Source organism: Bidens hawaiensis, unplaced genomic scaffold (assembly GCF_021521415.1).
Source record: "Bidens hawaiensis isolate Kalapana, Puna unplaced genomic scaffold, B.hawaiensis_p1.1 tig00022149_1, whole genome shotgun sequence".
NCBI lineage: Eukaryota > Viridiplantae > Streptophyta > Magnoliopsida > Asterales > Asteraceae > Bidens > Bidens hawaiensis.
The window spans coordinates 207,882-279,970 of NW_027493430.1; the positions used below are offsets into that span (position 1 = coordinate 207,882).

General features: G+C 35.1%; 5 protein-coding genes and 1 pseudogene across 6 annotated transcripts; 5 read left to right on the plus strand and 1 right to left on the minus strand.

Annotated features, from left to right (window-relative positions):
- The first annotated feature begins 3,509 nt into the window (after nucleotides 1–3,509).
- Nucleotides 3,510–5,803, plus strand: LOC143564719 (14-3-3-like protein). Its single transcript, XM_077051912.1, has 4 exons — nucleotides 3,510–4,032; nucleotides 4,127–4,249; nucleotides 5,270–5,386; nucleotides 5,574–5,803. The coding sequence occupies exons 1-4, from the start codon at nucleotides 3,547–3,549 to the stop codon at nucleotides 5,622–5,624; spliced, it is 777 nt and encodes a 258-aa protein (XP_076908027.1). The 5' UTR covers nucleotides 3,510–3,546; the 3' UTR covers nucleotides 5,625–5,803.
- A 3,507-nt stretch (nucleotides 5,804–9,310) lies between these two features.
- LOC143564718 (ultraviolet-B receptor UVR8-like) lies at nucleotides 9,311–12,674 on the plus strand. Its single transcript, XM_077051911.1, has 10 exons — nucleotides 9,311–9,399; nucleotides 9,483–9,627; nucleotides 10,381–10,491; nucleotides 10,567–10,627; nucleotides 10,709–10,824; nucleotides 10,912–10,997; nucleotides 11,069–11,270; nucleotides 11,359–11,412; nucleotides 12,085–12,252; nucleotides 12,332–12,674. The coding sequence occupies exons 1-10, from the start codon at nucleotides 9,362–9,364 to the stop codon at nucleotides 12,536–12,538; spliced, it is 1,188 nt and encodes a 395-aa protein (XP_076908026.1). The 5' UTR covers nucleotides 9,311–9,361; the 3' UTR covers nucleotides 12,539–12,674.
- Nucleotides 12,675–20,386: 7,712 nt separating this feature from the next.
- Nucleotides 20,387–22,532, plus strand: LOC143564712 (pentatricopeptide repeat-containing protein At4g17616 pseudogene; annotated as a pseudogene).
- A 1,722-nt stretch (nucleotides 22,533–24,254) lies between these two features.
- On the minus strand, nucleotides 24,255–27,080 carry LOC143564713 (RHOMBOID-like protein 9, chloroplastic). Of its 2 annotated transcripts, XM_077051905.1 has the most exons (6): nucleotides 26,729–27,080; nucleotides 26,286–26,611; nucleotides 26,030–26,195; nucleotides 24,857–25,027; nucleotides 24,606–24,760; nucleotides 24,255–24,529 (listed from the first exon to the last, which is right to left on the minus strand). In XM_077051905.1, the coding sequence occupies exons 2-6, from the start codon at nucleotides 26,603–26,605 to the stop codon at nucleotides 24,307–24,309; spliced, it is 1,035 nt and encodes a 344-aa protein (XP_076908020.1). In that variant the 5' UTR covers nucleotides 26,606–26,611; nucleotides 26,729–27,080; the 3' UTR covers nucleotides 24,255–24,306. The 2 variants fall into 2 exon arrangements, with proteins under 2 accessions (XP_076908020.1, XP_076908019.1); XM_077051904.1 differs by lacking the exon at nucleotides 26,729–27,080 and having other exon boundaries at nucleotides 26,286–26,717.
- Nucleotides 27,081–41,162: 14,082 nt separating this feature from the next.
- On the plus strand, nucleotides 41,163–44,013 carry LOC143564714 (putative NEDD8-conjugating enzyme Ubc12-like). The gene is made up of 6 exons (XM_077051906.1): nucleotides 41,163–41,283; nucleotides 42,437–42,550; nucleotides 43,152–43,260; nucleotides 43,350–43,428; nucleotides 43,503–43,619; nucleotides 43,734–44,013. Exons 2-6 carry the CDS (start codon nucleotides 42,442–42,444, stop codon nucleotides 43,869–43,871), a joined length of 552 nt encoding a protein of 183 aa, XP_076908021.1. The 5' UTR covers nucleotides 41,163–41,283; nucleotides 42,437–42,441; the 3' UTR covers nucleotides 43,872–44,013.
- A 799-nt stretch (nucleotides 44,014–44,812) lies between these two features.
- On the plus strand, nucleotides 44,813–49,355 carry LOC143564724 (THO complex subunit 6-like). The gene is made up of 11 exons (XM_077051915.1): nucleotides 44,813–44,990; nucleotides 46,850–47,022; nucleotides 47,115–47,146; nucleotides 47,783–47,881; nucleotides 48,242–48,306; nucleotides 48,437–48,482; nucleotides 48,565–48,625; nucleotides 48,720–48,773; nucleotides 48,876–48,956; nucleotides 49,054–49,093; nucleotides 49,212–49,355. The coding sequence occupies exons 1-11, from the start codon at nucleotides 44,813–44,815 to the stop codon at nucleotides 49,352–49,354; spliced, it is 972 nt and encodes a 323-aa protein (XP_076908030.1). The 3' UTR covers nucleotide 49,355.
- The last annotated feature ends 22,734 nt before the right edge of the window (nucleotides 49,356–72,089 follow it).

Consider the following 72,089-nt stretch of genomic DNA (forward strand, 5'->3'; position numbering starts at 1 on the left):
AAATCGTTTTAATATATTTCTCCGGTTATCATTATTGGTCAAATTCTATTTAATATGTTTCCATATTTTTAATTTAAATTTAATATCATAGGCAATTAAATCACCAATGTCAACGAAATTTAACAAATTTGTATACTTTTCAATATTATCAAACTTTATATTTTAAAATAATACACATTTATGTGCTTATCTAAACTCATTTCCAAATAATACTGTAAAAAGAAAGCTATGTTTCTATTGGAATTAAATTATATTTGTTATTGTTAATTATTCATGTTATGGTAATTGCAATATCAATTTTTCCGGCTATTGGTAATTATTCCGGCTATACATTATAACAACAACTTTACATTTGTTCACATAATTCAAGTATTCCATAATTGGTAAGTTTTACTATTATTTTACATTAATTGTTATTGTATTTAATTATGATTATTCCGGTTAATAACTAAAGTTCTGTTTAGTTAGAATAATATATTATTTAACATTTATTTAATTTTATCATTTCACCTTATGGCTCCCAACTAAAAATGCTAATGTCATGGATGGAGTATTTGTTGTAAAAATGTCTTACTTTTTGTACAAGATTAGATATATATTTTTTTATTATTAATGTATTTTTGTATTTTTCATAATTCATGTAATTTAATTGATTTTTATATAATTAATCTTATATTGTTGTTGGTCAAAGTGTATTTAATAAATTTCCATGATTTTGAATCATTTTCAAAATCGTTTTAATATATTTCTCCGGTTATCATTATTGGTCAAATTCTATTTAAATGTTTCCATATTTTTAATTTAAATTTAATATCATAGGCAATTAAATCACCAATGTCAACGAAATTTAACAAATTTGTATACTTTCCAATATTATCAAACTTTATATTTTAAAATAATACACATTTATGTGCTTATCTAAACTCATTTCCAAATAATACTGCAAAAAGAAAGCTATGTTTCTATAATATATTAAACTATTATCCAGCCAAGGTCATTGTGTAATTTAATTTTGTATTATCAATATATCATATGTTGGAGACACTTGTCTTCGTGGATATAAAGATTATTAATATATATCAATGACTAAAACCAATAATTTAAGATTTATACATACTGTTGGGCTCAATGAGAACTACTATATATTTACGAATCACTAAAAATTATTTAGTTCACCTTTTGTATGTATTAAAAGATTAATACATTATTCGTATCTTACTAATGGAAAATAAAATGTATCACTATATCAATTGGTTGCCACATCCGGACTGTTATTAGCAGCCATATGGATATGTAGTTAGGCATGCCAAAATGTACTGCTGTGTAAGTTCTTGTCAAGATTTAGAACATGTTTGAGCTAATATGGGTTATTAGCATCTTGAGTTCAAGTCATAACAAGTTCAAGTCAAGATTAGAGTGTATACAAGTTATGACTCTATGAATCGTTAACAAGTCATATAAGCCAATTGATGTTTCTAAGTGTTCAATTATTAGCTATTAAAAAAACCAATTTATTCCTTTTTATATTAATCTTTGACAACACCGAAATACTACAAATTAAAGTATAAACCTTGTATACAAGGAAGTATTTAGGGAGTTGTAAATACTAAATTTATAATACTTTTGTTAAATAAATAGTTAAATTGTATAGACTTTTGTTCGTGTTTATTTTAAATTACACTTCAAGTAGTTCTTCCTACATCTTGTCAAAGTGAAACGTACTTAAACTATCAAAAAAACACGAGGCTCACAGTTGGATGTCAATCCTTACATGTTGAAGAGATAAAATAATTTGCGAATTAACTATTGGATATAGGTGAAGGGAATGTTGAGGGTCCAAATGACGACGAATGAATGTACACATTCCCGATGATATTTTAATTAACAATTCATTATATCCAGTATATGATTTAATAGACTTTGTATATCATTCGATTTTAGACAAGTTCAATGAACTTACTTTCAAGAACAGACAATATTGTCGATTAAAATTATATATGTTTATTAGACGATTTCTATATTTTCACCCGTGGCGCCCACGGGTTAATAGCCTAGTACTAAAATAAACTTACTAAAACATTTTTATTTAACACCTTCAACTTTCCCGATAACCCGTTTCAAGATTAACTTCCAATAACAATTACACGAAATGCAAAAGGATCAAAAGGTTGTTCTTCTTGTGTTGGAAAAGTGAATTGACACGTGCAATCTGAATATACATGTTTGGTGCTTGAGGATATTGTGGGTAACATTGATAATACTGAAACGAGGCTTGTTGCAACTGTTGGTTTTGGCTTGAACCACTTTTGGATCCAGACGCATTTGACTTGAACCACCATTTGAGTGTTTGGGATCCATTTGGTGTAAACATAGTAAGAATCTAATCTATTATTATAGAATACATAATAAAAAAGTGTGTAAACTTTTGGTGTTCAAAAAACTATTAAAGATAATTAATATATATATATTAACAAAATTAATTTAATATACATCATATATTTAATTTTTCAGAAACAATGTATTTTAAACAATTATATGACCGTTCTCCAGTGTCAACATTTATCAGGTGGTAGAACTTTAAATCCACTAGCCGAATAGAGGTGGTCGCAGATCGCCGACGGTGTACCCTTTGCCAACGTCCACTACCCGAATCAAGTGCTCAATGTGTCCATGAACGCCACAATGGTTAATATATAATTTTTTATTTTCTGCCTAAGTTTGAGAATTCATAAAAAGTGATTACTTTTGACTGCCACGTGTCATCTTATAATTGGTTTATTATTATTCATCATTCGTTCGCCGCTACATAAACCCTCACACGCACCTCCAATCCTTTTTTCTCATCGGCGTAAAAACCACACACACTCTTCGATCCAGGTATTTCCCATCACTTTTCTCGTTTTTTATAATCAATTTCCGATTATTTTTGCGTATATTTCGTTAATTTTATCACTTCCACAAGTTTATTTGAATTTCGACTGGTTCTAGGGTTTGCTAATAACTATGTATTTATGTAGATCTATTAACTTTCACTTGATTCATTATCTCAACTGCTTATAACAGCGAGCAGAAGCTATTTAGATCTGTAGATTAAAATTTTACCGGTTATTGATGTTAGATTTAGTGAAAACTGTATGGTTGTGTGTACTGTGTAGTTTGTTTGGATAATATATGTGAAAATTATGGTGGAGGCAGTGTTTATTTGGTTAGAAATTGGCTCAATAGACATCATGTATTTATGTATATTGCATAACTGAGAGTGTACAGTGTGTTGTGTTGAAGAAATTGATTATAGGTGTTAGATTTGATAAACATTTTTCTGGTATAACTGTAGCTAGTATTGTAGAAATCAGTAGCCGCTAGTCGGGCGGTAGGGTAGGGACTCACTGTTAATCGGGATTAATCGAATTGGATTTTATTTGTAATTTTTTCAAGATGCATACAAGTATACAACCATGACTGTAGCTTAAATTGTTCATAGCATGCTGATCTGATTGTTTGAATTTGTGATTTTTCTGCAGATTAAGCGATACTTGGGTGTGAAAAATGGTGCAAACTGAAGCTTCTCGTGAAGAAAATGTGTACATGGCGAAGTTAGCAGAGCAGGCTGAAAGGTATGAAGAAATGGTGGAGTTCATGGAGAAGGTTGTGAAGATTGCAGATTCTGAAGAGTTGACAGTTGAAGAAAGAAATCTGCTTTCTGTGGCTTACAAGAATGTGATTGGTGCAAGGAGAGCTTCATGGAGGATCATATCTTCCATTGAACAGAAAGAGGAAAGCCGTGGGAATGAAGATCATGTTACCATTATCAAGAACTACAGGGGTAAAATCGAGACCGAGTTGAGCAAAATCTGTGATGGCATCTTGGCTCTTCTCGAGTCTCATTTGATTCCCTCTGCATCGTCTGCTGAATCTAAAGTGTTCTACTTGAAGATGAAAGGTGATTATTATAGGTACCTAGCTGAGTTTAAGACCGGAGCTGAGAGGAAGGAGGCTGCTGAGAATACTTTATTAGGATACAAATCTGCCCAGGTAGATCGAATGATGATCATGAATTGATGATGATGATGATTATCAAGATTCAATTTTTTTAATATCTTGACTCGTGAAACTGGTTTTTTTACAGGATATTGCTTTGGCTGATCTGGCTCCCACACACCCAATAAGGCTGGGTCTTGCTCTGAACTTCTCGGTGTTCTATTATGAAATTCTCAACTCACCTGACCGTGCTTGCAGCCTTGCTAAACAGGTAATGCTATTTTTAGCAGTATAATTGGTTTTGATATTTATCCCTGATTTTATCCCTGGGGAATTAGACAGTGATGTGACCCACCGAGTTCAGGTAGGATGGTGTAGATGGAAAGCAGCCACAGGTATATTGTGCGACAAGAGTTTCCCGATTAAACTAAAGGGAAAATTCTATAGGGTGGCAGTTAGACCTGCAATGCTATAGGAACAGATTGTTAGGCCATCAAGAAGGCACAAGTGCGGAAGATGGAGGTAGCAGAAATGAGAATGCTACGTTGGATGTGTGGGCACACAAGGCTAGACCGAATAAGAAACGTTGTGTTTCGCGAGAGATTAGGGGTGGCGAACATAGCAGACAAGATAAGAGAGTGGAGATTGAGATGGTTTGGACATGTAAAGAGAAGACAGACGACGAATCCTGTTAGATCCGTAGAAAACATTACTATAGAGGGGAGGAGGGGTAGAGGACGACCGAAATTGACTTGGGATGAGAGGATTAGGCATGATTTGATAGACCTAAACCTCTCCGAGGACATGGTTGAGGATAGGAATTTGTGGAGAAGTAGAATTAAAGTTAAGGATTTTTAGAGAGAATTGAATACCTTAGGGCTTAGACTTAACTTATTTATGTCACATACCATAATGGTATTTCCCTTACATATATTATTATTATTATTATAATTATTATTAGCTTTTATATAGCTGTTAAACTGTGATCTTTTTATTAATATTATTATAATTAGTAGTAGTTTTTATATAACTGTTAAACTTTGATTTCCTTTATTTTGCTTCATACACATGTACTTAGAGCCGAGGGTCTCTCTGGAAGCCACCTCTTTATTCCTTTGGATAGAGGTACGGTGTGCCTACATCCCACCCTCCCCAGACCCTACTTATAGCTTTGCTGTCGGTGGGATTTTACTGGGCATGATTGATTGATTGATTGATTTATCCCTGATTTTGTAATATATATTTTTTAATCTTGTGTATTTGTATTAAACATGGCTGTGATCTATTGCAGGCATTTGATGAAGCCATCTCTGAGTTAGACACACTTGGTGAGGATTCATACAAAGATAGCACATTGATCATGCAACTTCTGCGGGACAATCTCACTTTGTGGGCTTCTGATGTTGCGGTATCTACTCTCTTTTCTGAATGAATTATGTTTTGAATTAAAACATTATTCTCGAATGTGTTACGGAAGTATATATTATTTTTGTGCTTTGCATTTTGCAAAATGTTAGTGCAACTTGTTCTGTTATATGAATTCATATGCATGTTTGTTACTATGTTGAAGCTCATACCTTTTGTTTTTGTGACAGGACGACGCAGGGGATGAGATCAAGGAGGCTTCAAATCCTGAGGACAAATAGTGATATTTATAAGTCATATGATAGTAGTAGTTGTGTTCTATGAGTAAACATATGAATTTGTGCACATTCTCTAAGGTTGCTGCTTGCTAGTATCTCATATAGATTGTAAGCTTGCTAAGTTATTGAAGTTTGGTTTTGTGTCATGTTTTTGGTATTGGCAACTTTAGATGTTTGGATTTCAAATATCTTTTGTGGCATGTGACCATTTTGGTCAGCCAGTTGCAAGAAATTGTATCGTGGCAAGTGTTACAACATTAACATAGTAATGTAAACATGATGCATCATGCTGATAGGTGTCAGGCTGTATGGTATGCTAGCAGTTAGGGGGGCGTCGAGATCTGACCGGTACCAATCAGGAACACCATCTTGTCTTTTGGAGAAAGATGCGGGATAGTGAGAGAAGAGTGCCCGGATTTGGGGGAAAAAATGTAAAGAGTGGATCAGGAGGGACGGTGATTTGCGAGAACACCACAACAAAATGAACAGTATCTTTGAGAAAAAGGCTAGAAGTATACATTTAAAAGTTATTGACTCCCCCTCATCTCTTCTCTTCTAAAATATATAATGAAACTACAAATATAATAGTTTGATTATCAGGGCTGGCTTCGAAAAAGCTTAAAAAATTTTGGGTCGGAGGCGAAAAATTTTTTGGGCCTTAAATAAAAGGAGTATTTGTTGGGTTTAAACAATTTAATTTTCATATGAGTTTATTTGGTTATAATTTGATTGTGAAAAAAACTTTTGTATAAAAATAGGATTAAACATAGCTCAAATGAGAGTAGAACCCACAACCTTTGGATTGGGACTAATACCCCTTTGCCACTTGACCAAAGTAATTGTTATGTAATTGAGTTCAAACACTAAATATACATATTGTTTTAATAAAAGTACATATAATTTAAAAATAAAAATAAAAAAAATTCGGACTTACCAAGTGTCAGGTCTGTGGCCGTCGACCACCCAGCCACATCTTATGACCTGCCCTGTTGATTATTTGTTTATGTATACGATCTATACGTGTAGAAATAGACGTGTAGAAATAGTAATCTTCACATATGTGTGATAAAAGTGTAAAACATTATATAAAATTATGTAAGTTAGTATGAAGTAGGGGTGTTCATGGTTCGGTTCGAAACCGCGAAACCGTCCAAACCGGTCGTCGGTTTGGTTTCACGGTTGGTTTTCTTTCTTAATTTTCGGTCGGTTGGTTTCAACATATTCAAACCGTAACGAACGGTTTGGTTTACGGTTTATACCCAAAACCAACCGTATAAACCGGATCGGACCTTATGATTTAGTTTTATATATTGTCTAAATATATTATATTATATATGTTGGGGAAGGTTAACGTACAAATGAAATTAACGTGCTAAACGTGAGAATCAAGTAGAGTAATTATGTATACAAGTAGAGTAATTATCATAGAGTAATTACATAATTACTCTATGATAATTACTCTACTTGTATACATGTAATTACTCTATGATAATTACTCTACTTGTATACATAATTACTCTACTTGATTCTCACGTTTAGCACGTTAATTTCATTTGTATTTGATCCAAACCCTATATATGTATGTGTATACAAATATCCTAATAGAAATAATTAAATAAAAATTATTAATGCTTATAACAAACACATTAAATATAAATACTACCCGTAAATATCAATTGTTGTAACGGTATTTGTTAAATTTTGTAAATTATGAAGAGCTATATAATTACATATCATAACTATTTTGGGCATTTTGTATGAAACCTCAGCAAGCCCAAACCGTGAAACCAAACCGGAACCAAACCGTTACTAACGGTTCGGTTTGGTTCGGTTTAAACGTTCAACGGTTTGGTTTTGGTTTACGAAAATAAAAACCGTAACTAACGGTTTGGTTACGATTTGACGTAAAAACCGCGAAAACCGGACCGTGAACACCCCTAATTTGAAGTTTTAATGTACACCGACGAGTACTATAAAATTTGAAAGATACAAATCAATAAATCATTTATGAAAGAGTTTAATTCGGATTTGTTTTCACTATTAACACAAGAAGATTTTTTAGGGGGTGTTTGGGATTCCTTATTAATTTTTTTTATGGCTTACGTAAAAATCATAAGTTATAATCTTGTGATTTATGAAACTTTTCATCTAACATGCTAAGCAAATCTAAACACCTTTTTGATTTTTTTAATAAGTTATAATCACATCCAAACCATCAAACTTTATGAGTGGAGTTTTTATAATTTAAAGAGTGATTTAGAGTGTTGTGAGTAGCTGAGAGAAAATACAGTGATTTTTCTGTATATTTGAAAAATTATTGTTCACCTACTATATATTTTTAATATTTGTTGAGAGTGGTTGTGAGTGAAAGAGAAAGATAGATAATGATAAAGGTATACAAAAAATTATTTAATTGAAAATGAGAGAGCATTCTCAACCTATCATTCATCTTAATCTCTATAATTATACAAAAAAACACTATATTTTTTTTTCATGTCTAATTAAATAATAATACTTTTTATACATATATTATTACAGTTTTTTCTCTTCTCCATTTACAACCAATTCAAAAAATACTAACAAAATAAATAGAGACAAACTTTATTTTCCTAAATTTATAAAAAATCATCACATTTTTTCTCTCAACCTTGTAATTACACTCAAACAAGTCAAAACATCACCATATAATTTGCAAACTTCATACATATACTTTTGGGAGATGATAGATGGTGAAGGAGATGCGAGGAATGTTTAAGTCATATGAAGGCAAAAGTAAGAAATTCTAAACACCCATGTAATGTTTTTTCTTCAAATGACCGGGTAATTTTATAAAGATTTCTTAGCAAGATTCTAAAATAGAAATTACGCTAGTTCCTCTAGAAAAATTATTCTTCCACTAATTCAAAACTCAAAAGGCTTTATGTTTCTTGTTTTTGATTTATTTTGTGGCCACTTAATTATTTAATTTAATATATATTAATATCATTATATACTTGTAATAATTTTTATATGTATAAGTATAACATAATATTAGATATACTAAATCAGGTATATTATATTTATAAATCGGGTCGTAGTCAAAGAGCCATAAAGCTAGACTCGTTTATCAAACGAGTGTATTGTTAGGCTCGAGTGGGGGTTTGCTTGAGCTCAGTATGATTCAAGCTTTTAACAAACCAATTTTGAGTAATTCACAACCATCCGACTTGTTACACCACTAGTTTCGAGTAAATTCAACATATTTTCATCAGTTAACTCTACATACGATAACTCATGACATGGCAAAATCTTGTAAATAATTTATTATTTTATAATTTTTAGGTAATGACCTATGTAAAAAAAAACAAATCCAAACCAACCAAATCTCTTTTATAAGTGTTTAATTACACCGTCTTAAACAAAAAGTTTGCATAATTGCAATACTACTTATTTTTATCTTTTATATTCAATAAACTAATACCGTAATTACCTTTACATAAAAATCCCAACTTTTATTAGACACATTTTAATTACGATCAAATATCTTCTCAATAAACAGTTTAATATCACAATCACACAAATATTTGTTGTTACCTTTTCAAAAGGAAAAAAAGAAAACTATAAACACAAACAATAATAACAATATAATAATAATAATAATAATAATAATAATAACTTTATATCACCACCCACAAACACTCGGCAGCAAATAACTCACCACTTCATTCTTCTTCAGTAAACTCCTTTTCCAAACTCTGCCAATGGCCGTCAACAATAATAATGAAGCCGTCATCGCCTGGTACGTCTATTATTATTATATCCTCACTATCGCCGTTACATACCACCATCATTATAACCTTATATATTATATATATGTTTTAGGGGTTCTGGTGAAGATGGACAATTAGGACTTGGAGACAATGAAGAGAAAGAATGGGTTTCTCCGGTTACGTCTCTTGCTTCCGTCGCCGTTCGCTCCGTCGTCGCCGGCAGCCGTAACTCTCTCGCCGTTTGCGATGACGGCAAGGTATCGTAATAACACTGTGCTAGGCTAGGGTTTATCAAAATATCTTGTATTATTATTATTACTACTAGTAGTTACTAGTTAGAGCATTGGTAAAACGTACAAAAAATTGCTCATTTAATTAATTTTTTAAATGAGCTTATTGGGTTATGCCTCGTTCAGCTTACACAAAGCTCGACCTTGAGTTCGGCTCGTTTCGATCTTTATTTCTAAAGCTCGAGTTTGGCTTGGCTTGGCTTGGCTTGTGAGTAGTTTTTTAACGTCGAGCTCTATTTATGAATTAATTTTTTACATATTTATAATTATTTTATATATATTTTAATTATATATATATATATTAATTAAATATATATAATTCATATATTATAAAAATTATACAGGCAGGCTTGTTTAGGCTTGCAAGCCGGCTCGATCAAGCTTTTTCACGAACCCATCTCGAGTAGCTCGGGAGCAGCTCGGCTCGTTTGCATCCCTAGTTATGATTTGGGTTGTGCATTTTTTTTTTCTTTTTAATAAAATGGCTTAAATGAATTGAGTTATAACATTAAGATTTTGAGAATACATATTTTTTAAACATACACACACACACACACACTTTATAAAAAAAATTCCGGCCAAACCAGGGTAATCGGTCCGGGGGCGTCACCCTTTCCGCCCCCCTCAAAGCCGGCACTGGGTAAAACTGATTGAAGTTTGATGTTTCGAAAAATTGAGTATTTTGATACTAATGTTTATGTTATGTTGTGTTTATATTAGTTGTTTATGTGGGGATGGAATCAAAAAGGAACTTTGGGGCACCGGCCATTAACTAAATTCGAGAATAAGCCGGTTCAGGTTGAAACTCCCGATAACGTTAAGATTGTTCAGGTAAAACATGATTAATCCAGTTGAAGTAAATCACTAGAAAGTGGTTATGTTTTAATTTGTTAAGTGTTGATTCAGGCGGCTATTGGTGGTTGGCATTGTTTGGCGGTTGATGATCAAGGCCATGCTTATGCTTGGGGTATGTTTATGTAACAAAATATAAGAAAGTACTAGATAAAACTTTCTGTTACGATTTTTAAGTAATAGTACGGATTGGTAGGTGGAAACGAGTACGGGCAGTGTGGTGAAGAGCTTGAGAAGAAAGGCGAGTCCGGTAGGACAAGGATGGTTATCGTGAATCCTCAAAGATGTGCACCAAAGCTTTCGATTCGCCAGGTTTATTATTCATTTTCTTAAAAAAAGTCACTTGCCTTTTATTTATATTATGTTTACATAAATCTTACGTTTATACGCACTATGCAGGTAGCTGCTGGCGGCACCCATTCAGTTGTGCTGACACACGAAGGACATGTTTGGACATGGGGTCAACCGTGGCCTCCGGGTGACATGTACAATGCTAATTTCCTTCAATTATTATAATGTGAAGAAAATGACTAAATTTGTTGTAATGTTCGTGCAGAAAACAAATCTCGACACCCGTGAGAGTACAGGGTCTTGAGAAGGTTAAGTTGATTGCGGTCGGGGCTTTCCACAATTTGGCTCTTCTTGAGGATGGAAATCTTTGGGGTTGGGGGAATAATGAATATGGGCAGCTAGGAACCGGGGATACCCAACCCAGATCACAACCTGTTCCTGTTCAAGGATTATCCGGCCTCAAACTGGTTACTTTTTTTTACCATCTCGAATAGTTTTATATGAGTCTACAATAGTGAAATTTAGACCAAAGTTTCTAAATCCATGTAATTTCAGGTGGATGTTGCTGCAGGTGGTTGGCATTCTACTGCTCTAACAGATGAAGGCGAGGTATCTTGTAGTCCATTTATTCAAGAAGCTCGTAATTTCAAATACGTTGAGCTGAACCGAGCTGTCTTGTTTATCACTTTATCTTAAAGAGTTTTGTCGAGCTGGCTCGTTTATCTTAACAAGCTGAATAGTTGAGCTTGAGTTTGGTTTGTCAAAAGCTCGATCTTGCTTGTGGCTCATCGAGCAAAGTTTTTTTATATTTAAAGTTTTGTATTTTTTTTTATTTCACACATATTGATATATATATAAAAACTTTAAAGTAATACTTGTCACACACATAATGCAGAATTTGTAAACTACATAATTAATAATTTACTTATATTAAAATTTGGGTTATAGGTTTTATATATTAAAATTTGGTTTTTACTTCTAAATAAGCCAAACAAGAATTTTCAATATTCTTTTATTTCTTCATTAAAAATGTCACACCTTGTTAAATTACAAATCTATATAACATATAGGCTTTAATTTAAATGAGCCAGCGAACGTGCGATCCATGATCCGAACCGACCTCAACTTGGGCTCGGCTCATTACAAACGAACCGATTTCGAGCGAGCTTTTTGAATAGCCCTACTTCTATCAATAGTTTTCCACGTGTTTCTTTTCTTCTACTTTTTTTGCTGAAGTTAAGGTCAACAGATGTTTGACGACATCACCGTTTTGGTCAACAGGTATACGGGTGGGGTAGAGGAGAACATGGAAGACTTGGATTTGGAGATGACAAAAGCAGTAAAATGGTGCCTCAACAAGTCCAGCTTCTAGCTGGGGAAGATATTGTGCAGGTGTCATGTGGTGGTACTCATTCTGTCGCGTTGACTCGTGATGGTCGTATGTTTTCTGTAAGCAAACAACAAAGCCTTCTGACTTTTTTTAACTTTAACAGTTACACTTTTTAACTTGACCTGTTTGAACTGTTAGTTTGGGCGTGGGGACCATGGAAGATTAGGGTATGGTAGAAAGGTGACAACTGGTCATCCATCAGAAGTGCCTATTAACCTACCGTCGCCAAAAGGTGAGGATGGTAGTGAACCAGGACGGTGGTGTGCTAAATATGTGGCATGTGGTGGCCGACATACGATTGCAATTGTTGAATGGCGAGCTACTGAGGCAGATGAGTTGATGTGATGAAGGTTTCGTTAGAACAATCTTAATGAGTTGTAATATCTAATATCTATGGAGTTATTTAAGTTGAAAGCTTGCTATGAGTTTGTTTCAAGTTTTGTGAGTTACTTTGTGAAACAAGTGGTTGATGCAATGTAGGTGTAACATGGTTTCTTCATATTCTCCAAACCCATATGTTAGTTCATCAGTTGAGTTATTGTTTTATATCAAGAGTTAATTTTCAGTATTCCACTTTTCGAAAATGTGTGATTGCTTGGTTTGTTGGAGTGAATTTGCGGAGGTGCATGGTTGGAGGACAGTGTGATTAAGTTCTTGTTGGATTGTGGAGCAAGATTTGGTGTTTGTAATGGTTTTAGGTTGCCGGAAAGTATGGAGGTTCGCTGGAGAATGATGTTGCAGGAACGATAGGACATAGAACAGAACGCCTCTTGGAAGGAAGATTGTTTTTCTTTTTAAAAAAAAAACTAAGGGCGTAACTGAGCCTCGTCTGAGGTCGTTTACGTTCGAGATCGGTTTATGAATGGTTTTTCAAGCTCGAGCTTGGTTCATATATATACTTATTTTTTTATATAATCTACTTATTTTATTCATAATTTCATACATAATATTAGTTATCATAAAGTTGTATATTTAATAACTAGCTTTTGAACAGGTGTGATGCACGAGAAACTCAAAAGAATTACAATTAAACTATAGAAATTAAATGATTAAACTAAAAAAAAACTATATTTTTATCAATTAAAGTTAAGATTATATTTTCAAATGAAATATTCACACGAATACGTGATGCATTTTCACACAATTTTTTCATAATCACGAAACACCTTGTGATTTTATAAGTTGTAATTATATTTTTTTAATGACATATCGAATTCTAACAAAAGATGATAATATTTTCATTATAAATGACATTTAAAGAGAATATCATATATTAAATGGCAAGGGATCCTCCCAGGCTCCCACATCACCCTGGATCTTCATACACCATTTTTTGTCCTATACGGCTTGTATAGAGCTATACGGTCGTATAGGACCTGAATCGTGTCAGTTGTATCTGAGGTTGTTGCCCGTCGTTTATAGCGCCTCGTAGGCCTATACGGATCGTATAGGCCTATACGGCCGTATACACACTTTTTTAAAAAAATGATGACCATATATACGATATATGTGATTTATACGGGTCGTATTTGGATTGTAACATCCTAAAATTTTAATGTTGAATAAAGAAAGTTATGTTTAGTGATTTCGTGTTAATTATTGGATATTGAGTAAGGAGCGGACCATGGACTTGGATTAATTGAGATGGGTTAAACGAGAATGGGCCTTGGATCCATGGGATTTCAGGGATATAAATATCCCCTAAACCCAAAATATCTTTCATTCCATTTATTTCTAACACACTCCAAAACACACACACACCACACAACTTCGCCGGCGGCCGGGAAGAGGGAAGAACCGGGCAGATCCGAGAGGGAGAGAGAGAGAGATTAGTTGTGATAACAAGTAAACAAGATCCAAACAAGCTCAAAAAGGTATGATTCTTGATCTTTGAAGTTTAAAGATCCAAGCTTTTTAGTGTATAAACGACCGAAAATGGTCGGGAAGCGTAGTGGGTGATATTGAACCATAGCAAGGGTGTTAAAAACGCTCGAAATGCTGGACAGAAACCAAACAGCGGCTGTCTGGGCAACTTCGCCTTCAAAGCGATAACTTCGCCTTCAAAGCGATAACTTCGCCTGGGGCCAAGTTCGCCTAATTGATAACTTCGCTTACGGCTAAGTTCGCCTGATGACAACTTCGCCTAGAGCTAAGTTCGCCTAAGGTTTAACTTCGCCTAAAGCTAAGTTCGCCTAAGGTTTAACTTCGCTTAAAGCTAAGTTCGCCTAAGGTTTAACTTCGCCTAAAGTCAAGTTCGATTAGAAAATAAATTAAAAATCTAATGAAAAATGTGTTAAGACAGTTAAAGAAATAAAATTTTTCCAAGCTGACATGGCAGCTCGACCCCAGCCAGGGGCTCTGCCCCTTGGACCCTGCTAGGGGCTGCCGCCCCTAGACCCCGCTGCCAGGGGCGCTGCCCCCGGACCCCCGTTCGTTGTGGGTCATATAAAGATAGAAATACATTATGAGAAGTGATAGTTAATTGATACGTATACTTGTTATACAGTCAGCCGTGCACAACTGAAGAAAGGGATTACGATTAACGGTGAACGTAACCGTGTTCAGGTGAGTTTCTAGCCCCATTTATGTGTTATGTTTTCGGGGCTGTGTGCATACTCAATATGTTTGTTAATACGCTTATCCTAAGAGATAAGTGTATGCCTTATGTGAATAATGTGATATGTATGAATGATGGCTTGACGGTACGTGAACGATCTTCGGATATTGCACGTACTGTCAGGTTGTAACGCTATGTATAAGGTAAGTATGATATGTATGCTTATGTGTATGAACGTGATAAAGTTAATAAAAGAAGGAAATGACGGTTGCATGGTTGTATGGTTACGAAAAGGGTACCGAGCCCTAATAATACTCGAGGTATGATGTATGGTTGTATGGTAACGAAGAGGGAATCGAACCCTACTAATATTCGAGAACTAGGGAACCGAACTCTACTAATATTCGAGGAAAGAGGGAAACCGAGCCCTAATAATACTCGTGGAAAGAGGGAAACCGAGCCCTAATAATACTCGTGGAAAGAGGGTACCGAGCCCTAATAATACTCGAGGAAGGAGGGTACCGAGCCCTAATAATACTCGAGGAAGGAGGGTACCGAGCCCTAATAATACTCGAGGAATGAAGGGCGTAATGCTCTTTATAACGTAAGATATGAAGGTAAGTTGATACAAAAGAAAGAATGAAAGTATGAAAGAATGAAAGTATGAAAGTATGAATGAATGAAAATAAGTTTATGTGTATTGTATAGTGTATGATTAACTAGAACTCACTCAGCGTAGCTGACTTTTAGTATGCACGCAGGTGAGTAGGATGGGGCTGCTCGTTTGAGGAGACACGTGGCATTGAACAAGAGCCTGGCATCTGAAGACTTATGATGTTTTAATTTTAATGCTTTAATGTTGAAAGACAAAGGATGTTTTGAGACAAGTTATGAATTACGTAATGTTTTATGAAAGTTTTATATTCCGCGTAAATGTTTTAATTAACTATGATATTTAGAACTGTGTTTATGAGTAAATCCAACACGAAAGTATGGCTACCGGTAACGGGGCCTTACATGGATCGTTTATCTTAAATGGCTTAAATGTTGAGCTCAAGCTTAGCTCGTCAAAAGCTCAAGACTGTTTGTTGCTGGTTGACCCAACTTGTTTATTATTAAATTTTCTAAAAAACATTTGAGGTTTCCCCAAAATACATCATGTTCCAAACACATGGTCCACATACATAAAAATAACCAGTTCACCCAAAATACATTTAGTTTTAAACGTGGTCCACATACATAAAGTTCATAATAGTGCACATCAACACACAATGAAAATAAATAAGAACTACTGTGGTGGTGGCCCCTGTGCCTGTGGCTCCGATGCCGGTGGTGAACCAGGTATATCCGGCTCGTATAGCACTATACGGCCGTATAGTCGTTTTCCTGCAGCGATTAAGGCAGTCTGAATGTTTCTGCAAATGTTTTCTATACGGTCGTATAGCCCTATACGACCGTATAGCTTTTATGGTTTTGTCAGAAGGCAATACGAGCCATTTAATGCCTATACGGCTCGTATAGGCCTATACGGTCGTATAGGCTGCAAAAAACTGTTTTTTGTCCCCTTGTCAGGCATGTGAATCCTATACGGCCGTATAAGTATGTGGTGTAATCACATCCCTATTAAATTAACATGACTAAAATACACTTTTGTATTACATATTTGAAAAAGATGGATGAGAACTCCATAGATACATGAATATTCATTTATAATTTCTTCTTGTTTTTATCTTCTAATTCTATAAATATCGTTCATTAAATTTTACCACATTCATCTCTTACGCTTAAAAGTATTTATAAATTGATTTAATAAAAAAAAGATTGATATGATTTCATTAAAGATATAAATATTTTTATTATACTAATATAAATGCTCATATATTTTTAATCTTTATAATTTAAGTAATTAGTTATTTGATAAAATAATGAATTGATATGTTTTGATTATAATAACATAAATTAATTTTCATTAAAAGTAGAAAAATAGTTTGAGCGGAAAATGTTGGCTAAGAATGAATCTTCAAATAACATGTGTCCCAAGTTATTTTAATTTATTATAATAATAAGTATGTAAAATAAAATATATATTAGCAATGGGCTCGTCTCATTTATTTATCAAACATATTTTTAAGTTTGAGCACGTTTAAGCTCGGCTTGATTCGACTTTTTAACGCGCTGATCTCGAGCAGCTTGACCTTTTTGCACTCGAGAATAGAGGTGCACAAAAAACCCGTACTCGGAACCGGACCCGAAAAAAATACCCGGAACCGGTTTTTTTAATACCCGGGTATTCTATACCCGAAACCAGAACCGACCCTACCCGTAGGGTATGGATAGGGTATGTATTTTGAGCTCAATACCCATACCCGGAACCGTACCTGATTTATACCCGTAAATACCCGAAACCGGTCATACCCTATACCCATATCCGGTTATACCTGATACCAATTTTCTAATACCCGAAATAATACATGAGTTTTTATAGAATATTTTTATGTTTACTTCACAACTTTTATGTTTAAGTTTTTAAAAAATGTATATTATTAAGTACATAATTTATACTTAAGTGGATTTACGGTTTTTGTAATATAGTATAATTTTTTATAAATTACAAAGCAAATTTAAATTTTAAACAACTTAAAAATGTATAAAAAAATTATAAATTAAAAACCCGATATTAATACCCGGTCGTACCCGGACACATACCCGGTTCCAATACCCGAACCCGATCATACCCTACCCGGGTAAATAGGGTTGAGTTTTTCTCCCCAATACCCTACCCGATTTCTCTCAATACTCGATTTCCAATACCCGATCATACCCGAACCCGGGTATTAGAAAAAACCCGATTTGTACACCTCTACTCGAGAATGTTTTTAAGCAGGGTGTACACAATCTAAATCGAGCCTAATCTCGCCTAGGATTGTTTTGATTTTTTATTTACTAATTTATACGCATTTTTACTAAGTTTTAAATACATAGAGAAAAACCTCAAATAAGCCTAAGCTTAGGTCGAGTTTGTGTGCAGTACCTTAAAGCATTCTTATCCATTTCTCTATCACCAAATTCAAAACTACACTAAAACAACTACATTTTCGATCTTATTCTCAATTAAATAATAATTTTTTATGCTTTTATTATTATTGTTTCTTTTTTATTCACTCATACACAACCATTTTCAATACATAAACTTTTTAAATATACAAAAAAATCAATGTCCTCCTCTCTCACAACATCCTAAACTACTCCCAATACTTCCTAAATTTAAATTTGATGGATACTCTTAAAAAGGGCCAATGACTCTTAACTCACTATGAAATGTGAAATCTACCTATTCTAATAAAAAAAAATAATTGTGACACATGTCAGTTTGTGGTTAAATATCACAACATTTTCCCTCCAAAACTTAATTGACCATAATATATGTCATATTTACTTTCTTTTTACATTATATTTATATTATATCTGTATTTTTTTATAAAAATAAATATTAACATATTATTTTATTATATGTTCCAAAATACTTGTTGAAATCCAAAAATTAACAAATCATGTTTGTTAAAGATTGAAAAAATAATATAATTTCAAATGTTATTATTAACATGTACTCTGTATATTGCAGACGATTATAAGAAAAAAAAAACAAAACTCGAATATGCTTTCATTTTACAAAACATTTTTTAATCATTAAATTATAAATCTATGTTTAAAAGTTTTATCTATTTTTATAAAACCAAATATATATTAATGTTTTTATTTTAAATTGTAATAAATTTATAAATTATAAATATATATGCTTTAAATCTATCAATTTATTTTTTTCGTTAATTAAGTAAACTATATCATTTGGGTTATTTAGTAAATATATACCAATCACTTTCATATATAACAAAGTTTATCGTATTTAATTTCTTGATTTTTTTATGAAGGATTGTTTCGGGTTTTGTGAAACTTAAATTTATTTATTCAGTCAAAAGTTGGTAAATATATTTTTTTGTACAAGTTAAATACATTTGTGTCAAAATTTGTTACGGGTCAAAAATGAGAAATCTGAGTATTTTTAAAAGTTTGAGAATACAAATAGATTTATCGTCAAATTTTTACGCGTTTAAAGTGTTGACTTGAAAATGTCAAACATATGAAAGTTAGAATTTTAAAAATGATTCGGGTTTCAAATTTTAAACATGATTCGAGTTTCAAATTTATTTTCAAGGACATTTTGGGAAATAATTAAAAGGTTCGAGATTTGACAACTTGACTATTTTTCCTTCGACTATTAAAACTTAAGAAAAGATAGTGATCACTTCCTACATGCCGCCCCCATGCATATCAATGCTTCTAATTTTTATCAACTTTGAAACATTTGGGTCAGCATTAACTTTTACTTATGGGAAGCATGTTATGCAAAACTATGCTCAAAAGAAGCAAAATATTCACAAAATTGAATGAGTTAACATGTTAATTTTTATATTGTCATTATAGCAAAGTCGAGAAGCCCCTTGAAACTTATTAAAATCTTTTTCATGGTGTAGCTCAGAAAAACATAGTTATTGAAGAACATCCGTCATTATAATTTAATGTTCTCATTTCATTCTATGTGTTGCAAATTAATAAATATATCAAGAAAGGTAATGCTTCTTCAGTATTTAGGTCGGGTGGTTAGAACTTCTATTGTATGAGAAGTCTTTTTCCTGAATTCTTACAGTTATACATATATGATATTGACAATGAAAATTTCAAGAAAATAAACGTTCTAGGGTGTGTTTTTGTACGTATTTTTTATTAAGTTCATTTAAAAAATCATTTTGTGATATAAATAAAATTATTTATGTACACAAAGTATAGATACAAACATAGATGCATGCATTCTTTTGCATGTTATGTAATTCTTTACTTTGCTTTACTTGTAACGTGTATTACACGGGCTCTAAATCTAGTTAATAATAGAGGTTAAAAATAGTTAAAATTCAAAAATACACAAAACCTCGAGCTAAGCTCTTTCTAGTTTGTTCAGTTTCAGTTCATGGCCGTTCCCGCCAATCTCTCTTGAATCAAATCAGGTAACCCGCTTCATGTTTTCTCAGTTGAATTCATAAATTTAATGAGTTATAAAGATTATATCTTGTATTTGTTACAATTATTCAGAATTTAGAATTTAAGCACACCAGGTGTTCGATGAAATGCCTATTGGAAAGAAGTATTCATACTTGTATCTCTTTTATGTGTCTTGCTGTTAACTCAACTAATGGTATCTGTTATTGACCACACATCAATCTCATTATTAGTATTTGTAATCATGAGTGCACATATAGCTGACCCGTCTTCAAGATTTTGATTGCCCAAGACGAGTATAAAAAATGGGTCTTATATAATATTTTTTCTCTCAAGTTTTTTGGCCCAATTAAACCTAAACAGACTAATTGCTAAATTACCGGGCCATTTTATCAGATTTGTATGATCCAATTTCACTTGTTAATATATACAAAAAAAGGATTAAAAATTTTGTGCCCAGAACCGAAACCGCTCCCTAAACGCTCGCCGAGCTCAGGATGGGGTCTGGGCCGGCCAGATATACAATTTCATTGAGATAATTGTGCTTTTGAAATATGCAGTTATATTCTGTGTTCTTATATGCAGTGTAAGTAAAAATATAATAACCATCTTCTGCTTTGATATTAATATTTTTTTTCAGAATCGGTCGCTTCCTTCTAAAAGGAGGATCATCTAAATGGCATGGTCACTGGTGAAAAGATCAGTTTTTGATCTCTGCTTGATCCGTGTTAGCTCACGTCTCATTTACCTAGTACCAGTTTATATACAAACCGACAAGAAGCCCTTAAGTTTTCATCTAAGATATCTTTGCAATAGTGTGACACCAAGAAGCCTATGTTGGAAAGGATCTTCTCATGACATATTGCTTAAAAATATTGAAACTTATTTAAAAAACAATCAGATAGATGAAGCATGGGGAGCTTATACAGATTTCAAGAAACTTTACGGTTTACCAGATGACCATATATTGAGTCGGTTCATAACAGAATTATCCTACACGCGTGAGCCCAAATGGCTTCAAAGAGCATGCGATATTATCCTTCTTCTTCCCAAAAAGAAGTCAAACTCACTTCCTTTTGACCAGCTCTACAACCTCTCACTCTCCTTAGCAAGAGCACAAATGCCAGTTCCTGTGTCTATGATTCTTAGGATAATGATTGAGAAAGATAATACCCCACCAGCTAACTTACTGGGCCCGCTCGTTCTTCATATGGTCAAAAAAGAAACAGGTGCATATCTTGCATCGAATATACTAATTCAAATTTGTGATCTTTTTCAGCGTTCGGGTTCTAACTCATGTAGAATAAAGCCCGATACCACGATCTTTAACCTCGTTCTTGATTCTTGTTCGCGTTATAACCTATCTTTCAAGGGTCAACTAATCATAGAGCTGATGTCAAAAATGGGTTTAGTAGGTGATGCAGATACTGTCATAACTATTGCCCGAATCTATGCTGTCAATGGTCAACGAGACGATTTAAAGAAGCTCAAAAACTGTGTTGACTCGGTGGCAGGTTACATGGGTAACCATTATTTCCAGTTTTATGATAATCTCATGAGCTTACATTTTAAGTTCAACGATATTGATTCGGTAACCAAACTCATATTTGATATGACCGGTTTAACCGAAACTCAGACGAGCCCACATAATAAGCCTTTCTTAATCCCGCTTGGATCTCCGAATCTCAAAAAAGGTTTAAAATTACAGGTTTTACCACACTGTTTGCTTGAAAATTCATTAGTGCAGTTTGAAAGAAACGAAGGTCTTGTGACACATTACAATAAAAGACTTGTTTTTACCAACAAAACCCTAGCAAAGCTCATTGTCGGGTATAAACGAGCGGGTCGGGTCAGTGAGCTGTCAAAAGTTTTATCCCGGATCCAAACGGAAAAGGGGCGGGCTGATGTTATTGATGCATGCATTCATGTCGGTTGGCTGGAAACCGCCCATGATATTATAGACGATATGGAGCAGGCAGGTAATTTACCTAACGCTAATTCATATGCATCATTATTAACTGCTTATCAAGAAAGTAACATGCACCGAGAAGCCGACTCGCTATTGAAACATATTAGAAAAACGGGTATAATAATATCCAATGATACGTCAGAGTCGACTGCTTATAAGAACAGATCAGATTTGGTATCGTGTTTGATCCAAGAAATGAAGAAAGGGGATGTAAGTTGTTCGGTTTACGAGTTTAACTCATCGATTTACTTCTTTATGAAGGCTGAAATGATTGATGATGCTTTGAAGACATATAGAAGTATGCAAAGAATGACTATTTATCCTAATGTGGCTACTTACATGTACATGGTGATGGGGTATTCGTGCTTAGAAATGCATCGTGATGTTACTATATTATGGGGCGATATAAAGAGGAGTTTTGAAGATAGGAAGTTGATGATGAGTGTTGATTTGTATGAGGTTTTGGTTTTGAGTTTTTTGAAAGGTGGGTATTTTGAGAGAGTGATGGAGGTTATTAGTTGTATGAAAAAGGATGGAGTTTATGTTGATAAATGGTTGTATAGAAGTGAGTTTTTGAAGCTTCATAAGGATCTTTATAGGAAATTGAAAGCTTGTGATGGTAAAAGTGAGGCTCAGAGCAAAAGGGTTGAACATGTGAAGGCTTTCAGAAAATGGGCTGACATTGATTGAAGTTAGTTGTTGTTTTGATCTCTTGTTTCTAGAGGGTGTATCGATGTTTATTAGAGGTAGCGGTTTCGACATTGATTTGGGTTGTGTTTTATCGAAATGCATAGTATTCGGTGAAAGACGCTCAAGGCCTTTATTTAATGGTTTTTTTTAAATGGGTAAATTTGAAGGCGGGTGATGACGTGGGGGGTACTTTTTTTTTTAAAAGATGTTTGAGGGAGAGAGAACATAAAACATAGTAACATGTTACTGGAACCAAACACCAAAGTGCACAGCGACTATTTTATATGTATTTTAGATGTGTTGTTATTTGATTTGGATGATATTCTTCTGTGTCTGCCATTATAGTTGTACTCATGTATTTTAAATATATCCATTTATGTTCTTTGTGGTGTATTTGGTGTTTTAGCTGTTAAATGTAGCATTAATGTGTTTTCTGTATGGAATATAATATGTTTTTGCAAATATGAGCATTTTGGTCTCTTTCTTTTTATAGATTACAAGCACAGGCACTGCTGAATTAAACAAAAAGATAGAAATTGTTAACCGGGAAAGAAAATGTCATCAGCTACATTATGTGGTTAATATAAACTACAACATATGAGCTAAATGCTTTATCAGCACAATGGAAGGAACTCTGTGAGAAGAACATTTCAATTGAAGCTGCATGTGTCTTAGGAGGGTAAGATGTAGACAAACTTATCTCTACCCCGTAGGAATAAAGAGGTTGTTTCCGTTAAGACCCCTGACTCGATAGTAGTTTTGCATCAAGCCTTGGACATAAGGCACATAGCACTCAACCGTCGGACACCGGTCGATTGGTGCATGTACCCTTGTGTTTCGGCTATCAATGCCACACATGATGCATGATTAACAACAATTTACGAAACAAAGTTAACGAATCAAAAGAAGCGTTTGTATGAGAATAAGCTGATATAAGCGTGTTATTCGAAACCTGATCTTTACACAAAATGCAAAAAACTTTTCGTACAAGATTCAAATTACCACTCTTTGCATACATGTCTATAAACGAGATGAGCCGAGTCGAAGCCCGACATGAAATAACCTGAGACCAAACCAAATTGGTTTCTCTTGGTAGGTCTCTGGGTATAGTTTCTTAAGAATCTCAGGCATCGGGTCAGTATCGGGTATAAACCGAAAGGACCCGACTAAGACTGAACCCTTAAAGGAAAAGTAAAAAGAAAAGGGCCAAACTTGGCAAGATTTTGTATCTGTACAATGAATCATGAAACAGATTCAGACCTTAGACTGAATTCATATTTGCCCAAATCCAAAACATAAACATAGTCAATTTTAAGACTTCAAATTCCTAAACCTAGTCAATTTCAAAATTGCAACAAATCAATTTCAAAAGAAAGAATCTGCAACATCGAACAAATTTGTTGATCATGGAGGAAACTGAACATTTTTTATATATTTGCAACCCTCAAGTGAGAGGGTTGATTATATCAGGTATTCAGACATGCACCTACAACAATAGAGATGGTATAGGGTATGCACATTTATTAAAACTAAGGTTACAGACATATGCTACATGATATGTTGCAACTTAAATCATAGCGTACAAGTGATTAACGCACAAAAAGCCTAGAAATTTTTTAGGTTGCTAACACCGTTAGCCTCAGTCTTCATCCTCTTAAGAGCACCTCTGATGGAGGCATTTGTGGATGAGAGATAGGATAAAGAAACTCATCCTCATCCGCATGTAATTTCCTTACAGATCATGGACGCTCGACTCAATGCATGTAAAAACACACGCCACACCACACAAGAAACACACTCAAACACACCTATATTACACATATACCATTCCTTTTGGTGTTTAGATTACACAAGAGTGTCTACAGCTAGTGAACCCATTGGTGGTTCAAATACAAGAAGCAAAGAACTCAAAACCACAACAAAAATGGAGAAAAATACAACTGATTTACAAGGATCAACATTTCTCCCAATCAGTGTCATTCCATTTTCTTCTCCACTTCCCGGTTGTAACGTGGGACATGTAAAGAACCCGTAAGCTATGCCAGTAAAAACTGATACAAAATGTGTCCTGCAACAATATTCAATCCATTTAATAGGTATCTCGCCAGTTCTGTTTATTTAAAAATTAAATAATATTAACTAACCAGTCATCAATTGGACCAAAAGCGGATAAAACAAAACCAAGACCAGTAGCAACAACTGCCTTCTGATACATGCTTACAAAACCATCTTTATTAATGGCATCCTTGTTTTGATAGTGATATATAAGCCAAGCTCCAATTATACCAAACGCGGGACCCTAAAAGTTTTAAATTTATAGCTCATTTAAGTAACCAATATCAAGAAACCAAGTAGAAGTTTAAACATGATTGACATATGAATTCTTGTTGCTTACTGATCCACCAACAGTTGGATAAGGGGTGTGGAGAAAACTGGTGAAGTTGCCTGAGAGTCCACCGAGTACATATATCAAGAAAAAGGTGAACGGGCCATAGGCTCGGCATACTTGAGGACCAAATGTCAGCAGAATCCAACAACCGAGCCCGATGTGAAGCATCCCTGTGTGCTGCAAAAAGATAATTACTTTTAGGGCGAATACAGTAAAAAACCAACATACCTCTTATTTTTTTCTCGTTAAAGTCCTTTGAATATTTCTTATGTAGAATGTAATTTCAAACCAATTATATATGAATGTTTTACCCTAACGGGCTAAACTATAAAAATTGGCTTGACATAAAAGAATCTAAGACACTCAAATGTATAATTAATACATAAAACTACCTGAATTGTTATACTTGTTAAATTTGTTAATTGAGACATTTTCTTAATCATACTTGACAAACTATAAAAACTAAAAAGTTTAAATTTTTTCGACGATAAGTGTTTTAGTCAACCTAACCTGCTTCCACCCGTTTAAAAAATTTACCCATTTTGACTAGGTGTCTCAATCGTGTTGGGTTGGCGGATTGAATTCTACAACTTTAACCCAACCCATGTACTTATTCGTGTTGGGTTCTAGGTTGACCGGTTTTGTGTTCATCTATAAACATGAGTAATACCTAGTTACTTGGTAACAATTTCTTATAGTTTGTTAAACTTGTAACAATTTAAACAATTAATTATTCTGCCCTAAATCAAACAATATTGCAACTGGTGTTCTTTTAACTGTTCTTTTATTCCCAATTAACAAACCGGGGTTTATATATTTAGCTCGATATTAGAAGAAACAAATGGAAAAGATTGGAGAGTATCAACTTTTCATCTTAAATTTTATTACTTTTCATAACCCTTTTAAAAGCGCTTTAAAATGAGTTGACAGGTCAACCCACTTACTAAATGGGCCATGTTCAGGCTGACCCATTTTTTAAATGGGTTGTGTTCAGGTTAACCTGTTTTTTCGTGTCGTGTTCGGGTCACGTCAGGACTTTCTGCCCCTAGTTTTGACCCGCAACCCAACTCGTCCATTTTCCACTTCTAACCTTAAGGTTTTTCCAAGTGGATATAGATGATAAAACGAAAAACTTTGAACTACTCTAGAATGGCACGAACCCAGTCGTCAATCTTGTACCAGAAACATCAGTGTGAGTAGCCGCCACCATTCTCCATATACGATCAAATGATTAATCTTTGCTCCATACAGTGCTGGAAGTGAGAACAGATCCAAATCCGAGTTCTTAACCGGGCTTGCAATTTCAAACAGATAAACCGCAATGTTTAGCGAAGCGATTCCGCCTCTGCAACAACAAATCACCAATTAATAAATACATATAGACATAATAATCAGATAAAAAATGTAATAACAACTTGAAAGTTGCATGCTTTACATTAAATAGAGGCCACAAGTTTCATCATAATCACTCTTCACACCACCTTTAGTAGCCGATGAAACAATATTCTTGTTTAAAGAATTCGGAGAATATCGGTCTGTATTCTCCTTAAATTTGCCAAAATAAGAATCTAGTGATTGTAAATGCTTGTCTCTAGAACTAGACTTTAATGCAAACTTTGATGATTTATTATCCTTCTCAGATGAACTGACAGAGATTGATCTTAACAAGTTTGCACATTTGAGCATGCTTCTGTATGGTCTCACCAAAGTTTGGTCTTTGTAACATGTTTTGAAGCATATTGGAGCCACAGTCATGTTCCCCTGAAAAGAATACATATTTGCATGGGAAAATAATAAGTAAAGCTTATTCAGGCATTTTAACAAACACCTGGTGGGCACCCAAATAAAAACAAATAAAAAGTGTTGTTTAATGTGTACCCGATTGAAGACGAAAGATGGGTGTTATTAAATGTGGAGAAAGAAGACAATTGGGTTAAATAAGAGCTTCCATTAATGGGGATTTCGTGGGTTTAAAGGATGGTTTCCATTAATGGAGGTGTAGTGAGTATTTAAAAGCGTTACTGACGGAAGAGACATTGAACAAGAACAAAATTAAGGATTGAAGCTTATCGGTTGTGTGTCCATTGAGTGGTTGCCACGTAGGCATAACATTCAATCTCCACCATTAGTTGTGATTTTTGTGGGGTAAGAAAATGAAGGCCGAAACCCACTGTATCTTATTAGACTCGACTACGAAGTGTTGACAATGTAGTTATGTCTGTATGTATTTGGTATTATCTCTAAAAGAATTGACAGTTAAATTATTCTTTATTTATAAAAAAAATATTATTTTTCAGTTGTTTTCTATTATTCGAATCAAGGTGTGATATCCTATATCATGTTAGTAGCAGAGATTCTGAGAGAGATACGAGCTTAAACGGGAGGTAGAGAAGTGACAGTTAGTATTAAAGATCGGATGGCACTGTATACAGTCAGTGTTGCAAAAATCCCGACCAGACACCGATTAATCGTTGGTCCTCACTTCACTGATTAATTTTGGGCTAGTCGGTTAATTAATCGGTCAACGGTCAAATCCGGCCATAATCGGTGGTTTCCGACGAGATTCTCACCAAAATCAACGGTTTAGCAAAAAACAGGGGTTTTCGGCGAGATTCCTGCCACTTTACGGCCAAAGTATGTTTGTATATGTATAAAACTGAAAATTACATATAAAAATGTGTGTGTGTATATAAAACTGAAAAATATACATTAAAGTCCAATTCACTTAATCCTGATTAATCTCGATTAGTGCTAGACCCCACACCACCGTCCGACTAGTAATTTTTGCAACACTTTATACAACCAAGTTCAAGTATTAAAAATAGATTGACATATACATAATGATGTGGCACATCATGTTCATGTAGGTTGGTGCAAGTTGAGAGCATGTACAAGAGTATTGTATGATAAGCGGTTTTTAAGAAGATTATAGGAGAAATTTTCTAGGGTTGCGGTTTGATATTCTATCTTATACAGAACTGATTGTTAAGTCATCAAGAAGATACGAGCATGAAAGTTGGAGGTAGCAAAGATGATTATGTTGGGGTGAATGTGCGAGTACACAAGGGCAAGCCAAATAAAAATTAAGTTTTACAAGAGAAATTGGGGGTGACATGTATCATAGATAAGATAAGAGGTGGGATATTGAAATAATTTGGACACATGAAGAGAAAATAAGTTACGGCTCAAAGACTGTGAAAACTCTCACAGTGGAAGGGGGTGTGGAGTAGAGCCGTACCCAAAATGACATTGCATAAACGGACTGGGTAGTATTATACTAGACTTTCACGTACCGAGAACATTATCAGGGATATGTGTTCTTGAAACCAACAAACCAAGATTATGGACTTTTAAAGCTGTTTATAGATTCATCTTAAGTTGTCTTTAGTCCTTGGTCTTAAATCTAGTTTTGCCTTAACCGTAACTTTGCCTTAATATTTTTCTTGGCGTATAAATGGTTTTATTTATGGGAATGTATAGTTACTTTTAAAGGGTAAGTGTTGCTTTTTACTATCTCTTTCTCTTTTGTCTTTTGCTAATATAGGTCCTTAACAACTCAATGCTTTTAACACTTCTTGCTAGCGATGATTTACTACTTCATTATTGTGTAAGACTAAATATATAATTATCTAACTATCTATTGCCTATCATAAAATCCTAGGTGTTGTTCTCAGGTTGTTCCCCTCATTCTCTAAAGCCACCAGATTGCTTGACTTATAAATGGAGGCTTCTCATGTATTTGACCCGAATTCGCGGGTATGTGTCTCACCAAACCCGGATAGTCTTTAAATGGGTTATAACATCTCATTTATTTGTAAAACTATTTCATAAGCAAACAATAATTTTCACGGATCATGGGTCTCACCAAACCCGGATAACCCTTAAACGGGTTATAACATCTCATTTATTTGTGAAATAACCTCTTAATTATCAAATATTAATTTTTACGGGTTATTGTGTCATTGTATTTCTTCTAGCATAAGTCCTTAAAAATTAATCTTCTAACTTCAACTACATCATATGATGACCTGCATATGCGTTGAAAATAAAATAGTTTTGTCAACACAAGGTTGAGTGAGTAAAACACCAGATTTTCATGATTTTATATAATAATAAATAAGATAGCAAACTGTGTCAAATGAGATAAGCAATTTAACCATAGCATATAAACAAATCAATCAAACCATAAAGAAAGGGCTAAACCGCTGCCATGCGAATGGGCATTGGTTACCAAAAATGAGGTGTCGGTGAAACCATTGTCAATGCGTCGGACGCCGGCCACTACGACGGTCGTATGATCATACTAGACTGAGATTATGTTGGACTTCTCCGAATGCGTATAAATCAAGTAAGCACATAAACAAGTAAGGTATAAATTGTTAACCACAAGTGACAACAGTTGCAAGTTGAGTAATATATAGTAATAAAATAAATAGAACGCATATGTCCCCAAAGTTTTTGTTTTTAATCGTTTTGATATTTTATAATGATTTATTTTATTTTATTTTATAACGTAGTTTTGTTTTAATTTAATACATATATATTAGTTTGTTATTATATTTTTTAGCATTTGGGTAATTTTAATTGAGATGTGTAGGTTTTTTAGATTTTTAACGAACAAACATCAACAAATATGAACACAAATATTTGTCTAATGAAAAAAGGGGCGTTGATGTAGTTGACGATGGTGGTTAGTATCGGAAGTTAACCAGCGATGGAGATGATAGAGTAGCAACAAAGAACATGTAAATGAGATAAATTAAATTAGGGTTTGATGATTAAAGTGTTTACCAAATAAATAAGATCTTATAACCCATTTGAGGGCCATTAGGGTTTGGTAAGACCCATAACCCGTGGAAATTATTCTTTGATGATTAATGGGTTATTTTACAAATAAATGAGATGTTATAACCCGTTTAAGGGTTATCCGGGTTTGGTGAGACCCATGACCCGCAAAAATTATTGTTTGATTATGAAAGAGTTTCACAAATAAATGAGATGTTATAACCCATTTAAAGACTATCTGGGTTTGGTAAGACCCATACCCGTGATTTCGGGTCAAATGCATGAGAAACCTCCATTTAGAAATCAAGCAATCTGGTGACTCTAGAGAATGAGGGGAACAACCTGAGAGCGAGACATAGGATTTTATGGTAGACAATTATATAGATAGATTTTTTAACGTTTGGGTTTTATCGGTTGAGATGTTTAGGTTTTTTAGATTTTTAACGAACAAACATAAACGAACACGAGCATGTTGATTTTTTTAAATGTACAAACATGAACACAAATATTTTTCTAATGAAAAAAGAGGCATTGATGTAGTTGACGATGGTGGGTGGTATTGAAAGTTAACCGACGACGACGACGATGATGATGATGATGATAGACCAGCAATGAAGAACATGTAAAATAGATAAATTAAATTAGCGTTTGATAATGAAAGTGTTTATCAATAAATAAGATTTTATAACCCATTTAAGGGCTATTAGAGTTTGGTAAGACACTTAAAACAAAATTACGTTAAAAAATAAAATAATCATCATAAAATAGTAAAACGATTAAAAACAAAACTTTAAATAAACTCCCGTAACACGAGTGGATTAAACTAGTATATATATATATATATATATATTTATATATGGCCATTATAATCATTTATATTATAATAGATCAAAATATTAATTATACCTTATTATATATTTGTTTGATAATTGTTGATGCTAATAAAGGGTTTCCCCTTGGGTGTATATATAGAGAGATAAATATTAACATCATAACCTAATTACACAAACATAACAATTTGTGTGCCTCCTCTTTCCTAAACCGGGTTTCTCTCAAGAACCCTAACACCATCCTTAACTATACATCCTAAAGGGGAACTCGATCAACCTGATAACTATGTCGCCTACATCCTTTTCCGATGCGGTTAGTACTCTCCATGCTATAACAGGTACACATATAATTATAGGTATATCATATTATTCATGTTTTCCATTATCACCATGAGGAATTGATCAACATGTGGTATCAAGAGCGATGTTGTTTAATCGGTTCTTCATGGTTTTCCATTAAATCTGGATTTAAACCGGAAAACTTGAATCTAAAGTCTTGATAAAACCTAATTTTGAATTTTTTATGCTTGTACTCATTGAAATCGGTTTATAAATAAATTGTATAAAACTTTTTGGTTAAAAACCTGTTAAAAATCTTTCACATTAAAAACCTGTTAAAAATTTATGGTTTTTCGGTGATGTTCTTCGTGTTCATCATGAGTTTTTTGAAAATAATACATATTTTGGTTAAAATTTAGATTATGATTGTGTTTTTCCTAAAATAATTGAAAAACACATCTCCAAAGATTTTTTGAAATTTGAATAATTATTAAGAATATAAATTTCAAAATTAAACAAATCTTGAAGATAAAATTAATCTCTAACAATTTGAACCAAAATATTATTACCTTAAATAATTTTTGGATTTTAATACTTACCGAAATCTTGGTCAAACTAAGATTTCATCAAAACCGAAATCTCATTAAAACCGAGATCCCATCAAAAACCGAAAACTTATTAAAAACCGAAAACCTGATAAAAACCGAGAACTCATAATTTGACCGATAACTCATTAATAGAATCAAGAACTCATTACAAAACCGAAAACCAAAACTTTTCTAATCTAAACAGGTTATTATTAACTAATTAAATGTTTTGTAAATACTTATAACTTAAAAACCTTTTACAAAACATAAAAAGCTTAACTTGAGGGAATTTTGATGTATCACTTCTGTCCAAAGGTGATGTGTTACATCTACCCTATCATTCAAGTCTAACTAAAGCTTTTGTTAGTTTTTGCCTAAGATGATACAAATGTCTCACTTCTGCCCAAAGGTGATGTGTTACATTTTTATCTAGCAAAACTAGCCCGTACATAATTAAAATAATTGTCTCACTTCTGTCCAAAGGTGATGTGATACAATTGTTTTGCACACATACTTAAATAAATTTTAATTCTGTCCAAAGGTGATTTATTTTTTGTTTAAGTAGTACTTTTAATTATAGTTTACTAGTTTGATGTTAATAATAGACATATCACATATTCAATAAAGTATAATTATCCTCACATTAATGATCCTTCATTAATCTAATGATCATAAATATTAATTTGTATTATTTTAATATTCCATGACATTACTCACTATTATTTTCTTCTATAAATAACTATCTCATTCAAATCATCCACTCTAATATTAAAGCATAATATAAGTTTTACATCACAAAGAGTTTCAATAATATTTAGCTCTTCTCAGTTTTAATTATCCATTAAGACATGATATGACTATCTTACTGTTCTTTCTAATAACAATCATTCTATTAAAAACTAGAGCATAATAAATGAGATAAGTCAATCATAATGTCTCTTATGATAATGATAATCAAGAACTTATTTAAATAAATGTTATCACTAGAGTTATTGTTGATTTAGTTTTTCGTAAGACTAATCAAAATAACTCATATGATGCATGCATTCCTTCTAAATTCTAACTATAAGGTTAAATGGTATTCCTGAATACATCATAATGTACAATTTCATGACATATAAAATTAAGGGTTCGCACATGAAAATAAGTACAATTTTAGAGTACATCACATACTAAATTTTCAATAGTACAATTTGGTGCATTACGAATCAACTATAACACTCAGAAGCACCAAAGGAAAATGAGTGTGTTGATCAGCAACATATGTACACGAAAAAAAATGTCTGGTACTAGAAATAAGATGTTATTCAACTCACTACCACTAAAACCTAAAAGAGGATAATTCTAAGGTTCATAGACAAAATACAAGTATTACTTCCAGCTCTAAGTTCTCTAAGGATAAGACTCATTGCAAAAATATGTCATTAGATTAGACATAAGCAACAAGACTATCCATAATTCAAAAGAACATCTGGCTAAAACAGTAGTAGTATATTAATGATATTTAAGTATGCTAATCCTAATATTCCAATTAACACGTGATAGGTTGAGTCTATTTCTATGAGTTTCTTCACTGATATCAACAAATAACTAACATGAGTGTTGGTGGCAAAATTTAAATGTTAAGATTATTAGAGCCATGATAAACTGTCTTCTAATTACGCTTTATGATAGCTTAAATATTCTGGAGACTAATTAGAATTTAGTATCATACTTAAGCTACAATATGACAGTTATGAGGTTTGCATAGCCAACATAAAGTCACTCTTACTTTAAACTCTCATATCATTTGTTATCAATATCTAGATTGAAACATTTATAAAATAGAACTAGATGATATTATATACTTTCACAACTTTTGTTATCATGAAAAGAAAAATTTAACAAAAGACAAATGAGACCTATAAAATTCATCCATTAAAACCAAATTTCATGAGACATCATGATATGTTGACGAGAGTAAATTTTCATAATCTCATTCTTAGTGATTTAAATCACGTGTTAGATGCCCTAAACATTATTTGGCTTAAGAAATAAGTATGGGTCCACCAGAAGATATATTTCATTTACATTCGTGGAACTTATTCAAATGGAATATTCATACATAATTCTTTATCATTTAAAAGACTATTTACTTGTATCCAATCGGTCGTCTATGATCCACGGTCTTAAAGAGATCCATTCTTATATACTTAATACGATTTCTTCTAAATATGTCCCTAAGTTTACTATGACATCTGGACGTTAAAGAAATCAAATCAAGTCTAACATATATATAACAGATTCCCATGTCACGTACATCATTGAAACTTCTCTTGTATTTTTCGTAGAGATATTAAAGATCAGTGGGAGCCTTAAGTGTCTTAATCATAACTTACAAGATTTGCAAAAGGTGGGGGGGGGGGGTGAAAACTTTATATTATCACAATTACACCTCTTGTACAAGACACTGCTCCATCACAATACTATTCTATCAAAACTTACCTCTTTAGAATTTACAATCTTTTACAAAAGTTTCATTGTTGCTTAAAGTGGGCAAATTCGGATTTCTTACTAAACTAATCCTCAACAAGAGAAACTCCAACAACTTATATTATTAACTTGTTTCTCTGTTAGAATCTATTGGTCTATAAATATTAACCCTAAGCATGCTAATTTCTTAATGGTTTCTAAGGTCAGTGGGAACAGTAAAAGTCCTTATAATGACTTGGCAAAAGTACAAGAGGCAGGGGAAGAGAGTTATTAAATTTTACTCCAAATTTAACTCCAATTACACCTCTTGTACACCATATTGTATCCACTCTTACACACTTAGAATCCTGAAAATGATAACAACCTAACTAAGAGCTAATTCATAAAACTGAAACTTCAAATAAACTCAATAATCAACTCAGGAGGTCATCTAGGTTTTAAAACCTACTAACTTTGATGATTATGTAAGCTCCCTAACTAAAGTTGAAATGGATGCTGGAAAGTTTAATGACCATACTCCTTCTAATTAAATCATTAGCATCAATCAATCTTCTAAATGGAATAAGCTATTATTAGCAAATTAAACTGAACTTCATAAGTCAGCATAACGTTTGAGATTTTGTTGAAACACCGAAGGGTATTCATAACTAAATTAAATCCTAACACAAACGTTAAGACACAAAGGAGGATGATTGATTGTTAAAGGTTACATTCAAGGAGAAATCAATTATCAAAGAATCTTCTTACCTGTATTACAAAAGATTTCTTTAAGTATCATTATTGTTCTAGTAGCTTATAATAGTTAAGAGCTACATTAGATGAACATTAAAGCAACTTTCCCTAACAATCGACTTACATATTTATATGTTTATAACACAACCTAAAAGTTATAAACTGAAGTTAAAGAACATTTAGTCTATAAGTCAATAAAATCCATATATAGGTTAATGCAAACATCAAAATGTGATGAAATCTTTATACAATTATTTTCATCAAAAACCTAGTGGATTAATGTACCTACCTCAAGATGAGTGGGAGCAACTAAAAACAAACTTGTCCTTATATAGATAACATTCTTCTGACAAGTATATGTTACACAAGTCAAAGCATTGTTCGTACATACTTCAATGTGATTGATCTCAGAGATATCCCTTACATAATATATATCATAATATTATGAGATAGACCCAAAGGGACGTTAGTTTTGTTCTATAATTAAGTTTTATCTTAAATGGGTCCTTACACATGTAACAAACAATATTGCTCTATTTAGAGGACAATAGGATCATTGAGATTATTACGTTATGCTTCATTAAGTAGAAACCTTATATAGGTTCAAGTCTATACTCGTTCAAATATTACTCAAAATTGCAACACACTAGATATGTCTAGATTAATGTGAAACATCTAAAAGAGTATTAAAATATCTTTAAAAGAAATGGAAGACTATACTTTAAAAGAAGAAGTGAGAATTCAAACCGGTAGATTACTCTAAACTTTGTCATATTCAGTGATAAGAAAATGTAATTTTTGGGATATATTATTATGTCAGTAGATAAATCTATCTCATGGAGGAGTCATAATGAACTGATAACAACAACCTAAGTCATAACGACATAATATGTTGATTAATTACAACGTTGTTGTCAATAAATTTTGTTGAATATTTATTAGTGGACTCATATGTTATATTAAACTCTAGATAAATTATATATTGAATACTAATTGTGATAAAGTCGCTACCATGTTTTCTCAAATAGTAACAGTTTGAGAGGTGCTGCATCAAATTTTGATATGAAATTAATTATTCGTTTATGAACAAATTGAGGAATCTAAATTTTCATATCGAATACATTTATGATATGCTTAAGGATCCTATAACTAAAGGTCTATTACCCATAAGTATTATGAAAGCGCTTATAATCATGAGGGGTTTATTAATGACCGCGTACAACTGCATATCGTAGTATGAATGATTAAATATTAAATTTCCTCATCAGTTTTGATTTGTATGTCTCTTAATATGTTCTGCATGCATAATGACATATAGACAAATTATTATACAAATCAAACGTTTGAAGGGCTTACATGAAAATTTTGATCATAACTACTTAGGTTTTAAATAAGGACTGCAATATGATTAATGGGGGTCTTGAGCTGATGTTCAATTCAATGACTGTATTTCTCTGCTCCAGTTTAAGTTTAAAGCTAAAATGAGTGTTAACTCCTGATCAGGCTTATCTAATACTCATAATAAATGATTACTCGGCCAAGTGAGAGAATGTAAGACTAAATATATAATTATATATATTTATATATGTCCATTATAATCATTTATATTATAATAGATCAAAATATTAACTATACTTTATTATATATTAGTTTGGTAATTATTGATGGGCCATATTACCTATAATTAACTAATAAAGGGTTTATACAAACATCCTTAACTATACATTCTAAAGGGGAACTCGATCAACCTGACAACTATGTCGCCTACATCCTTCTCCGATGCGGTTAGTACTCTCCATGCTATAACATGTACACATATAATTATAGGTATATCATATTATTCATATTTTTCATTATCACCATGAGGAATTGATCAAAATATTGGTATTTATGTTTGGTTGTAGTTTTGATTCTCTTAATCATATTTCATGTTATCTGAATTATTATATTGTATAGCGTACAGTCGAATGCATCGAAAGAAGTAGTTGTTGGAGGTTTTAATGGGAGAAGCTTCTCCATTCCCTAGGATAGATGCAAAGTTTGTTTTCATTTCATTTTTCTCAAACCTTACCAATGGCTCTAAGCCAACCCCCCCCCCCCCCCCCCCGGTTCAAATGTAGCATTCATGAAGGAGTCAGACGTTTCTTGTATTCTTTTCACTGACGTAGCTGACCAAAGACCTCGCCTATGAAGTAAATCATTACACATTCACACCTATGGTTTAACCAATTTGAAGAGAATCAATAGGCTCCTTTTCGAGAGCGATACATCCTTCCAGAACACAACAATACATGTGAGATTTTTGTTGGTATGTTTTTAACTTTTTATCTATTTATATCAAACTCGAAAAACTTATATAAAACAAATTCTGGATTTGGTTTTCGAATTTAATTCCAAGATAATGTTTGAGCCAGTAATAATCAAACAATACATCAACAATGAATTTTTTTTTCTAGAAGTAAAGTTTTGTAATATTAAATACCCCCTCCCCCCCTCATTTGTGTGTGTGTGTGTGTTAATTAGGTGGAATGTGTCCTTTCAAAAACAATTTGGTGGAATGTGAATGGACATGAGCTTTTAAACCCAACTTTTTATATAGCAGTGGAGGATACCCAATTTTGTGTGTATATTATGGAACTCTTATTTTGTGTAAAAAAATTATATTGAAATTAAACTTAAAAAAGCTAAAAAAAAAGGCATTCCTCTTATTTTATATAGAAAATTTCATCCCTAGTTTTCTTAAGACAATAATATAGTGTTATAGAAAGTCATGAATATAAGATCTTGGTATAGACATTCCATGTTAACATTCATTAAAGCACTAGTTAAAAGAGTTACAAACTTACCATCACTTGACAGTTGTCGATTTGTACTTGTCTTCCTTGATTATAATCGACCTACCATATACGAAAAATACAAAACCAAAAGGTTGAAATGACAACCATAGGAGAGATAGAAGTGACATTAATGGTAGAGAACAAGGTAGTATCAATTATGAAGGGTGAAAGAGGTCGGACTACAAATGTGGATAAAGAACACTCAACGTGAGCATGGTTTGTTTTTTTATAAATGGCTTATTAGGTGAACTCCAAGGCTAATTTACCGTTACATTATTTGTTTAACCATATTATTTTTGGATACATTCGTGAGGTTTTCCCTATTTCAATCAAAGGTGTGTAATGTGTTCATCTTAACATAAGGGGTTACATAGAAAAAGACGATAATCAAAGCTATTAATGCTTATCTGAGTATCTGATAACAAATTAAATTTAAATACTAGTAATTAGTCAAAGACAAACGTAAATAACAATAAGTAATTATTGATTAAGTTGATCGTGACATTCAACGTTATGTTTGGAAATAAACGAAACAAATCACACATTGGACAAACCTTTGATCAATAAATTAGCTATATGAAGAGTTGATGTATTTGAGTAGCATCATCGTTTTCAAGATTGAGATACCAGCTGAGCTGTTTTCGTTGATAATTTTACACTGACGAAGCGTGTTATATTAGTGATGTTTGTTAGTGGTGCTTTGGTTAAGGAGTTGTGGTAATAGTCCTTGATTTAGCTTTGCTCGTGTTTATCACGGTTAATGAGCATATGCAACCATTCAGATGTCATGATAATTTCGTGAGGTTTTTATTAGCTCAATATGGGTTCACCTTATGTTATGTTAAGGTGTTATAATATAAAGATAACTATGAAAAGCTAGAAGGCCAATCTAATTGCATTTGAATTTAAATACTAGTCAAATATATCTCTATATCTAGCTAATAGCATTGAATTTTGATACCAGTACGTAAAAGATAAACGAAAATAACGAAAAAATATTATCTACTTAAGCAGACATTGAATCTTGGCTAACATTTATCTATACAAGATTGCAAGATTTGTACAAATCCCAACATGACACAATTAATGTTTTTCGTTTATCAAACTTGGCGGTCACTGAAGAAATATGGATACCTTGAATTCCAACAAAACAGAACATCGTGAGTCTCGTCAAAGTGAAAAATGCAAGATCGATTTTTCTGTTTCTTTCCAATCGTAGAACATGTTTGGAGGGTGGCGAACAAATGAAGTTAGAGAAGAGACTTGGGTTCTTGATGTAAATTTTTATACATAATATTCATTATAAGTTTTAGCTACTTTATAATTAATAGTTTAAAAAGTTATAAAGGGCGTGTTTGGGATTTCTTATTAAACCTCTTTATAACTTATATAAGTCATAAGCTATAAGTTATAAAATTTTAACTTATAACTTATTCACTCAGTACATAATTTAACTTTTTCAAACATCTTATAATTTATAGTGATAAGAAGATAATAAACAATCCCAAGGACCCAAGCACCCCAAAGTATCGAGAATAGCTGTTCTCTTAACATAAATCTAAGTTGTTCGAATAGTCAATATACCATATGACACATCTAGTTCCATTAATGGTTTTGTTGTTTTCTATATTTTATGATTATATTTTATTGCTCAAATTATAAGAAGTGAAGATAGAAAAACAAAAGAAAAACATGCAATCAAATGTTCAAAACCTAACTAATTTTAAGATAAGAATTAAGAATCATAAATCTGTTATAATTAGACTTACACAAATCTGTTATACACTTATACCTACATGACTATATCATGGTCTAACGAAAATATTATTCTTTTTCATAAATGTAACCTACTTATAAAAAATAAAATGACAAAAATGTATTGTAAAATAGGATGATTTGAATATATTACGGCTAATACTCTCTCGTAGTTGAAAGGAGAGAACCATATGCTAAAAAATAACAAGACAACACAATCTCAAAAAAAATAAGAAATCCATAAAAACTTAAATAATAAGATATTTTTTTTCTAGAAAACGACGATGATGGTCAAGAGGCCTCGCTAGAAGCCTATAACTATGGTGGAAGGAACTGTGACTATGACAAAATAAGCTACAATTGTGACAGCATAACATAAACGATGAGAAAATAAAAACATATAAAAACTAATTTACATATACGTACACAAGAAGTAATATGGGAAGAGGGTTGACGAACAACTTATTATCGCAAAAACTTCAAGCCCATGGTCCAGTATAGATTAATCAAACCTTGTATTAATCTCCCAATGGTGTAAAATTCCGAACATATACGCTTTTAGCATTACTACACAAATACAATGGCTTGAAATAGAAGAAGCTAAAGCTTTACATACCATCATTTTAATTACAAGTAATATTTATAGAAAACGTGAAATGCTTGGTTTTTTATGTGAAGCCGATTAGGGGGGGGGGGGGGGGGGTGATGCAATTTCTCATCACATACCTCACCTAATCAAATGGTGTCACATCACCAACCCTAAATCCATCCCATTTTGATGGAATTTGGTATGGGTGGTGGTGTGTGATAGGAATATATATATATATATATTTTACAACTTAAAAAATTAAAACAATATTTTACTAGAACTTAAAAAATAAAAACAATAGTTTACCAGAACATAATTCAACTTAAAAATTAGAATTAAAAATAAAACTTACAATAAATGTCACTCCTCGTCTGAATTCGGAAATTCTAAATCTAAAGAACCTATAAACTCAACTAGATCCCATCTCAATCGATGATGAATATCTTCATCCCGCAAGTCTAATTGGACATCATCGGGAACAGGAACTTGAGTCGGAGGGTCCGGTACCCAATCTGGAGAAATTGCATTACCATCTTCTTTTATTAACATATTGTGTAATATGATGCATGCATACACGTAGCTAGAGATCGTGGGTTTTTTCATTGCATGAACCGGTCGACTACAATCTTTAAAAATAAAGATTTCGGCAAACGAAAGCGTTCCCTAAACGTCTCGTCATTGTATTACGGCCCCTCCACAAAATAGTCGTTCATTAGCACTTTGTGGGCATGTATACGATCACGCTCCACCACCTTTTTTCTTTGGACGGCTCGGGCCTTCAAGTTCGTTATATAACAACGGGAACCATTCGAGAATGTCATCGTCCGAAGACGAAGAGCTATATGTGTCTAAGGGAAGCAAGTAATTCGAAAATGCCATATTTTTTTGTTGTGAATGAAGGGGAAGATTGAGAGTGTTTTTGAGTTGGATTTGGTTTTGAGTTAGATTTGGTTTATGTTTTGGTTTTGGTTTTATATTGTTTTTTTTTTATTTAACCCTCCCCCCTCCCAACGGCTCCTTCTTGGTTTTGAGTTAGATTTGGTTTATGTTTTGGTTTTGGTTTTATATTGTTTTTTTTTATTTAACCCTCCCCCCTCCCAACGGCTCCTTCTCCAACGGTCCATTTTCTTGAAAAACACTCATCACCTGCGTGATGGCTATCACGCACACCACCCCCGTCACACGTGATGGGGGACCGGCGGCGATATGCTAAGGGCCATCACGCGTGAGGAGGGAGCCATCACGCAGTGCCCCGCCCACTCTTATCGTTACGGATTTGGTAAAGAAAATAAAACTAAATCATATCTTTATTTTATACTAAATATTTATTTATAATAAAGTCTTAAAAAATATTAAATATATTCTATAAAAAATTATCTGTTGTATGTTTTTTTTTTCTCTCGAAAATCTTAACTTTTGAAAAAGCCCTTTTCAATTCTTCTCCTGTTTATATCAACATCACGTTCAGGCTCTATTAATATTAATAATATTATTCTTATTCATACTTCCTTGTAACGGGAAACTCACCGTTAATCAAACGTCCGGCACGTAACACCTTCCAACGATCGTAAGTATCTTCTTCTTCTTCTTCTTCTTCTTCTTCTTATTATTATTATTATTATTATTATTCCGCAATTGCTTTTTTATTACGCTAGGGTTTCAATTTATTTTTTCTCATTGTTTTTATATTATTATTATTATTATTATTATTATTAGAAATCCTGTAATAATGTAAAATTGTGATTATAAATCAGAAAGTGTTGTGGTCAAAGTCAAACCCTAGCTTTCATGCAAACCTGAGTATAATTCTAGTTATTGTTTCGCTTCATTATTTGATTCAGTATGTAAAGTTTAATAATACATAAGTCAATGTGCTTCTTTAGATTAAGCTATTGTGAGATATTTGCTGTTAAGTAATAGGTTTACCCTAGAATTTACTTCTAATAGGTTTTGTAGAGGTGAAATTTGATTGTGCGCCGCGCGTTGTAGAGGTTCGTAATATGCTTGGTCTGGTTCTAAGTTCAAGATATTTGTTGAGAGAATTAGAAAGAATAATATAAGTACGCGGAATTTATTGGATATCAACAACACAATCAGTGCAGGGATAATTAAAGAAGAAGAGAATTGTATTGTATCGAATCGTTAGGTATTACAACCAAAAAGTATCGATGAATGTTTACATATCTGAATGTAAATAGCCCTAATCTTGAAATGTCGTATCCCTCGACAAAGGGTGCAGCGGTTTTGATTAAACGGTGCAATCTACCTAATATAAATATATAATATTAATAATAGTAATAATGATAATAGTAATAATACAAGTCTGTAGATTATATTCTAATAGAATTGATCCTTGTTTGTTGTAACATGGATGACTGATCACTTCCAACTAACCAACTTATTAAGCAGAAAAAAACTGCAGTTTCATTTTGAAAAGCGGATCAATAAGGATGCCCTGGTTCTGCATCTTTCAATATAAGTTTTTTGTTATTTATTATTGATGTGAATTACAGTGCTGTTTGTGCCTTTTAAGTTTACAATTCATTTTAAACTAACGGCTAATACGTTATTGGTTCTGAAACAAACGGCTTTGCATAAATCTATATACATATTTGACTTTGTTAACTTTATATTTGACTTGTCTTTAGTGTCAAAATGACTTTTTTCTGTGTGTTATTGTGTTAAAATCGGCTAAATATATGTTGCTTATGTATTTACAGGAACCATGATTAGGCTATTTAAAGTCAAGGAAAAACAAAAAGAAGAGGCGGGAAATGCAAATGGAAAGGGGCCCGTAAAGAAGCAAAGTGCAGGGGAATTACGTCTTCATAAAGGTTAATCCTTTTATTATTATATGTTAAGCAACAAAGGTTTTGTATATCTATATCATCATCATCATCATCGTACTCAGTATATCCCACCAATAGCAAAGCTATGGTAGGGTCTGAGGAGGGTAAGATGTAGACAACCTTACCTCTACCCCATAAGGATAGAGAGGCTGCTTCCGGTGAGACCCCCGGCTCGATAGTAGTTTTGCATCAAGCCTTGGACATAAGGCACATAGCACTCAATCATCGGGACACCGGCTGACCGGTGCATGTACCCTTGTCTTTCGGCTATCAACGCCACTACATGATGCCTGATTAACCGTCCGTCACTTTTAACGTTATTTTCACGAGATTAGTAAAATAACGTCAAAATTAGTGCAATTTCACTTTTGCCCACCCGAGGGTTCACACATATATACATCATTTCACTTTTGCAATTTCACTTTCACTTTTGTATATCTATATATATACTATATTTCTGCCTTTTTTTTGTTGAGAATCTAGTGATCTTTTTTAACTCACATGTTGTATGTCAGAATTGATAAAAGTACATATCTTAGTTGCATGAATATTATAATCCTTACATCTGACAATTTACATTTTGTAGACATAAGTGAATTGAACCTACCGAAATCGTGCACAATTTCGTTTCCAAATGGCAAGGATGATCTGATGACTTTTGAAGTCACCATTAAACCCGATGAAGGATATTACATGTACGTTATAGCTGCAACTAATTTGTGTAATGATGGGTCAAATGACACTGAAATATATAAAACTTGATTTTTTATTGTTAATGTAACAGGGGTGGGAAATTTTTGTTCACTTTTAATGTATCTGCTATTTACCCACATGAGGCGCCAAAGGTTAAGTGCAAAACCAAGGTACAAACCCAAAATACTCTTTTTATTTCATGATTTCAGAAAAATATACTGTATTATTTTCATTATTGATGCAGGTTTATCATCCAGATATTGACTTGGAAGGAAATGTGTGCCTTAACATTTTACGCGAGGACTGGAAACCTGTGCTGAACATAAACACAGTTGTCTATGGATTGTATCATCTTCTTACGGTATGATTCACATATTATTGCAGAAATATAGTTTTTTGTAATGTTACTTGTTAATAATTCTGTATAAAGTTGAATAAAGAAAAGACAAAGCGTTTTGTGTGTAAATATGTGCAGGAACCAAACCATGAAGATCCACTAAATCAGGAGGCTGCTGCTGTTTTAAGGGACAACCCGAAAGCATTTGGATCTAATGTAAAGACAGCAATGGGTGGAGGACGAGTGGGGGAAACATATTTTGCGCGATGTATCTGATGTTTTTCTTGTGGATGGAGAACTGGATTCTGTTATGTTTTGGGTGTGTTCTAGAATCTTGACTTTTATTGGTGTCTTTTTATTTTATGTTTTAATAAAATTGAAATGTGGTGATGATATTTGTGAGGAATTATGTTAAAAGTTAAAATAGTGCTAGGTTGTAAATTAGCCGAGCCAAGCCGAGATCGTCTAAGTTTAAGCTCGGCTTGTTTCTAGCTCTGTCTAAAGCCCGGCTTAGCTTAGCGCATAATTGTTCAGTGGTTGAGTTTTAGGAATACGAAGTTGTTCAAAAGTTGCTACTGCTGCAACATTTAATCAATTTTTCATAAAGATTTAAGGGGCTGTTTGGTTCATTCATATCTGAATGATTTATGTCTGAATGAGCCTCTGTCCCATTCAGAGGCAACAACAAGTCTGAATGATTCAGACATAATTTTAACCATTTAGATGTTTTTCTGTTTGAAACCAAATAGTCTGAAGTCTGAATGAATCAGATGTTTGCATCTGAATGGTTCCATTCAGATGTAAACAAACAGCTCCAAGAGTTTTGTGATTTAAAGAATAAAAATTAGTAAATAGTTGTTCAATAATAAAATATTGATACTTGTTAAGTGGACCAATAAGTTTGTATTGTTCAACTTCCAAAACCGGGTGTTACTGAAAAGTTGCTAAAAAGTGAAACCATTCACATTTAATCCCATTAACCTAATCATAGTCGGAAAAAAAAATGAAATTTTATAGTCGCAATTCTACCGGCTATGTTTTTAGAACTTGTTGGGCTAACAAGAAGGCACAAATGCAAAAACTAGAGCCAGTAGAGTTTGAGAATGTTGATACGAATGTGTGCACACACAAGGATGAAACGAATTATTAAATGAAGTATTTTAGAAGACATTTGCGGTGGCATGCATTTCAGATAAGATACGAGAGTAGAGATTGAGATGGTTTGGGCATGTGAAGATGAGACAAACGGTGGCCACAGTAAAAACTGTGGAAACCCTCATAGTGGAGGCCTGGAGGGGAGGAGGATCATCTTGACATGGGATAAGCGCATTAGGCATGATGCGTTCTATTTGCACCTCTCAGAGGATTTGCTTGGGGATGGAATTTCTAGAAGACGTATTAGAGTTAGGGACTTTTTTTGGGAGTGCGTAGAGTTGTCTCTTGGGGCCTTAGTTTTCTATATTTCCGTTTGCTTCTTAGTCTTACCAAAGCATCATGTTATCCGGCCGTATAGACCTTTCCAAGGGAGCGTATAGATAAGTACACAGGCGTTGGTGTTTTTTTCTTGCCTTTTTGTTATTTTATTTGTTGTTTTTAGCGGTCGTTTAAAACTTGTCAACTTCCATTAATGGTATGTTTGTATGTTTGTTCTCTTTGCTACATTTTATGTTACCTAATTACTATACCCTATATTGTGAAAAGAAAAATATTTTTGGATCCAATGGTCTCAAAGTGAACAACCTCTCTATCCCCTTAAATAGACTTAAGATTTGCCCTCATCACACCGTCACATACCCTTCGAATAGCTCTGGTATGGTTGGAAAGACTGAAACCCCGTTAGCCATTGTGCCGGGCTATTCAATCGCCGTGTAGGTCTTAAAAGCCTACACGGGTGCATTATGCAATCCCAATGGAATGATGAAGAAATAATCATTAACTGAATATAATAGTAGATTTTTAGTATTGAACAAAGTCAATGATCACAAATCAAGAACAACATGAGAAAGTTACATAATGCAAAGAGCTTAAATGCTTCACTCTTGTCATTATTCGGGAAAAGATTTCATATTTTACACACATGTAATTAGAAGAATCAACGTTTATAAATAAGAGGCTGATAATTATCTAGTAGGATCGAGTTTGTTATTCAAAAGGGGACGGCGGCGCAACTTGTTGCCCTTTTATTCATCTCTCTATTGTAATTGGATCATTTTATTTAATGAAAAAAAATTCAAATTTGAAAATAAAAAACAAAATATTATCTAGTGCGTAGGTGGCTCATCCACTGTCACTACAATCATCAAAATTGTTAGACCAAATGTAGTGGAGGAGCTTTCGCTATCACCACGTCATTACCATGTAGGCAGATGGATATTTACCAACTAAATCATCAAGTGATCAAAACACGCGTAATGGTTTGTCTAAAACACAATTACCATTTAAAACTTTTTTTAATAGAAAAACGTGAGTTGCGGAATTGTGATCGGTTGGATTTATAGTGACCCCACACTCTTGAAACCGACTGCCGCCCAAGAGGGATGCCATTTTGACTCCTATATGTGAGGAGGACATGTGGTAGTAATGGTTTAGCTGCGTGTAAACGGCCTAGGTGGAGGGACTTGGCGCCTGCTCTACAACCAGTTTAGTGGTGAAGCGATAACATAAAGTTGTTTGAATATACTCCTCGCTAATTGTGTTGACATGGCAATCTAGCTATGTGTCTAGTCTTGTTCTTGAGAAGAAGTAGGCAATCAACATATATGTAAATCTTTTGGACTGAGTTTTCACGGCTTTATATTTATAAAACATATCGTAATAATATAAATAACAAACCCGTTTAGTTCTGTGATCCTAAACAAAGTTTTTTGTGTTACATTTTTTTCCATATAATATATATCTACGTATTAGAGAGAAAAATATATAATGTTTGCGATTTTAGGTAAAAGATAGTGCAATTTTTTAATAGTCCAAACTCAAAACTCAAAACATTTTCAGCAAATTAAATCTTCCCTTTATGAACTTAGGGGGTGTTTGGTAGAGGGAATTGAGGGGTGAGAAATGGAATTGGAAAGAATTATCTTGTTTGTTTATGAAAGAAAGAGGTGAGAAATGGAAATAAACCATTTCCATTTCTCTGATTTTGTTTCTCTAAAAAAAACAGAGAATTGGATTTTTCTGCTTTCATTTCTCCCATTTTCCTCCTTCATTTCTCCCATCTTTCATTCAGTCTCAACTCCTCCACGGCCATTTTTAAGATGCCTACAGAGACAGCATACTAGATGACCTGGAATCCAGCTCACTCACCATCTTCCGTACGGTCTTCTCTCCTCCGTCTACTACTGATGACCGAAACCCTAATTACATCGTCGCCGCCTCTAGCGACGGTTCAATCGCATCGTATTTGCTATCCTCTCTAATATCCTCCGTCGTATGTTGTAGTTACATCAATCTGCTATTACTCTCTAATTTTTTTATACTTGCCAACCAATTTTATATGCATTTCTTTGCTTTTGCTTACAGTCACCAGCTATTGGGAGTTCTAGGGCTCAAAAGTAAGTAGTTTATATTTTATGATTGTTTATTTATGAATTAAGTAGTGAATGCGGATAAATATCGGATATCGGTCAAGGATTGATATTTGAGATATCGATCATCTCGATGGGATTTCGCTAATTCTAATATCATGTAAAATTCAATATATTCTCTTACTATTAACAGATTAACCTTTTGCAACTGCCAAAACACTAACCATTGTGGCAAGTAGGAACTAATTAAGACTTAAAATACTAACATTGAGCACTAAAAATGGATAATGAAGAATTTAAACACTGATATAGGGAATATCGGTGATATATCAATCAATATCGCCGATATAATCGGTACTGATATTCTGGCCAATATTTTACCAAGGGACCGATAACTGATATAGGTGATATATCACCTATATCGACTGCATAGTTTATGAATTGAAAGTGATTATACAAAGCCTTTTGAGGATGCATTTAGATTGTGTTTGTTGAATATGTGATTATTATTATTGTTACAGCTTCATGTTCTATGATCATGATTGAGTATCTGATTTTGATTAGTCCTTACACATGATCACTTTCAAATTTTAAAATTGTGATTCCAAACACCCCCTTAATGAGGGTGTGTATTTGCGGCTTGCTTATGGTAGTTTTCTTTAGTTTATTTGTAGCTGAACCAGATTGTTTAATTAATGGACACGATGGGCCTACTTATGATGTCAAGTTCTATGGCGATGCTGAAGATTCCTTGCTGTTGAGGTAAACATCTAATGATGCTTGCTAGTTATATACTTATTATGTGTCGGCAATTCCTTTTTGTTTGCTTGTTTGTTTAGACTTGTTTAGTTTTCATAGTATCCATTCAACAATCGAGTCTAGTTTGTAAGAAAAAGTATAACTATTTTACTTTGAGAACAATACAAACTATTATTTCCTAAAGTGGACCATATTCCCGGATTGATGATATGTTCCCTTGGTCGGAAAAGATAAATTGATGAACGCTGTAGAATTACTTAGAACTAGTTGTTATTAAGATAATGTCTTTCTCATGCTCGTTCTGTAAACAATTTATGTTGGATTAACATCGTCTTATATCTGTTAACTTATGTTTTTATTTAGTTGTGGTGATGATGGTCGGATTCGAGGATGGAAGTGGATGGATATGTTTGAAGCAAAGCAGAATGGTTTGTCACGCGAAATTCTATTCATTATCATTTTATTAAGTTTTGAGTTACAGTCCAATAAATGTGATATATTCGTTCTTTGACAAAATCTTGATACACTTTTTATTCACTCTACACACTATTCTTGCAGGTGGCCTTTTGAAGCCGCAACTTGACTTAGCAAATCCTCAACATAAGTTAGTCACATAAACTTAAAACGATGATAAATTATGAGTGTGTTAGTTTAGTTCTAAGTAATGTTTTTTTTCTTCTCCTCAGAGGTCCTTGGGGTGCACTTTCTCCTATCCCTGAAACTAATGCTATTGCTGTTGATACTCAGGTCTGTAAGCTTTTCCTTAAAAAAAACATTTGTTGGCATTTATAACTAGATAAACATGTATGTAAGATTTGAGTTGATTTTTCATGTACCATAGGGAGGTTCCATATATGCAGCTGCTGGTGATTCATGTGCCTATTGTTGGGATGTGGTATGTATTTCCTGAATGTGATTAAATAATCAAATACAGAGATTAGTTTTCTTTTTCCATTTTTGGATAAATGGAGTTCTATGTTGTGCAATACGTTTTCAGGAGAAATCTAAAATCAAACTGACTTTCAAAGGGCATTCTGGTTATCTACATTCTGTTGTTGCCCGAAATTCTTGTAATCAGGTATATGCTGATACGTTTTTTTTCTCTTCTCACTTAATTTTGTTTTCAGTTAATGTATTCTGTTAGTTAATCTTGTTTTCCACTGCTCTGTTTGTAGATTATAACTGGCTCAGAGGATGGAACAGCCAGAATTTGGGGTACGTATCCCAAAACACTTTGGTTAAATAATTAGATTGCTATTTTATAGTTTCTGCAATCGAATTATAGGTATTAGTTATCGACCGGCCAACTCTTAATTTGGTTAGTTTATTGCAGATTGCAGAAGTGGAAAGTGTACTAATGTTATTGAGCCAGGAAAAGATAAGAAATCTAAAGAGTTCTTTTCATATGTCAGTTGCATTGCTCTTGATGCTAATGAAAAGTGGCTGGTAAGGCAACAATCTTTATATATATTCTAGTTTTTTGTGACCACATGCCTTCACATGTGTTTCTGTTTTAGTTTTTAAGTAATACTGAACATATATTTGTAGGCATGTGGGAAGAATTTCAGGGATCACGACACGTGCTTGCATCCAAGATATATGCTTTGATGATAATCAAGTAACTACTTTTATTTATTTTAGTTTGTGGGCCATATACTCTATGTGAAAGTTATCTTCCCTTTGTTTATTTTACTTATGTTGTTTCGATCATTTCCAGATTTTAGCTGTGGGTGCAGAACCAGTTTTGAGTCGTTATGACATAAACGGTGTTATGCTGTCTCAGATACAATGCGTACCTCGGTCGACATTTTCTGTTTCCTTGCATTTATCGGGTGTATGTTCCTCGTTTCCAGTTCCTTTTTTGCATTCAACTCCGAAAAGATTTTTAACTATTTTTAACCATTGAGATGGTCGAGTTGTATACCGATGGTTCAATGGGATAGTTGTGTATGGTTGAAGTATGTTTTGTATGTGAATTGGTTTTAACTATGGTTGATGTTTTTTGCTTAAAAACTATGTTTTGTATGTGAATTGGTTTGATCAATGCATATTTTGGTTGAAATTTATGCATCTTTTTATATGTTTTTTATTTTTTAATAAATATTTGTTATGAAAAAAATACTTGTGCTAATGATAAAGTTGATATAATTCTCTGTTTATTTTCTATGTACCAAACAAGAGAAATGATTCTCAGCTATATTTCTCTACTGAAATCTCTGTACTACCAAACAGAACAGTCAATTCTCATTCTCCAGACCAATTCCCTTTCTCTGCAATTCCATTTCTCTACAATTCCATTCTCTGTACCAAACACCCCCTTATACTCTTTCACACTTGTTTGTTTATTCATAAACTCGTTCTTCCCAAAAAAAAAATTGTTCTCGTAAATTACATAAGTCAAAACAATTTAAAATCAACATTATTTTAGATCCCATGTTCTGTAAAGAGTATAAGACTATAATGTCATGCTTGTATGGCCCTTGGCTTTAATGCTTGGGATGAAGTCAAAAAGAATGGTCGCGAAGAAAAGCAATTGTGCTCCGATCTTCTTCCAAATAATTATATTTCTATTATCAAATCTGTAATAAACAATAGGTGCGTAAATTATAGAGAATAATTGATGTACTTTATCAAACTATTGTAGTTTTATGTAAAAACAATTGTTCGTTAAACACGAAATACAAAACATACCGTAAAATAATGGTAAATATTATATTGTATATTGGTTAAGATTGTCATACAATATATAAAAATTATAACGTAACCTTAGAAACCTAAGGTAGGCGCCTAATAGTAATGTCGTCCAATACAAAGTTGCACGAATAAAGGGTTTTGGACTTTTGGCTACCAATAAAGATTTGGAATATCATTCTAGTCAAACAAATCATTGTTGGCCTTGAAAACATATTGCTAAAGTGCAAATGAAGCTTCAAGGAATGCATGGGTGAAGTAGGTAACCATAAAAATACACCTTTTTTGGCTAGACAATTGAAAACAGTAAAATCATGCAAACTGGCGGAAAGAATTCGATTGTTAACAATTCAGTCATTTGGAATTAGGTTACGAAACCACCCCAGTAGGCTCTCAGACCAACTGTAACTCCAATACTTATGTTCGGTCAGCTGGCTCTCGGGTGCATTAGATGGTTGGAAACGAAAGGGCGATGAACAATTTCGGTTAGATTTAGATTGATCCCTTTATGCAAGTATAGTCGTATAGAGCATATCCTAATTTTTATGTCCGCATAACCGGGAATAATGGTTCATTTCTTTACCTGGAGAGCATTTTGATTAATGTGATTACTGACAAAAAAATGAGTTAGCAAAAAGGAATATTGTTTTTAGGGGAAACAATATCACTTCACACATTTTTACCATATATTTTTGTATGTTAAGTTGGCGTATGCCCAACTAATCAAAATCTTTCTCTTTCTTGTTTTACTCATAAACACTTAAAAATACAATCTCTCACTTTTTACCTCTTTTTTATTCAGACTCATTTTTTAGTGTTTTTAGAGAGAACTAATATCCCCCCTCTCTTTCACATCATATCCTTTCTCTTATCCACATCACCCTCTCTTTTTTCAAAAACACATTGTCATTGTAACATCCCAGCTACCACCGTACCATAATATTGTCCATTTTAGCCGAGATGTACTATAATTGTCTTACGGATTTGTTTTTGGTTGCCCAGGTGGTCACTTATCCTCATACTACTCGTAACATCCCCAAAATTTTGCTCCAAATTTGACAACTTAGTGAAGCTAAAGGATCAAAATTATTCTATAAAATATGTAATGAGAAAAATTAAATAAAGAAAATAAAATATTTTATAAGGAAATAAAATATTCCATAAAGGAAATCATCTCATGTTAGTAATATGGAATAAGGAAATTCTATCCCACATGGAAAGATGTAAGAAAGCGGAAGCATTCCACTTGAGTATAAATAAGGAAGTTAAAACCCATCTCACATGGAAAGTTGTAAAGATTTGGAAGCTCTTTATAAAGAGATCAAATCTCATAGTAATATTCTTTTATGCCTAGCATGAACCCAGTGGTTCTAGCGGAGGGTGCGAAGCACCCGACGCGCACGCGCACGCGCACGGGCGATGGGCGCAATATGGCGCACTTTGCACTTCGCATCGCTGAGAGCCGCCTTAGTATTTTTGGACTATGGGAGTTAAACCTGGAAGTGACAAGCTAACAAAAGACAAGGGACTAAAAGTGAAAACTTGAGTTCAGGGACCCATCGCGCTACACGATGAGTCCAGAACACAGGTCATCGCATATCGCGATGGACCTTGATGAGTCAGAGGACACGTGGCAGCTTGTGGAAAGGCGGCGGAGGAATTGCGGCGCCGCGATACGCGACGGGATCACCAAGACCCATCGCGTACTGCGATGGGACCCAAAATCAGCCTATAAATAGGAGGCTAACGGCTCATTCCCAATTCACACCAAATAACTTTCTCTCTCTAGATTTACTCTCACTACCTCGGTTTTCGTGCCCCGACCCGATAATCGTCCCCTCGTAATCCGTGCCACATACCGACGATACCTCGAAGTACGTGCACAGCACGACGGCCACCATATGTCGCCTCGTTTTGCGTGCCAAGCATCGTAGTGCGTGCAAGCTCTGAAGTTCTGACAGTATAAGCCCTAGAATGCGATAGAGAGTGGAAGTGCTGCTCAATCAATCTTAGTTAGTAAAACTCCGAATAGCCGTGTGAGGTAGGGGTTCAGCTTAAGTCATTATTTTATTATTATATTATATGGCTTAGACCACAGTCAGGGGTATAGCCCAACCTTGATCTTAAAATATGTTTACATAAGCTTTAAACATACAAGGATTTTAGTAATGTTTCTTTACAAATTAAGAAAAACATATTTTCATTCATCAGGATATAGTCGAGATATAATTTCTTAATAAGATGAACGGGTGTTTGTCTAACGAGTCAGTCAATGCTTTCATGAGATTATATGTTCTCTAAAACATTATAATACATATAGAAAATAAAGGCAACTCAGACCGAGTACACATGTGTCTGGATCCAAACATAACTGTTCAGTCCATCAATCAATGGCCAGGGAGGCCGCGGGCTAACGGTCATAACTAGTTCTCCTTGTAGGGGCTATACTCATATAGCTCGGGGTAACAATTGTGTGTGTGTAGGGGAGTGGTACAAAGCCCAGATGTGGTCGTGCATCTGCTGAGTGTTAGAGAAAACTATAATTGTATTGTAATGCCATTCAAATATTTTATAGAGTCATACGTATTCACCAGCATATAGCTGACGTATTTTTCCCATATTTCAGGAAAACATATTAGTACAGGTACCAAGGAATATAGTCATTCATGAAGATAGACGCTTGCAAGGTAATGATGGTTCAGTTTTTAATTATTAAAATATTGTAAACGGTATTTCAACAAGCTTTATAACTCAAACATCGGGTATTTATTATCCGAGAAAGTTTTCCAAAAAATTAATATTTTATTCAACCAAAGTCTTCTGCTAAAGTGACCCGCAATTCTGATGTATTTACAAAATAGGTACCAACTATTGGTCACACGCCTAGGCCCTGAGCCTGGGTGTGACATGTTGGTATCAGAGCCATCGATCTTAGCGAATTAGGTATTTAATCATACCTAGGCTTTGATCAGAAATACATATCAATCTTATAAATAAGAGCCATCAGTTTCAATGAATTAGGTATTAATGTATTAGTACCTAAACTTTAAATTACTTGTTAAATAAAGTAGGGATAAGCAAAAAAAATTAATAATATCCCTAAAAGCTTAATCTGTTCAAATGTCTTATATATAAACTACTTTGGGCATATATGTCAAGTAGTTAGACATTCAAATCACCACATTCGAATCTGAGCCATCAAGATATGGCGAACAGTAATAACAATCATTATACAATCTTTATCAGTCAAGAACAATCGATGAATTCCTAATTTGCCATATGAGGGTCAACCGAAGTATCTTCCTGGCAATTCATAGTTACCTATAGGAATATCAATCACAGTTACAATAAATTAGATATTTGACTGAAAAATATCTAAATAGAATATTCAAACATTACGGATAAGATAGGAACGTATTCCTACTTTCAATCAAACCTCACACAGATGTCCAATCACAATAATTATACCAGTCAACCTCGATTCGTAAAGGAAAGGGATATATTGGAACGTCTATACTTCGAAATCATGCGTCCAGTGATGAAGACTCATATCAGACGACAATGGAAGGAAATTTAGATTCATTCGATACTAAGACTCCGTTAGTTCTGATAAGTGCAAATCAGAATACACAAGGAGCAGGATCAAGTAAATCAAAACCAATATCATCAAAAAAGGGAAAAGAGTAATGGAGACAATTATCAAGAACAAACAATATATTTAGCATTTCAAAATTCTTACTTTGTTCACACTCAAGGAAAATGCTTGAATACGGATCAAAATTCCGTAGAAGGAATATATGACATTGAATGTAAGGCCCCGTTACCGGTAACCCTATTTTCGTGTTGGATTTACTCATAAACACAGTTCTAAATATCAGAGTTACTTAAAACATTTACGCGGAATATAAAACTTTCATAAAACATTACAATATTTCATAACTTGTCTCAAAACATCCTTTGTCTTTCACATTTAAACATTAAAATTAAAACATCATAAGTCTTCAAATGCCAGACTCTTGTTCAGTGCCATGTGTCCCCTCAAGCGAGCTGCCTCATCCTACTCACCTGCGTGCATACTAAAAGTCAGCTACGCTGAGTGAGTTCTAGATAATCACATAATCATACCATTCACATAACATTATATTCTTTCATTCATACTTTCATACTTTAATACTTACTTTCATACTTTCTTACTTTCTTACTTTCTTACTTTCTTATGTATTAACTTACCTTCATATCTTACGTTATAAAGAGCATTACGCCCTACATTCCTCGAGTATTATTAGGGCTCGGTACCCTCTTTCCTCGAGTATTATTAGGGCTCGGTACCCTCTTTCCTCGAGTATTATTAGGGCTCGGTACCCTCTTTCCTCGAGTATTATTAGGGCTCGGTACCCTCCTTCCTCAAGTATTATTAGGGCTCGGTACCCTCTTTCCTCGAATATTAGTAGGGTTCGGTTCCCTAGTTCTCGAATATTAGTAGGGTTCGATTCCCTCTTCGTTACCATTCAACCATCCTTTCCTTCTTTTATTAACTTTATCACATTCATACACATAAGCATACATATCATACTTACCTTATACTTAGCGTTACAACCTGACAGTACGTGCAATATCCGAAGATCGTTCACGTACCATCAAGCAATCATTCATACATATCACATCATTCACATAAGGCATGCACTTATCTCTTAGGATAAGCGTATTAACAAACATATCGAGTATGCACACAGCCCCGAAAACATAACACATAAATGGGGCTAGAAACTCACCTGAACACGGTTACGTTCACCGTTAATCGTAATCCCTTTCTTCAGTTGTGCGCGGCTGACTGTATAACAAGTATACGTATCAATTAACTATCACTTCTCATAATGTATTTCTATCTTTATATGACCCACAACGAACGGGGGTCCGGGGGCAGCGCCCCTGGCAGCGGGGTCTAGGGGCGGCAGCCCCTAGCAGGGTCCAAGGGGCAGAGCCCCTGGATGGAGTCGAGCTGCCAGGTCAGCTTGGAAAAATTTTATTTCCATTAACTGTCTTAACACATTTTTCATTAGGTTTTTAATTTATTTTCTAATCGAACTTGGCTTTAGGCGAAGTTAAACCTCAGGCGAACTTATCATCAGGCGAACTTAGCTTGCAGGCGAAGTTCATCAGGCGAACTTAGCTTGCAGGCGAAGTTCATCGCTTGAAGGCGAAGTTGCCCAGATGAAGGCGAAGTTGCCCAGATGAAGGCGAAGTTGCCCAGATGTCCGTTGTTTCGGTTTCTGATCAACATTTCGGGCGATTTTAACACCCTTGTTAAGGTTCAATACCACCCACTACACTTCCCGACCATTTTCGGTCGTTTATACACTAAAAGCTCGGATCTTTAAACTTCCAAGATCAAGAATCATACCTTTTGAGCTTGTTTGGATCTCGTTTATCTTGGTATCACCACTAATCTTTCTCTCTTACCCGGACCTCGCTCGATCCTTCCTTCTTTCTCGGCCCGGCCGGCGGCGGTTTTGGGTGTGCTTGGTGTGTGTGTATGTGTGTGTTTAGGAGAGTGGGGGGGAAAATGAAGATATTTTGGGATTTTGGGGGTATTTATATCCCTGAAATCTCATTCTCATTTAACCCATCTCAATTAATCCAAGTCCAAGACCCGCTCCTTCCCCGACATTAATCAATTACGCGAAATCACTAAACATAACTTCCTTTATTCATCATTAAAATTTTAGGATGTTACAAGTCTTCCCCCCTTAAAGAGGTTTCGTCCCCGAAACCTAACTATTACATAAACAAACTAGGGTAAAACTTGCGCATCTCATCCTCGGCTTCCCAAGTAGCATCTGATCCCTTGCGGTGTTTCCATATTACTTTTACCAAAGGTATAATCTTGTGACAAAGCTGCTTCTCCTTGCGATCAACGATCTCTATCGGTTGCTCGATGTAGTTCAATTGTTCATCAACCTCGATGTCCATTAATGGCACGTGAGACGTGTCATCAACTAGACACTTCCTCAGATGAGAAACATGGAAGGTTGAATGAATTCCTTCTAACTCATCGGGTAATTCCAGTTTATAAGCTACTTCACCCACACGTTTTACAATCTTGAACGGTCCAATGTACCTCGGACTCAACTTTCCTCTTTTCCTAAAACGGTTAATTCCTTTCCAAGGCGAGACCTTAAGCATCACATTGTCACCAACGTTAAACTCAATTGGTCGTCGCCGCTTATCTGCATAAGACTTTTGTCTGTCTTGAGCGGCTTTCATTCTTGCTTTGATCTGATCGAACTTTGAAGACGTTTCTTGAACCACTTCTAGGCTTCCCATTTCTTTCTGACCAATCTCACCCCAACACACCGGGGTTCTACATCGTCTACCGTAAAGCATCTCAAACGGTGGCATACCAATACTCGAATGGTAACTGTTGTTATAGGAGAACTCTGCCAGGTGCAGCTGATCATCCCAACTTCCACCAAAATCTAAAACACAAGCACGTAGCATATCCTCAAGGGTTTGGATCGTCCTTTCAGACTGTCCATCGGTTTGAGGATGATACGCCGTACCGATGTTCAACCTCGTCCCCATAGCTTCATGGAATTTCTTCCAGAACCTCGAAGTAAACCGTGTATCTCTATCAGACACGATCGACAACGGTATTCCATGCTTGGTTACAACTTCTTTGATGAACAAGCTTGCTAACGTTTCTGACGAGATGGCCTCTCGTATGGGCAGAAAGTGAGCACTCTTGGTCAAACGATCCACAATCACCCAGATTGTATCATGTTGCTTAGCTGTACGAGGTAGCTTAGTTATGAAATCCATGGTGATGTGTTCCCATTTCCACTCAGGTATCTCTAGCGGTTGCATCTTCCCATAAGGCTTTTGGTGCTCGGCTTTGACTTGTAAGCAAGTTAAGCACTTGCTAACATAATCTGCTACATCATTCTTCATTCCTGGCCACCAGTAATCTCTCTTCAAGTCTTGGTACATCTTTGTAGCTCCAGGATGGATTGAGTACCTTGACTTATGAGCTTCATCTAAGATTCGACTTCTAAGATCACCATGGCGTGGGATCCACATACGGTCGAACCTAGTTTTAACTCCATGAGTGTTTTCCATCAACTCGTCTTGCTGGCCATAAATCCTTTCTTTCTTTACTAACCCTTCGTCTACTAACACTTCTGACTGCACTTTGATGATTTCTTCAAAAAGACTTGAGTTCATGATCAACTTGTATGACTTCACTGTTGCAAGGACTTCCTCATTCTTACGACTTAGCGCATCAGCGACCACGTTAGCTTTACCGGGGTAATACTTAATCTCACAGTCGTAATCCTTTATCAATTCTAACCATCTTCTCTACCTCATGTTCAATTTTTTCTGCTCGAAGAAGTACTTTAAACTCTTATGATCTGTATAGATAGTGCACTTAGTACCGTACAGATAATGCCTCCATATCTTAAGAGCATGCACTACAGCTGCTAACTCCAAATCGTGCGTCGGATAAGTACTTTCATGGACCTTCAACTGTCTAGACGCGTAAGCTATCACCTTCCCTCGTTATATCAACACGCAACCTAATCCTTGATGCGAAGCATCAGCACAAACAACGAAATCCTCGTCACCATCGGGTAGAGTAAGGATTGGAGCTAGCGTGAGTCTCTTCTTCAATTCTTCAAAGGCTTCTTCCTGAAACTTTCCCCAACTGAATACTATCGACTTTCGGGTCATACCGGTCAGCGGTGCGGCTATCTTGGAGAAACCTTCGATGAATCTTCTATAGTAGCCAGCTAACCCTAGGATGCTTCGTATATCAGTCGGATTCTGCGGAGTCTTCAAATTCGTTATCGCTTCAATCTTAGCTGGGTCCACGGTAATTCCTTCCGGATTAATCACGTGACCTAAAAATTGCACTTCTCTTAACCAGAACGCGCACTTCGAAAACTTGGCGTACAACTTCTCTTTCTTCAGAACTTCCAATACCTCTCTCAGATGCTTGGCATGGTCAGACTCACTCTTTGAATAAATCAATAGATCATCGATGAAGACGATAACCGACTTATCCAACATCGGTCGACACACCCTATTCATCATGTCCATAAATGCTGCAGGAGCATTGGTTAGACCGAATGACATTACGAGGAACTCGTAGTGTCCATACCGCGTTCGGAACGCTGTCTTAGGGATGTCTGCCTCCTTCACCTTCAGCTGATGGTAGCCTGATCTGAGGTCTATTCGAGAGAACCAACTTGAACCTTGCAGTTGGTCAAACAGATCATCAATCCTTGGCAACGGATATCTATTCTTTACCGTCAGCTTATTCAACTCACGATAGTCTATGCACATTCTCATACTTCCATCCTTCTTTTTCACGAACAATACCGGTGCGCCCCACGGGGAAACACTCGGTCTTATGAAACCTTTGTCGAGGAGTTCTTGCAGTTGGAACATCAATTCCTTCATCTCGGACGGTGCTAGACGGTAAGGCGCTTTTGCGACAGGTTGGGCTCCTGGTATTAAATCTATCTGAAATTCTATCTCTCGCTCCGGTGGCAACCCCGGAAGATCCTCAGGGAATACTTCTGGGTAGTCGCGCACAATAGGAACATCTTTCATCTCTTTCGTCTCGGCCGCAGCGTTGACGACATACGCCAGGTAGGCACAACACCCTCGCCTCAGTAAACCCTCGGCTTTCATCATCGAAATGACATTAAGCCCATAACTTTCCTTATCACCATAAACTGTTACCGCACTACCATCCAATGACTTTAACCTTACCATCCTACTCTTACACATTATCTGAGCCTCAAACTCAGACAGCCAATCTATACCCAAAACTACATCGAACCCTCCCAAGGTCATAACGTACAAGGTAACCGGGAACTCATGTCCTTCCAATTCTATCTTACAGTTCTTAACCATCTTTGTTATTTTAACCGAAGTGTCACTAGCGGTTTCTACTACAAAAGTTTCAGACACTCGGCAGCCTTTCATTTTAGCGAGTTTACTAAATGTCGTAGCTACAAAACTTCTATTCGCACCAGAATCAAATAATACTAAAGCAGAAATGCCGTTTACTAGGAACGTACCGGTCACAACATCAGGAATCTGCTTGGCTTGCTCTTGGGTCAGCATGTAGGCTTTAGTTCTTGGCCCAGCTTGATCGGCATCCTTCCTTCTACTACCTCCAGCTTCACTCTCGGTACACTCCCTAGCAAAATGACCCATCTTACCACACTTGTAGCATGCAGGCTTAGAACTGCACTCATGAGCATAATGACCTGCCTTCCCACACTTGTAGCAAACATTCGACCCAAGTCTACATCCTCCGGCATGTATCTTTCCACACTTGTGACATGTATCCGAACCCTTTCCCCACCTACACTCACCACTGTGCGCCTTGCCACAAGTCTTGCACGACCTGTTCTCCCAAACTCTCGGCTGTTTGTTCTTAGGGTTCCACATCTGGGTACCGGGTCGTTTAGCAGGAGCGACCAATTTCTTCTCTTTCTTCTCATCTCCCACCACCACATCATCCGCAACCAAGTCTGCATAAACCATTTTTGCGAGTTCGACAGCAGAATCGAAAGTAGTAGGTTTACTTGTTCTGACTAACATGCGAACTCTCTGTGGTAATCCCCTCACATAACACTTGATCCTTTTAGCCTCAGTGTTGACCATATCGGGCACCAACCTAGACATTCGATTGAACTCGGTGGTGTACTCACGATGTGTCATTGTCCCAGCTTTCAAGTTTAAGAATTTCATCTCCGCCCTTTCAACCTCGGCGTCAGCACAGAACTTCATCATCACTAACTCCTTCAGATCATCCCACTTCATTTCTTTGATCTCTTCACTGGTCTTCCTCTGCTCCACACTCTCCCACCAATACATAGCCTCCTCTACAAATGACTGAGTAGCATAACCCACAGCTTGGTCGGGACGGCATTCGCTAATGCGGATAACCTTGTCCATAGCGGTTATCCATTGGAGAGTAGCGATTGCGTCTCCCAACCCGGTCAGCTTTGGCGGGTCACAACCTTTGAAGGACTTATAGTTGCAACCGCCTCGGCCCTTCTTCCTATCATCATCTTTCACAGACCTATCCCCACTCGAGGCCTCTCTTTCACCTTCCCCATCCTTTCTTCCATCACCACCCGCCCCTTCAGCAGTTCGCTCACGGCTTCCGGCAGATCCTTCGGGATTCAGGTTCTTCACAGCAGCAACTACAGCCTGAACGATGGCTGCTTGAACTGCGGGGCTAAGTTGAACTTCTTCGTTGTTGTTCTGGTCTCCTCCAGCTGCGCTTCCTTCAACTTCGGTATGGGAAGCTTCTTCTACCGAAGGTTGCCGGACAAGACGAGGCCTGCCACGACGTCCAGTGCGACCCCCAGTTTCAACAAATTCTCCAGCTCCAGCCATCAGTATTTTAAAGGGGAAAACACAAACATCATCACTCAAGGAACTATTTAGAACAAGGATAGTAGGGCTAACAGGTAATAACAGTGGCCAATTGTGATTAGCTGATCACGTTACTTTCCGTGTCCTATACACTTCCCTTTATGAGTCTATTTGTGCTGGTTCTACTTAAGCAGTTTGTCAAATTAAACAATCAATTATTCCTATCCCTGCCGTTCACATATCCTTACTTTCTCATTAACATATATCATTTAATCATACACCTTACCTTTACTGATCTTGCTTGAGCAACACATGGCATTCTTGAACTGGCATCTTCTTTCATTTCTTACTTATATCCCATACTCTGTTCGAGTCTAAGCATGTAGGATGCTTAAATCTCTCGAACTTTGCTCTGATACCAACTTATAAGGCCCCGTTACCGGTAACCCTATTTTCGTGTTGGATTTACTCATAAACACAGTTCTAAATATCAGAGTTACTTAAAACATTTACGCGGAATATAAAACTTTCATAAAACATTACAATATTTCATAACTTGTCTCAAAACATCCTTTGTCTTTCACATTTAAACATTAAAATTAAAACATCATAAGTCTTCAGATGCCAGACTCTTGTTCAGTGCCATGTGTCCCCTCAAGCGAGCTGCCTCATCCTACTCACCTGCGTGCATACTAAAAGTCAGCTACGCCGAGTGAGTTCTAGATAATCACATAATCATACCATTCACATAACATTATATTCTTTCATTCATACTTTCATACTTTTAATACTTTCTTACTTTCATACTTTCTTACTTTCTTACTTTCTTACTTTCTTACTTTCTTATGTATTAACTTACCTTCATATCTTACGTTATAAAGAGCATTACGCCCTACATTCCTCGAGTATTATTAGGGCTCGGTACCCTCTTTCCTCGAGTATTATTAGGGCTCGGTACCCTCTTTCCTCGAGTATTATTAGGGCTCGGTACCCTCTTTCCTCGAGTATTATTAGGGCTCGGTACCCTCCTTCCTCGAGTATTATTAGGGCTCGGTACCCTCTTTCCTCGAATATTAGTAGGGTTCGGTTCCCTAGTTCTCGAATATTAGTAGGGTTCGATTCCCTCTTCGTTACCATTCAACCATCCTTTCCTTCTTTTATTAACTTTATCACATTCATACACATAAGCATACATATCATACTTACCTTATACTTAGCGTTACAACCTGACAGTACGTGCAATATCCGAAGATCGTTCACGTACCATCAAGCAATCATTCATACATATCACATCATTCACATAAGGCATACACTTATCTCTTAGGATAAGCGTATTAACAAACATATCGAGTATGCACACAGCCCCGAAAACATAACACATAAATGGGGCTAGAAACTCACCTGAACACGGTTACGTTCACCGTTAATCGTAATCCCTTTCTTCAGTTGTGCGCGGCTGACTGTATAACAAGTATACGTATCAATTAACTATCACTTCTCATAATGTATTTCTATCTTTATATGACCCACAACGAACGGGGGTCCGGGGGCAGCGCCCCTGGCAGCGGGGTCTAGGGGCGGCAGCCCCTAGCAGGGTCCAAGGGGCAGAGCCCCTGGCTGGGGTCGAGCTGCCAGGTCAGCTTGGAAAAATTTTATTTCCATTAACTGTCTTAACACATTTTTCATTAGGTTTTTAATTTATTTTCTAATCGAACTTGGCTTTAGGCGAAGTTAAACCTCAGGCGAACTTATCATCAGGCGAACTTAGCTTGCAGGCGAAGTTCATCAGGGGAACTTAGCTTGCAGGCGAAGTTCATCGCTTGAAGGCGAAGTTGCCCAGATGAAGGCGAAGTTGCCCAGATGTCCGTTGTTTCGGTTTCTGATCAACATTTCGGGCGATTTTAACACCCTTGTTAAGGTTCAATACCACCCACTACACTTCCCGACCATTTTCGGTCGTTTATACACTAAAAGCTCGGATCTTTAAACTTCCAAGATCAAGAATCATACCTTTTGAGCTTGTTTGGATCTCGTTTATCTTGGTATCACCACTAATCTTTCTCTCTTACCCGGACCTCGCTCGATCCTTCCTTCTTTCTCGGCCCGGCCGGCGGCGGTTTTGGGTGTGCTTGGTGTGTGTGTATGTGTGTGTTTAGGAGAGTGGGGGGGAAAATGAAGATATTTTGGGATTTTGGGGGTATTTATATCCCTGAAATCCCATTCTCATTTAACCCATCTCAATTAATCCAAGTCCAAGACCCGCTCCTTCCCCGACATTAATCAATTACGCGAAATCACTAAACATAACTTCCTTTATTCATCATTAAAATTTTAGGATGTTACATTGAAAGTAAGTCTAATCATTACGAAATCAATGTCACCCAATTAGCATAAGCAATGCTTAAGAAAGAAATGGAAAACGAGGGAAAGACAAAAGAAAAGGAGATAAGAAAAAGCATCAAGAAGGAAAAACAAGTTCGAGAAATCAATCATTCATTGGAAGAAGTAGACAATAAAGATCTTAATAGTTATAATCAATATAGCAATGGAACAAGAGCATAAAACTCTTAAAGTAACTCTTCTAGCAAGTCTGGAAGAAAAAGAATGTCAGAATAAGGAAAAGTCCAGGTGGACAGTTACCCAAGGATAAGTGACCTCAAGCCAAACGCTAAAGGAATATTTAACAAAAGAGACGTAAATAAACCTAGGAAGAGAATTATAAATTCTCATGGGTTGTCTGTACACAAGGTATGTACTAGTCATTTCAAGAGTATACAAAAGAAGACAAAGTGATTATACCTCAATAGAACCTTATCAACCATCATCAAGATATTCGAAAATTTGCTATATATATACAATTTCCTTAATCAAAAGGAAAACATATGAATTCTGCATAGCACGAGACGGATAAACCTCAAGGAAAAGTTACTTAAGGTCATAGAATACTTAGAAATGAATTCCTCTAAGAAGACGACAAACTTATTAGACATTTCATAATCAAAAGATTCCTAGTACTTATAGCATTAAGATTCACGTACCATGTAGTATATCATCGGTATATAAGTTTCTTTTATACTGACGCAATCCTATTTACAGAATGTCGAACTTAAACAGTCAAGCAAATAATGATGAAATCTCCAATCAAAGAAATGACAAGAATGTGACAGAACCTGATCATGAGACCCATGAACCACATTTTTTCACAATACGAGAGATAATTCAAGACACATTAACTCCTCTCACTGATGCGATGAAAGAAGAGATACATAAAGTTAAACATTCAAATAAGGTCGTTAGAAATCATCCTTATCAAAAACCTTCACATCATGATAAAAGCATTCAGAATCGCAAGACTGATAGTCGATTCAACAATAAGCTCAGGAAACCTATAGTAACTCAAGGTTGTAGTTTTGAGGATTTCAAAACCTTTGAACCAAAAGAATTTTATGGAAAGCAAGGTGTTATACCAACTTTACGATGGCTTGAAGAGATCGAGTCCATCGTCATCATTAGTCAATGTACTGAGATTCAAAAGATTCAGTACACATCTTTAAAATTCAAAGGTGAAGCTCTAGAATGGTGGAACGCCCTAATTATAAGAAAGGGTAGAGAAACCTTGTATCAAATGAAATGGGAAACATTCAAAGAACTCGTATTACAACAGTTTTGCCCCATACCAGAAGCCAATATTATTCAAACTAAGATGGATATCACAAATCTCATAGAGTACAACACTAAGTTCCTTGGAAATTACTAATCAACTTAGCTTCTAGACAACTCAGAATATGACAAAGTTATTCAATATATATCAGGATTACCCAAAGAGATAGGAGATATAGTAAGAACCCACATGCCACAAACTACCTCCTCGGCTATGGAATTGGCCAGGTATTTAATCGACAGTATGGAAAGAAAAACGGAGGTTAAAGAGAAGAATAGAAAGAAAGAAAAGGTAACAATCAAACAAATGAAGAAAGTCAACCACGAGAAACCATTTGAATACAGCAGACCAATTTGTGAAATGTAAGGCCCCGTTACCGGTACCTCACATTTGGACGTTGGATTTACTCATTCACATAGTTCTATTCATCAGAGTTAATAAAAACATTCGCGGAATATAAAAACTTTCATAAAACATTTCATGACAATCAAAAACTTGTCTTAAACAAACAACTTGTCTTTCAAAAACTAAATAAATAAAACATAACACGTCTTGAGTCTTCCGATGCCAGCCTCTTATTCAATGCCACATGTTCCCCTCAAGCGAGCTGTCTCATTCTACTCAGCTGCGTGCATACTAAAGGTCAGCTACGCTGAGTGAGTTCTAGTTAATAACATAACATACTTTACATACATACATACGCACTTTCATTCATACTTTCATAAATCAAATTCTACTTTACTCTATCTTATTCTGCCTCGGATATTATTAGGGTCCGGTCCCTTTTTATGCCTTGGATATATTTAGGGTCCAGTCCCTTTTCTGCCTCGGAAGTTATCAGGGTCCGGTCCCATTTCTGCCTCGAGATTTAAAAGGCTCGGTCCCTTTTCTGCCTTGGATATTATTAGGGTCCAGTCCCTTTTCTACCTTTCTATCTCTTGCTTTCATATCATACATACACATCATCTATATCTCATACATAGCATTATCACTTGACAGCATGTGCAATATCCGAAGATCGTTCACGTACCGACAAGTAATCATTCTTACAATTCACATAATCACATAAGGCATACACTTATCACTTAGGATAAATGTATTAACAATCACATCGAGTATGCACACAGCCCCGAAGTCATAACACATAAATGGGGCTAGAAACTCACCTGGATCCTGTTTCTTTCTCCGTTTATTGTAATTCCCTTCTTTAATTGCGCCCCGCTAACTGTATATAGGGTAGACGTATTAATATTTATCCTATTTGTATTCCAGTTGGGAATGACTAAGTCTGGTATGATCGGTTGGCCTTGTTTAGATTTCATTTACTTACTATTCTTCCTACAAACCCTATTGTAAGGTTTTATAATTACTTTATTATTATCTTCTCTTCCTAAAACATTTTATTATTATCTTAAGACCGGATTATTTAAGTATTCTTTTAATATTCTTTTCTTCATCGGGGTTTCATCATTTAACGAAAGTCGTTATTTCGTTCTTTGTATTACTTATGTTTAGTGCTCACACCCTTTAATTATTATATTTGTTTTAATCATCATGTTTTGCTTTCATTTGTCGGCTAGTTCGTGTAAAAAAGAAAAACGTAACGGGACCTATGGAGTTGGCAAGGTCGGTTAGTCAGTTTATTATAACCCGAACTGTATTACCAACTCACCATCCAAGCCCAAACCCAAGCCCATCTTGTAAAGCCCAGCTGATCCATCATGCATCCCACTTCCCAGCCCAACTGATCCAACCCATTTTGCAATCCTTCTGGCCCAATGCTTCCAAGACCAATGCTATCAAGTAGTGTATGTGTGTATATGCCGTCCACTGTGTATGCGAGTCATTTATGTATGTATGTATACGAGTCAAGTAAACAGATCCAAGGAAAATCGGGTCTTGGAAATCGATTACATGATGTAATCGAGTTTATTGTTTCCGATAGGATTGTGATCAAATTCAATGTAATCGATTTTCAGCAATTGTAATCGAGTTGTAGATGTGTTCGAGTATCATGATTCCAATCGATGGGTTGTATGCGATTTTCTGTGAATCCAGTTTGTAATCGATTTAAACATTTGTAATCGATTTCGTCTATGAATCGATTACAATTGTAATCGAGTGCTAGTGTATTCGAACCCTACTGCAGCGACTGCCGTCTGTGTAATCGAAGCTCCTTCAAATCGGATCTCTGTTGTAATCGATGCTTATTCTAATAGGATTTATGTTGTAGTCGAGGATAAGGTGTTCGAGTTGGATTGTAAACGAGTTTAGTTGTAATCGACTTTCCGACTGTATGCGAGTTCAGTTTGTAAGCGACTCAGATTTGTAATCGAACATACAGAGTAAGCGATTGATTCTGTATATATATTGTAATTGTGTGCGACTGTGTATGCATTGTAATCGAGTTTATAGTATGCGAGTTTAATTGTAATCGATGTTCAGATTGTAATCGAATCTGTTTCAATCATTGTAATCGAATTCCTGTAGGAATCGATTACAATTGTAATCGATACACAGAGTAATCGATGTCCATTTGTGAGCGGGTTGTATTTGTATGCGATCTGTGTATATTTTCTGAGTATTTGTAGTCGATCTTCAATGTAATCGACCTCCGATTGTATTCGAGTCCTGTGTAAGCAAGTCAGATCTGATGTTCTTCATGGTTGGGTTGGGCTGGGCAGATGGATTTGGATCCCACCCACTGCCCGTTTACCAGTATTATTATTATTATTGATATTATTATTATTATTATTATTATTATTATTATAAACCTTTAACATGGATCAATCTTTCCCCTTAAGCGCTTTTGTGACCATTTCCGGGTAAGGCTTGACTCGGGAAATCATAAAGTTTGGATCTTTAAACCTTAAACGTTCAAGACTAGATTTTTAGGGTTCCTTTTAACGAGCCGTTTCTATTTTGGGTTCATTTCTTTCATTATTAGCATCAAGTTTTCAACTTTAATGTTCGTTTAAAGCCGATCTACTTTAGATTCAAATTTCAAGACTAATCGTTTATTAAAACATAAACTTTAAGATCATGAACATACCTTTATGGGTTCGTTTGGTTTCGGCTAGCTTGTTTATGAATCTTAAACCTTGGATCTAACTTGTATATTTAAGATCTAGTAATAGTTAGCTTGATTTGGCCTTGGATCTCTTTCTTTCTCTCTTGGCCGTTTATGTATAATAAGGAATGTGTGTGTGTTTGGAGTGTGTGTAGAGATTAAGATGGAAAGGATGGAATGAGAGTTAGGGTTTTGGAATGGTTTAAGGGGTATTTATATCCTCTTTAAGCCCATGGACTTTAAAGCCCATTACTCTTTATTCCTTTTAATTATTCCAAGTCCATGATCTTTTCTATGTGTAATATTAGTTAGATGTTAACGCCCGATAACTTAACACAACTCTCTTAATTAAATACTAAAATAATTATTTAACATAAGACAACTTAACGAAATCTTTATTTAATATTATAATCTAACATTATAATATTTAGGATGTTACAAGTATTCCCTCCTTAAAGAGGTTTCGTCCCCAAAACCTAACTGCTACTTAAACAGATTAGGGTAGAACTTGAGCATCTCATCCTCAGCTTCCCAAGTAGCATCTGAACCTTTGCGATGCTTCCATATTACTTTCACCAAGGGTATAACCTTGTGACGAAGTTGCTTCTCCATGCGATCAACAGTCTCTATCGGTTGCTCAATGTAATTCAGATGTTCATCAACCTCGATGTCCATCAATGGCACGTGAGACGTGTCATCAGCCAGACATTTCCTCAGATGAGAAACATAGAAGGTTGAATGAATTCCTTCTAACTCATCGGGTAAATCCAGCTTATAAGCTACTTCACCCACGCGATCTATAATCTTAAACGGTCCAATGTACCTCGGACTCAACTTTCCTCTTTTCCTAAAACGAATAATCCCTTTCCAAGGCGAGACTTTGAGCATCACATTGTCACCAACGTTAAACTCAATTTGTCGTAGCTGCTTATCAGCATACGACTTCTGTCTATCTTGAGCAGCTTTCATTCTGGCTTAATCTGATCGAACTTTGAAGACGTTTCTTGAACCACTTCTAAACTTCCCATTTCTTTCTGGCTAATCTCACCCCAACACACCGGGTTCTACATCGTCTACCATAAAGCATCTCAAACGGTGGCATACCAATACTGGAATGGTAACTGTTGTTATAGGAGAACTCTGTCAGATGCAGGTGATCATCCCAACTTCCACCAAAGTCTAAAACATAAGCACATAGCATATCCTCAAGGGTTTGGATCGTCCTTTCGGATTATCCATCTGTTTGAGGATGATACGCCGTACTGATGTTTAACCTCGTTCCCATAGCTTCATGGAACTTCTTCCAAAATCTCGAAGTAAACCGAGTATCTCTATCTGACACGATCGATAACGGTACTCCGTGTTTAGTCACAACCTCTTTAATGAACAAGCTTGCTAACGTTTCTGACGAGATGGCCTCTCGTATGGGCAGAAAGTGAGCACTCTTGGTCAAACGGTCCACAATCACCCAGATGGTATCATGTTGCTTAGCTGTACGAGGTAGCTTATTATGAAATCCATAGTGATGTGTTCCCATTTCCATTCAGGTATCTCAAGCGGTTGCATTTTCCCATAAGGTTTCTGATGTTCGGCTTTGACTTGTAAACAAGTTAAGCACTTACTAACATAACCCACTACATCATTTTTCATTCCTAGCCACCAGTAGTCTCTTTTCAAGTCTTGATACATTTTCGTAGCTCCAGGATGAATCGAGTATCTTGATTTATGAGCTTCATCTAAGATTCGACCTCTAAGATCACCATGGCGTGGGATCCACATACGGTCAAACCTAGTCTTAACACCATGAGTGTTCTCCATCAACTCATCTTGCTGGCCGTGAATTCTTTCTTTCCTCACTAACTTATCATCTACTAACACCTCTTACTGTACTTTGATGATTTCCTCAAAAAGACAAGGGACTAAAAGTGAAAAATTGAGTTCAGGGACCATAGGTCATCGCATAACAAAAGAACACAGGTCATCGCGTATCGCGATGGACCTTGATGAGTCAGAGGACACGTGGCAGCTTGTGGAAAGGCGGCGGAGGAATTGCGGCGTCGCGATACGCGACGGGATCACCAAGACCCATCGCGTACCGCGATGGGACCCAAAATTAGCCTATAAATAGGAGGCTCACGGCTCATTCCCAATTCACACCAAATAACTTTCTCTCTCTAGATTTACTCTCTCACTACCTCGGTTTCCGTGCTCCGACCCGACAATTGTCCCCTCGTAATCCGTGCCACATACCGACGATACCTCGAAGTATGTGCACAACACGACGACCACCATATGTCGCCTCGTTTTGCGTGCCAAGCATCATAGTGCGTGCAAGCTCTGAAGTTCTTACAATATAAGCCATAGAATGTGATAGAGAGTGGAAGTGCTGCTCAATCAATCTTAGTTAGCAAAACTCCGAATAGCCGTGTGAGGTAGGGGTTCTGCTTAAGTCATTATTTTATTATTATATTATATGGCTAGACCACAGTCAGGGGTATAGCCCAAACCTTGATCATAAAATATGTTTACATAAGCTTTAAACATACAAGGATTTTAGTAATGTTTCTTTACAAATTAAGAAATGCAAATTTTCATTCATAAGGATATAGTCGAGATATAATTTCTTAACAATTAAGAAACATAGCATTTCATATACAAGGTATATATTAAAAATATTGTTTCTTTATGATTAAGAAACATAAGATTTTACATTCAATACTAGCAATCAATGAATGTTTCTTCTTGAAGAAGAAACAGGATATAGATGTTTCTTTATGAAGAAGAAACTCAACATATGATTAGTAAATAAATCGAAAGACTACAGGTCTAAATATTTTATTCAAACAAATGATCAATCAAGGTTTAAAGCTATCAAAACTAGACTAAAGGTCTATAGCCGGATCAAGAGATGATCCGGGTATTTATATAAACCTATTTTATAATAGGTCAATCATCAATCAATCAATCATTCACATCAAGGTTTCAAACGAGATCACCATATCATTCAGATCAGACAATCACAGGTGAATACGTTAACCTTTTCAATCAATCAAAACATATTTATACTCGATAAGATGAACGGGTGTTTGTCTAACGAGTCAGTCAATGCTTTCATGAGATTATATGTTCTCTAAAACATTATAATACAATATAAAAAATAAAGGCAACTCAAACCGAGTACACATGTGTCTGGATCCAAACATAACTGTTCAGTCCATCAATCAATTGCCAGGGAGGCCGTGGGCTAACGGTCATAACTAGTTCTCCTTGTAGGGGCTATACTCATATAGCTCGGGGGAACAATTGTGTGTGTGTAGGGGAGTGAACAAAGCCCAGATGTGGTCGTGCATCTGCTGAGTGTTAGAGAAAACTATAATTGTATTGTAATGCCATTCAAATATTTTATAGAGTCATACATGTTCACCAGCATATAGCTGACGTATTTTTCCCATATTTCAGGAAAACATATTAGTACAGGTACCAAGGAATATAGTCATTCATGAAGATAGACGCTTGCAAGGTAATGATGGCTCAGTTTTTAATTATTAAAATATTGTAAACGGTATTTCAACAAGCTTTATAACTCAAACACGGGTATTTATTATCCGAGAAAGTTTTCAAATAAATTAATATTTTATTCAACCAAAGTCTTCCGCTAAAATGACCCGCAACTCTGATGTATTTACAAAATAGGTACCAACTATTGGTCACACGCCTAGGCCCTAAGCCGGGGTGTGACACTACTCTCACCTGAGCACGCTTAATTGTGGAGTTCTCCTCTTATTCACTAACACTAAGCGCCCAAAACGCGTTATGATACAGAAGGTATCCACCTCCTTATAAAAAAAAGCTTAATTCTCCTTCCCAACTGATGTGAGATGTCACACACATCCAAAAATCTCTATCGTGGATGCTCTATGTTCCCTCTTCTAAAGTCAATCTCACATATCTCCATGTTTTTTTAATACAATTTTCCACCTAAAATGCCTATAACCTTTTTTTAGGTTAAAGGCGACGAAACCCCAAAAAAAACTAAACTACAGATAAAAGGAAATTACAAAACATGTCTTGGGTATCCTAGGACATTTCTCCACGGACAACACAACCCAAAAGAAAATTGCCTATAACTTTGCACCTGCAAGTATTTGAAATCACCACTCACCTACGAATGATCAAACATTATACCACTAAACTATTTGGCCATAAGTAGATTTATCTCCATGTGATGCTCCTAAAATTGACATGGGATGAGAAAATGCTATCAGGTACCGTCGGTATTGATTCAGTACAAACTGTTTAACGTTTCAGGGTCGGTACGGTACCGTAAGATTCGGTTTGTACCGGTATTAATCGAATTTTAACATATTGTACAAATACTGAACCACCGGTAT

Bases quoted from the DNA above. Each gene is read 5' to 3' on its own strand.
- LOC143564724 (XM_077051915.1), top strand. From the start codon at position 44,813: ATGGTTTGGGCATGTGAAGATGAGACAAACGGTGGCCACAGTAAAAAC. The intron at 48,483-48,564 runs GTTAGTCACATA...TCTTCTCCTCAG, and splicing joins TTAGCAAATCCTCAACATAA to AGGTCCTTGGGGTGCACTTT. The intron at 48,774-48,875 runs GTATGTATTTCC...ATACGTTTTCAG, and splicing joins GTGCCTATTGTTGGGATGTG to GAGAAATCTAAAATCAAACT.
- LOC143564718 (XM_077051911.1), top strand. From the start codon at position 9,362: ATGGCCGTCAACAATAATAATGAAGCCGTCATCGCCTG. The intron at 9,400-9,482 runs GTACGTCTATTA...TATATGTTTTAG, and splicing joins AATGAAGCCGTCATCGCCTG to GGGTTCTGGTGAAGATGGAC. The intron at 10,628-10,708 runs GTATGTTTATGT...ACGGATTGGTAG, and splicing joins AGGCCATGCTTATGCTTGGG to GTGGAAACGAGTACGGGCAG.
- LOC143564714 (XM_077051906.1), top strand. From the start codon at position 42,442: ATGATTAGGCTATTTAAAGTCAAGGAAAAACAAAAAGAAGAGGCGGGA. The intron at 42,551-43,151 runs GTTAATCCTTTT...TACATTTTGTAG, and splicing joins GGAATTACGTCTTCATAAAG to ACATAAGTGAATTGAACCTA. The intron at 43,620-43,733 runs GTATGATTCACA...AAATATGTGCAG, and splicing joins GATTGTATCATCTTCTTACG to GAACCAAACCATGAAGATCC.
- LOC143564713 (XM_077051904.1), bottom strand. From the start codon at position 26,626: ATGTATTCTTTTCAGGGGAACATGACTGTGGCTCCAATATGCTTCAAA. The intron at 26,196-26,285 runs GTAAAGCATGCA...TTGTTGTTGCAG, and splicing joins ACTTGTGGCCTCTATTTAAT to AGGCGGAATCGCTTCGCTAA. The intron at 24,530-24,605 runs GTTAGTTAATAT...ATATTGTTGCAG, and splicing joins TTTGGTCCAATTGATGACTG to GACACATTTTGTATCAGTTT.
- LOC143564719 (XM_077051912.1), top strand. From the start codon at position 3,547: ATGGTGCAAACTGAAGCTTCTCGTGAAGAAAATGTGTACATGGCGAAG. The intron at 4,033-4,126 runs GTAGATCGAATG...GTTTTTTTACAG, and splicing joins TAGGATACAAATCTGCCCAG to GATATTGCTTTGGCTGATCT. The intron at 5,387-5,573 runs GTATCTACTCTC...TTTTTGTGACAG, and splicing joins TGTGGGCTTCTGATGTTGCG to GACGACGCAGGGGATGAGAT.